The sequence below is a fragment of the Miscanthus floridulus genome, chromosome 5 (genome assembly GCF_019320115.1).
Source record: "Miscanthus floridulus cultivar M001 chromosome 5, ASM1932011v1, whole genome shotgun sequence".
Taxonomy (NCBI): Eukaryota; Viridiplantae; Streptophyta; class Magnoliopsida; order Poales; family Poaceae; genus Miscanthus; species Miscanthus floridulus.
Window position 1 is genome coordinate 146836187 of NC_089584.1, and position 71591 is coordinate 146907777.

At 43.9% G+C, this 71591-nt stretch overlaps 4 protein-coding genes and 2 pseudogenes across 8 annotated transcripts in view; 2 read left to right on the plus strand and 4 right to left on the minus strand.

Annotated features, from left to right (window-relative positions):
* LOC136451110 (uncharacterized) overlaps positions 1 to 3930 on the plus strand; it is a 9261-nt gene extending 5331 nt beyond the window's left edge. Inside the window, 12 exon segments of the mRNA XM_066451855.1 lie at positions 1 to 86; positions 190 to 396; positions 515 to 818; positions 886 to 1045; positions 1142 to 1250; positions 1579 to 1714; positions 1835 to 1890; positions 1975 to 2004; positions 2006 to 2275; positions 2443 to 2565; positions 2685 to 3374; positions 3471 to 3930. The exon segment at positions 1 to 86 is cut by the window's left edge and continues 46 nt beyond it. Coding sequence (XP_066307952.1) covers positions 1 to 86; positions 190 to 396; positions 515 to 818; positions 886 to 1045; positions 1142 to 1250; positions 1579 to 1714; positions 1835 to 1890; positions 1975 to 2004; positions 2006 to 2275; positions 2443 to 2565; positions 2685 to 3374; positions 3471 to 3641 — 2342 coding nt within the window. The 3' untranslated portion in view covers positions 3642 to 3930.
* A 3599-nt stretch (positions 3931 to 7529) lies between these two features.
* Positions 7530 to 10854, minus strand: LOC136455575 (uncharacterized; annotated as a pseudogene).
* Positions 10855 to 15293: 4439 nt separating this feature from the next.
* Positions 15294 to 20163, plus strand: LOC136454031 (protein LONG AFTER FAR-RED 3-like). The gene is given in 17 exon segments (XM_066454582.1): positions 15294 to 15433; positions 15526 to 15674; positions 15779 to 15856; positions 15858 to 15881; positions 16042 to 16095; positions 16097 to 16115; positions 16556 to 16662; positions 16747 to 16870; positions 18071 to 18265; positions 18389 to 18474; positions 18558 to 18665; positions 18753 to 18848; positions 18937 to 19035; positions 19159 to 19233; positions 19351 to 19482; positions 19597 to 19712; positions 19794 to 20163. Coding segments are annotated over 17 exon segments (1725 nt in total). The 5' UTR covers positions 15294 to 15348; the 3' UTR covers positions 19972 to 20163.
* A 28878-nt stretch (positions 20164 to 49041) lies between these two features.
* Positions 49042 to 55587, minus strand: LOC136454032 (protein IRON-RELATED TRANSCRIPTION FACTOR 2-like; annotated as a pseudogene).
* Positions 55588 to 59355: 3768 nt separating this feature from the next.
* Positions 59356 to 61212, minus strand: LOC136454033 (uncharacterized). The gene has a single exon (XM_066454583.1). It carries the CDS (start codon positions 60996 to 60998, stop codon positions 59703 to 59705), a length of 1296 nt encoding a protein of 431 aa, XP_066310680.1. The 5' UTR covers positions 60999 to 61212; the 3' UTR covers positions 59356 to 59702.
* A 6643-nt stretch (positions 61213 to 67855) lies between these two features.
* Positions 67856 to 71591, minus strand: part of LOC136451111 (probable NADPH:quinone oxidoreductase 1) — a 5492-nt gene continuing 1756 nt past the window's right edge. Inside the window, exons 3-7 of one of the 5 annotated variants that reach the window (XM_066451860.1) lie at positions 70124 to 70909; positions 69923 to 70032; positions 69687 to 69813; positions 68584 to 68834; positions 67865 to 68499 (exon numbers count right to left, since the gene is read on the minus strand). In XM_066451860.1, the coding sequence (XP_066307957.1) occupies positions 70608 to 70909 (302 nt within the window). In that variant the 3' untranslated portion in view covers positions 67865 to 68499; positions 68584 to 68834; positions 69687 to 69813; positions 69923 to 70032; positions 70124 to 70607. Of the gene's footprint in view, positions 68500 to 68583; positions 68835 to 68925; positions 69460 to 69686; positions 70910 to 71591 lie in introns of all 5 variants that reach the window. The other 4 variants (XM_066451858.1, XM_066451859.1, XM_066451857.1 and 1 more) reach the window with 4 other exon arrangements.

The following is a 71591-nucleotide window of genomic DNA, read 5'->3' on the forward strand; positions in this document are numbered from 1 at the left end:
AACCAACTCGAGGCCCTTGTCCTGGTTTTCATGGTTATGTTCTTGGTGGAAAAATAGAAAATCCAAAACTTTGGTCTAGTGAGCATGTAAGAGATATAACCCAAGGGAAATTCTATTGCCAAACATTACTATTACAGTTCTATCTGTATGAAAGTTATGTCTTTTTAACTATCCTTCCTCTTGTAACAGCCCAACTTATACACGCTTGTCGTTCTCCTTAAAGACGCCAATGGGAAGCTTATTGACTGTGAATCATGCCAAGTGGGCATTCGTAATGTGGTCCTGGCACACAAGCAAATGCTCGTCAATGGATGTCCTGTTGTACTAAGAGGTGTCAACAGACATGAGCACCATCCACGCCTTGGAAAGACAAATTTAGAAGCATGCATGATCAAGGTCGATATCTTCCTCTGTCATATTGGAGAACATTTTAAGTTTTTAACATATCATCTCTTTGGTTTGATTTAATCATCTTCCCAGGTTTAGATTCTTACAATCTATCTATTTGTGACAGGATCTGGTTTTGATGAGGCAAAACAATATTAATGCTGTTAGAAATAGCCATTACCCACAGCACCCGAGGTGGTATGAGTTATGTGACATTTTTGGTCTTTATGTCATAGATGAAGCCAACATTGAGACACATGGTTTTGATGACTCTAGCACCTTCAAACATCCTACACTAGAACCTATTTGGGCAAATGCAATGCTTGATCGTGTTGTTAGCATGGTGGAGAGAGATAAGAATCATGCATGCATTATTGTTTGGTCCCTAGGAAATGAATCTTCATATGGACCTAATCATGCTTCCATGTCTGGTAAACCATTCTTACCTGTCAGTTTATTTTTTCTGTATCTTCTCATCTAATGGTAACATCCTTCTAGGGTGGATTCGTGGAAGGGATCCAACAAGACTCCTCCATTATGAGGGAGGTGGTTCCAGAACATCATCCACAGATATTGTGTGCCCCATGTATATGCGTGTCTGGGATATTGTTAAGATAGCAAAAGATCCATCTGAAACAAGGCCTCTAATTCTTTGCGAGTATGCTAAGTGTGACCTCACATATTAATTACTTGATTCTCTTTGTCTGTATTCATATGATTTTGATTAAAAAAACTTTTTCCTTTTGCTTTCAAGATATTCACATGCTATGGGAAACAGTAATGGGAATATTGATGCGTATTGGATGGCCATAGACAACACTTTTGGACTCCAAGGAGGTTTTATATGGGACTGGGCTGATCAGGTATCACCTATTTACTTTCATCCACTCTTGACCTTTGCGTGATTCTAGTTTCTATAAGCCTCTAGGACTTTCTTATGTCTCTCACTGGTTGGGTCAAGTTATGACTTATTATGGCCTGCCTTTTGATTAGTGGATAAACTAGACAGGATTATAAGAAGCCACTTTCTTTAACTTTCATCATCGCATAAAAATCATGTCAAGCTAATCTAGTACGTTGCTACAGCCTACAAATGAAATGCTGTAAAAATGTATCATTGATGAATTTTCTTCATTTTCTTATGCCATCGTTTGTTTCTCACTGCTATCCTTTTCCCTTTTTTTGTTTCAGGGTTTACTGAAGGAGGACTCAGATGGATCTAAATTTTGGGCATATGGTGGTGACTTTGGAGATACTCCAAATGACTCCAATTTTTGCCTCAATGGCATTGTGTGGCCTGATCGGACGATTCACCCAGCCGTTCATGGTAACCGGAAATACTAGGGAAAAATGTTTTTGTCTTATGTATCAATTTGTTAAACTAATATCTTTGTCTCCAAAGTCATTGGATGCCAAACTTGGTTGACCAAATTGATTCTGGTTGCAGAAGTTAAATACCTTCACCAGCCTATCAAAATATCATCAGCAGATAACATGCTTAAGGTAACCTCTGGTTGATGTTTGTTAGTCATCAAGTTATTTTCTTATGTGCTTTGTGCTTCTAATAGTTCCATTATTATCATACAGATTGAAAATGGACACTTTTTTGAGACAACAGGAAGCTTTGGACTTCAGTTGGGTTCTTCATGGAGATGGTTGCATCTTGGGCTCTGGTTCTTTGAATGTTCCAACTTTGGCACCGCAAACTAGTCAGCTCATCAACATGGAATCATCACCTTGGTTTGCCCTTTGGAGTGCTTGTGCAGCAAAAGAAGTATTTTTGTCTGTAACTGTGAAACAGAGGCATGAAACACGATGGGCTAACGCCGGTCATCTCTTGGCTTCAGCACAACTGTGTTTGCCTCAGAAAAATGTCTTTGTCCCCAACGTATGTTTTCTCAGTCTGATCTTGTTTACTACTTTACTCCTGTTTCATCCTCATTGTCTTACGGCTTAATACTATTTTACTCCTGTTTCGTCCTCATTCTCACACAGGTTAGTACTATTTTACTCCGGTTTCTTCCTCATTGTCTTACAGCTTAGTATCATCTTCAGGTGATAGCATTCTCCAGTAGCCCTTTGGTCTGTGAACGCATTGGTGATAGTTTAACCATCTGCAAGAATAATGCATGGAAAATTAAAGTAAACAGTCAATTGGGAACAATCGACAGCTGGAAGGTATGTAGAGTGTTCATGGGGAGCTGAAACATGCTGTCCATACATGCCAAAAAGTACTAAATAGGCGAAGTGTAAATCAAGTGGACTGATAAAACTCATGGTGCTTTTGCAAACAACAGGTCAACGACGTGGAGCTTATGAGCAAGGGGATACTCCCATGCTTTTGGCGCGCACCAACTGACAACGACAAAGGAGGTTTCTTCACCAAGCCATATGCTTCGCGATGGAGAGAAGCCTTCCTCGACAACTTCACGTTCCACAGCAGCCAGTTCTCTGTCAAGGAATCGCCGGACAACACCGTGGAGTTCTCCACCGTCTACTATGGCGTTCCCGGGCATTTACCGAAGCCTGATGACGAAGCCTCCGAGTCCATTCTCTTCCGGGTGAAGATGGTCTGCCGGATTCACGAGTCAGGCGACGTGGTTCTCGACTACGAGGTGAACCCCAGGAGCGACCTCCCTCCCCTTCCCCGGGTGGGCGTCGTGTTCAGCGCCGAGAGGTCCCTGAGCCAGGTCACGTGGTACGGCCGGGGCCCCTTCGAGTGCTACCCGGACCGCAAGGCGGCGGCGTACGTCGGCGTGTACGAGAGCAGCGTGGAGGATCTGCACGTGCCGTACATTGCTCCCGTGGAGTGCGGCGGGCGGGCGGACGTCAGGTGGGTGGCGCTCCGCGACGCCGGCGGGCTCGGCCTGTTCGCCACGGCGCACGGTGGCTCCCCGCCGATGCAGATGAGCGCCAGCTACTATGGCGCCGCGGAGCTCGACAGGGCGACGCACGTCCACAGGCTGGTGAAGGGGGACGACATCGAGGTGGGAAGCGATGTGTTTTTTTTGTTTTTGTTTTTGAGAGCTGCTGCGAAGTGGTCGGGTCGGGGAGTGATGGCTCGGCTCGTGTTTGTTTTGCAGGTGCATCTTGACCACAGGCACATGGGGCTGGGCGGCGACGACAGCTGGTCGCCGTGCGTGCACGAGCAGTACCTGCTGCCGCCGACGCGGTACGCCTTCTCCCTGCGGCTCTGCCCCGTGCTGCCGACGTCGTCGTGCCATGACATCTACAGGTCTCAGCTCCCCAGCTGATGGTGGTGCCGTGCCGGAGGCCCGTGAAGAGAGAGGTCCATCGAGCCTTGCGAAACAACAACGAACCAGAGACGCATTCGATCCTGCAATGGCCTGGCCAGTAAATTATTATAATAAAATAATAAAGCAGAGACGCATTCGCTCCTGCAAGCTGCAACGGCCTGGTTCCCGTGATGTTCTAACAAATCCTGGGTATGTTTGTCGGTTACTAGCAAACGTGCGTGGCGTTGCATGGAACTAAACACGTCTTGAAATCGGACTTCATACTGAATTCTCTGAGTTTGGTTCATGAATGCGGATAACAAATCGAGATATGGAGAACGTGAGGGCCGGGACACATACCGAGGGCACTTTGGAAAGTAAAAAAAGAGGGATATAATTTGGGAGTAAAAAAATGAAAAAAACCGGCAATCTTTATAATTTTGTGTAAGAAAGAATACTAAATTTCTTCCAACAGTGTTAAAAAGTGAATTATTTTTTTCCTGCTTCTAAGTGCATGTTTGGCTGGGCTTCTGCTTGGCTTCAGCCCATTTTTCAATAAAAAGTAGGAGCTGAAGCTATTTTGGAGCAACCATAAATTATGGCTTCAAAATGACTCCGGCTTTTCTAGAGGAACACCCCAAAAAAGTCGTGCCAAACATCCCAAGACTATCTATATTATTCTTGAAAATTTAGTAAAGTGTAACTAGTCACATCAGATGAAATTTTAGTAGCCATATCAGACGAATTTCAATAGCTAGGCACACGATTTTGGTAACCAATAACCAATCCTACGTTCAATCAGGAAAGCACCAATAACAAATCCGTTATAAGTTATAACCATCAAATGAAAGCACCAATGACAAATCCTACGTTATAACCATAAAACAAAAGTGCTAGTTATTACTCAATGATGAAACTCCATGGTAGATAAAAAACGGTGCAATATGATAGGAAAGGAATAAATAAGAGTGAAATACACTAGCGGCCCTTTAACTTGTCGGCCTGTGTCAGTTCGGTCCACGAACTTGCAAACGCGGAAAATGGGCCCCTGAACTTGTCAATTTGTTCACCGCAGGTCCATTTCCCATCTGACGACGTGGCAGCGCCAGCGTGGCAAACGAAGCATGTGAGCCGCACATTTCAATATCGAACACAGGTGACAATATGCATCTAGGCACCTCCACCTCGTCAAATCTCCAAAATCTTGTTTTCTCTTCAAGTTCATCGTGCTGGGGGCGAGGCGGCTTGCGACGGAGGCAAAAGTCGGCGACTTTGCAAGATTCCGTGGAAGAGCAACGATGAGACGTACCTAGTGAGCGCAGGTTTCCACCGCGATCGCGGTGAATCTGCGGCATGGCGCCGCGCCTGCGATCGGAAGGGGAACCACCGCCGGACGACGGTTAGTGAATTGAAGCTCAAAACCTTCTTATTAGTGCCTTTAGGATGTGGTGGTGTGCATGTACTTGTTCCTGGTGTAGGCTAATTTCGTTTGTTTTGGTGGCTTGGGTTTAAGGTTCCTGGTGTAGCCTAAATAAATCAAGTAGTAATGAGTATCATTTGGTTCAATGTAGGCGATGCTGAGAACAAGTTCACTATTGAGGTGTACCACTGTGGTTTCTTTGTTGGCCAGGATTCGAATAAGGCTTACATTGATGGAAAAGTGAACAGGTTTGACCATTGCGAGGTAGATACCTGGTCTCCATTGTGGTTCTTGGATTTTGTTGATGAGTTGAAATGTCCTAAAATAGATGCTCTGAAGATATACTGGTTGCTTCCTGGAATGGATCTTGCTCGTGGACTTAGGGTGATTGAGTCAGATTCAGAGACATTGGTGATGACTAGCATTGTTGATAGGGTGAAGAACCTTATTGTCTATTTTGATCATGATAACAGCATGCCTGACACAAACTGGGATGACATAGTGGCAAACCCAATTGCTTCACTGCCCGAAGTAAATTGTCTATCTTAATCTTGTTGGAAACCTATTCTCATCCTTGTATGTTTCTTTGGATGCCTGTAAGAGGGGCTTCCTAGCTGGTTGTAGACCTATAATCTGCCTAGATGGTTGCCACTTTAAGACTAAGCATGGAGGGATAATGCTCGCTGCAATTGGAATTGATCCAAATGATTGCATTTATCCAATTGCATTTGGAGTTGTAGAAGTTGAGTCTTTAGCTACTTGGAAGTGGTTCTTGGAAACATTGAAGCATGACTAGGCATTGAAAACACATACCCATGGACTGTCATGACTGACAAACAGAAGGTACCAGCTTTTGCACATCTTCTTAACTTGCAGCTGTAGTATTCATGCTAATATGGTCTTCTCCATTTGTAGGGTCTAGTACCAGCTAGTTGCACAGTAGTTAGGTGGAATGAGAAGATGAATCCTACCTGAAAGCATATGGTATCCTTGCAAAGATAGGAGCATGTGGTAGAAAGTTCAAGGACCAAATGTACTTCCACTAGTCTATGAGAAAAAAGTTGGCAGGCCACCCAAGAACAGAAGGAAACAACCTCATGAAGTCATGGGCAAGTTTGGTCCCAAAATGTCCAAGCATGGTACTATGATTACTTGCTCTTATTGTGGAATAGAAGGGCATAACAGGGGTGGTTGTAAGCTGAGAAAGGTTGGGATCAGGCCTGAACAACATCCTGAAAGTAACCCAAATGTGGAGCACAACCAAGGAGGAGGATCAACTGATGGTTATGAAGAACCAGTTACCAGTCAGGTATGTCAAACTAATTACCATGTTAGTTCAATTTGTAATTCATACACTACTTTCATGTCCCACAAATTTAGCAGGCTTCCATGCAGTTTGGAGAGGGGAGCCAACCACTACTATCACAAATGATAGGAACTTTGTTTTCTCAATAGTATGCAGATGTAAGTACTCACAAACTTGGTCCACTTTCTCAAATTGAAATGAACACCACCTAACTTGCTGTCATGCAGTGTTCACAAACAAGCAAAAGGCAACATCAGAAGGAATCATTGCCAGATTGCACATTCATCAGCACCAACTAGCCAACTGCAAGGCTAGTGCCCCCTACTACTGCAACCAAGGTAGGAAGAGCAAGGTTGAAGCGCAATGCACCTACTGGGCCATCTAATCAGCAAGGCAAGACCAAGAAGACCACAACTACCAAGACAAGAAGGCTTGAAGACAAGTGAATGTGGTCTATAATGTAGTCTGATGTGTGAACTTGTAAAGCGGCAATAAAAACATCTTAGTTGATGCTTAGGATTATTTTGCTCCCTTTTGGTTCTTCCAGCCAAACAGAGAAGATAGATACATCTTTTGGTTCTTCCATATAAGCACATGAAGATAGTAGTAAGTTAGTGGCTTATATCAAGGACTTGTAGGTTCTTAGGAAATGGTTGATGGACATAGAATCTGTGACAATAAATCATGCTTTAAGTCTATGGCCTATTTTCCATCTTGAGGAATTCACATTGTTTGATCTGTGAACATCATCTTGCTGTACATGCATTACTGAGATTACTGACAAATGCATTGATAACATAATATATGGAGAGAGAGAGGGCAGATGCAAATAGTGGGTTAGTTGCCCTTTTCAGCAGAACTTGAGGTGTCCTCTGCAAGATTGCCAACGTTCAAGAGTGACAAAAATCCTGCCAGAACCAAGCGACTGACACGCTGACGCTGTCACGTCGACTAGAGGCCGCACTGGATGGAAAATGGGCCTTCGGTAAACAAGTTGACAAGTTCATGGGCTCAATTTTGAGTTTGTAAGTTCATGGACCAAAGTAGCACATACGGACAAGTTAAAGGGCCGCCAGTGTATTTAACTCAATAAATAAAACAGATGTGCTCCCACTTATGAATTATGATCAAGCTAACTAGCTGCAGAAAAAGGGAAATCTAGGAAGGATCCGTGCAGTGTTCACAAGAAGGAAGGCGTGAACCACGCCGGTGGCGGCCATAGCTGATGCTCGCCGAGTGCACAAATAGTGTCTAGCCTGCCAGCCTTTAGGTTATAGACGCTAACATCTCTGAGCTCGGTGTCGTCGGCTTCGCCGTAGGAATAGGATCTCTGCTGGTTGTTGGCCTTGCGTAGGCAGGCCACCCCGACCTCGTCGTCGATGAAGTAGACGCAACCGGGACTAATGCCCTGGTGCTCCCTCGTCGACAGGCACAACGACCTGTTGACGCCGACGAAGAGCGTGGCGTCGCCGATGTCCGCCGCCTCTGAAAGCTCTAGTTTGGTTTTGGTTAATTAATGAAACCCTAAGTGCTAACCTAGTTTATCAAGATGATTATGAGATAGGTAGCACTACTCCAAGTAATGAAGCAATGGCGAAGATCATGACAATGGTGATGGCATGGTGATGGTCAAATGCTTAAACTTGGAAAAGAAGAAAGAGAAAAAACAAAAGGCTCAAGGCAAAGGTATAAAATGTAGGAGCCATTTTGTTTTAGTGATCAAGACACTTAGTGAGTATGATCACACTTAGGATAGATAGCCGTACTATTAAGAGGAGCGAAACTCATATCAGAATGCGGTTATCAAAGTGCCACTAGATGCTCTAACTCATTGCATATGCATTTAGGATGTAGTGGAGTGCTAACACCCTTGAAAATGTTTGTGAAAACATGCTAACACTTATGCACAAGGTGATACACTTGGTGGTGTTGGCACATCTACAAAGGAGGTGGTGTTTGCAGGGTTGAGATGGGTTTGGGGTCCCTCTCTCCCTCCCGCCTCGCAAGCTCGGCGGGATTCGGCGTTTTCGGGAAAACGGAATGCCTATTTTCTATTGCGTCGGATGCAAAATTCTTAGTGGTTGGCACATTTGAGCAAGGGTGAAGAAGTTAGAGTTGAAATAGAGTTGGTCGAAATGATGCTGGCGTCGGTCTACTGACCGGACGCTGGGTCACTCAGCGACCGGACACTAAAAGGCTGCGTTCGGTCGAGCTGTCAGACGGCACAGTGGCTAGGGTTGAGCACCGGACACTGGTCTGCGTCCGGTCAAGGTGGACCGGACGCGTCCGGTCGAAAAAATATGCCTCGGGGAGCTTACTGGAAACGACCGGACGCTGGGGCTTCAGCGTCCGGTCAGTTTTACTGGAGCGTCCGGTCAGCTTCGTAGCCGTTGAAATCTGACGAACAGCGTTTGAAGCTGGTGACGCATGGCGTCCATCGGGCGACCGGACGCTGAGGGCCAGCGTCTGGTCAGTATGACCGAAGCGTCCGGTCAGAGCGCGTTTTGCCCAGTGAAGGGGTATAACGGCTCTATTTGATGGAAGCTCTATTTATAGCCCCATGGCCAGCTCAAGGGACAACCTTTTGCATATTTTCATTGACATAGCATCCTTGTGAGCTTAGCCAAAGTCCTCCCACTCATCTCCATCATTGATTCATCATCTTTGTGAGATTGGGAGAGAATCCAAGTACATTGCTTGAGTGATTGCATCTAGAGGCACTTGGTATTCGTGTTGCGCTGCGGATTTCGCTTGTTTCTCTTGGTGGTTGCCACCACCTAGACGGTTGGAGCAGCAGTGGAGGATCGGCACGAGTTGGTGATTGTTCGTGGCCGTCTCCGGTGATTGTGAGGGGAGTTGTACCTTCCCCGGCGGAGCGCCAAAAGGTAACTCTAGTAAATTGCTCATGTCATTGAGTTACCTCACTTATGGGCCGGTTCTTGCGGTGTCCAATCGTGTGGACGAGGTTTGTGAAATACCTCTTAGCCGCCGAACCACCAAGTGTTGGTCGACACAACGGGGACGTAGCGTGTTGGCAAACACGTGAACCTCGGGAGAAAATCGATTGTCTCTTGTCTTTGGCATTCTCCCGGTGATTGGCTATATATTCATCTTGTGATTGGTTCATTCCCTACACGTTGGTATAATCACCTTCCTCACTTATTTACATTCTTGCAAACTAGTTGACACAAGCTCTTTAGTGTAATTAGAATTGAGAGCTTGCTTTATTATTTATATTCATCTAGTTGAGCTCTTTAGAGTAGCAAGGTTGAGAGCTCTTAGTGAGTAATTACATAGCAAGTTTGTGTGCCTAAGTAATCATTGCAACTAGAATTGTTGGATAGGTGGCTTGCAACCCTTGTAGAGCTAGAGCAAGTTTGCTTACGCTATTTGTCATACTAATCAAATTGTTCTAGTTGATTTGTAGATTTTTAAATAGGCTATTCACCCCCCCTCTAGCCATATTAGGACCTTTCAGCCTCCTCCCACGTCCCTTTACGCGGTCCAGTATCTGGACCTAGAAGAAAACGCGCGTGCGCGTGTCCCTGGAGTAGCGATCGTCACTTTTATCATCCCTAGCGTGCTTGAGCACGGCCATGAGCCACCCGTCCATCGACGCCGCGATGTACTTGCGGTGCAGGTGCTTGTCCTCGTAAGCCAGTCTCGACGCGACCGTTTTGCTGGTGAACTCGCCGGTCTCGGCGTCGCGCTGCCACGCCTCGACGCGGCCGGTGTAGGTGATAGACAAGAAGCGGGCGTTGTGGTGCATGGCGTCCTCGACAGCGTCGGGGGAGCGCGCCATCCTCCACGAGAGGTCCTTCGCCATCGCGAAGGCCGGGGCGCCGGTGCACCGGTCCATGATGAGCATGGCGGCGTAGCTGTTCGGGCGCGGCCGGCGACGCCGAGAGGACGACCTTGCGGTAGAAGACCTGCCGCATCTGTGCGTCCGTGAGAGTGTATGTCCTCGCCGTCGCCGTCCGGTAGTCGTATTTGTGTCCCGGCACCGGCGGGGGTGGGGGTTGGCCTTCGAAGCGGACCTGCAGGAAGGGATCCATGTGGATGCAGAACCAGTGGCCGCCAGAGACCGGGTGGATGAATAGGGCGGTGGTGATGGTCGGCAAGCAGGCGTGCGCGCCCGTGGTCCGGTTGTCCATGCGCAGGGTGCCCCGATCGTCGGCCATCACGAGCCACCCGCCCGAGGAGCCGATGGCTACGTGGCCGCGCATGGCGACGTCCGAGGTGCGCACGGTGGCGTTCTCCTCGTCGGCCAGGGACAGGACCCTAGCCCTGTCCTCGTTCTCCGCGGGGAGGACGAGCCACGGCGTGTCTCCGGCTTCTAAGTGGTGCCCCGACGCGCTGCAGGCGGAGGCGGAGGCGAGGCGCGTGAGGAAGGCGAGGCGGTGGTGGATCTCGGGCAGCAGATCGGGCGGGAGGTGTTGGAGCTGGAACTGGCCAGCTGGGGCAGGGGCAGCTGCGGCGGCGGTGGTGGCCAGCTGACTCTCCATCTGTCGCTCGAGTTGGCGGCGGCGTCGCGAACCGGCCATGATTATTTCGACGAGGATCCTGAGTAGGGCACGGTCCGCTATATATTGCCCATGCAAGTCGGTGGACTTGGATCTAATCTGTTATCTCTCGTTTGTTTGTTTTTTCTTGGCCAAATATGTGTACCATATGAACTAGAACTAGTATTACAAACACAGAGTCTTTATGGCTCCGTTCGTATGCCCTTAAACTCGGCTTGATTCACTTTTTTTTTATCTGGAACAGTGTTTTTCTCTCACAAATTCCTTCAGATTCATCCAGATTACTCCAGAATTCCTGCAAGCGAACGGGGTCTATACTCCTATATAAAAGGCACGTTATTTTTTTTTGAAACGAACGTTTTTTTTTCAAACCCCGCCCCTCCACGTCTCGCCATGCCCGGCGCCGCCTCTCCCCGTCCCATCCAGCCACGCACACCGCCCCGCTCCGGCGGTGCTCCGTTACGCCACCACCGGTGACCTCCGAGTCCTCGCATGGCTTCTCGCCGGAACCGGTCCTTTCCGGCAGTGAACGCGAACTCGGTACGAGGAAGTGGACGGACGAACGACGCTGGGGTTTTGTCCTGTCGCTCTTCAGGAGATGGCCGCCGCGCAAGGCACGTGCCACGTTCGAGAGAGCGAGCAGCACCGGCGTTGGGCGGCTCATCTCCCCCGCCCCGCTCTGCATGGTCCTATGCAGCACAACTTGGCGGCCACCGCTTCATCGGCTGCGGCTGAAGAGGAACTACCATAACAGACAGACATGTAAAATGCCAGATTAGTATGAACTTTGAAATCACATTTGCATTGCCATACTAATCTGGCATGATTATTTAGATTAAAAATATCACATAATTCTCAAGAGTGGCAAATGCAATTTTCAAACTGACTTGAGGCCGCTGGTACTAAGAGGCCAGCGACTTGCTAACAGCATACACTGACAGCCTCACTTTGATGCAACATTGCCTAAATGATACACTTTACATAAATTTGACAAATATGAAGAGGAGTGATCTAAAACTTGATCAGATTTGGTGTGATGCCCTTGGGGAAACTAAAGGGGATAGCGTCTAAATTGTACATTTGTTCTGCTTGTAAAATTAAATCTGGTAGGATCCCAGATCACTCCTTTTCAAATTTTCTAGAGTTTGCAAGGATGTCCATAAAAGACCTGGGGTGCACATGTGAGCATGAACTTGATTATAGAGCATCTCCAATAGTTTCTCAAAAAAATGGTAATTAATGAGTTTTCCAAATGGCTAAAGAGTTGGGAGCATATTTATTGTGTTCCTCCAACAATTTTCAAAATCTCGGTCCTAAAATATAGAAAGCAATTTTACATCAGGAATCCTAAATATTTCTAAGTCATCCTAATCACTTTTATATTTTCTTTCTCTCCTATATATTTGCATCAGAAACTTGTCGGTGGCTAGCCAGGCTAAGAGGTCACCGGTGGCTAGCTGGAGCCTGCCTAGAAGACATTCGACCAACCAAACAAGTCGAAGTTTGCTTTGCGGGGCCTGGCTAGAAGGATATGTAGGAACCAAACACCCCCATTATCCGTACGATTAGGTCAAGTTTACCAAGTGCGGAAAGATCGGGGAGTTGAGATAGAAAATTGTTGGAGAGCAGTTTTTGCCAAAAAAAAAAGATTGGAAGTGAGTTTTGAAAACTTTTGGAGATGCTCTTACTCTGTTCATTTTACTTGTTGATCGCTCCAGGAGTCCAGGGTGCATGTTTATGCTGCCCATACACAGTAGTGAGGGGAGCTCGACCATTCCTGCATTCATTCTATGACACCAGCACTCACCCAACAGTAGATTATGCGTATGGAACTATGGATGCCGCTGCTATTCTTGATCGCATGGTAAATTGTTTATATCTTAATTATTTGCTGATGGCATCTTTCTTACTAATGCTCGCCCAATTTATTACATCAACGAACATTGCACAGGAGATGCACAAGAACAAGAAGGATATGAAGGGCAAGCCGTTTCTCATGCTGCATCGGCCCATGCTTCCTCAGTTCCCAGTAAATCAATTTTAGAGTTGTCTTAATATAAACTTTCTTAATTTGAATGAATTTATAGAGTGTGTATATGCAGAGGAAGAGAGATGAAAGAAAAAAAATACTTCCTCCGTTCCCAGTAAATCAATTCTAGAGTTGTCTTAATATAAACTTTCTTAAATTCGAACGAATTTATAGAAAAGATTGCCAAGATTTATGACATCAAATTAGTACTATTAGATACGCCATATAATATATATTTTTTTCTATAAATTTAGTCAAATGTAAAAAAGTTTGACTTAGATAACTCTAAAAATTGATTTATTCAAAGGTGGGTGTATATACCGAGAGATTTTGGTAATCTATTTTGAGGAGATGCATTACCAATAATACAAGACTACCATATATGCAGATTTAAGAGATAGACTATTAGTAATGTCTAGATAGAACATGGAGGTTAACTTTAGCTTGCTTTCATTCCAAAACGGGAGGTATATGCCCTCAACTAGTGGATTGTCAATAACATGGTTCATCTTATTATTTTTTGGCTCCTGACGCAAAGCACGGGTACATGTCTATGTCTATGAAGCCATTCTTTTTTTGATTGGAGACTTGAGTTTGTTGGGTTATACCCGTACGAGTAGGTAGTAACACTACCCTGAATCTTTATTGTGGCTTGTGCCAGAGCCACGTGGACGTGGTTGGGTGTGGGTGGATGAATAACCCAAGGAAAACGATTGTTTTAGCGCTATAGTCTACTGCGTGGATTTTATTCTGTTTCATGTGAAAAGAAACAGATTTTTTTTCATTTAAAAAACGATAACGCTCCAATTAAGATGTCCGGACAGACGGACGCCTCACTCTGCTCACTCCTGCACACCCAATCCCTCGCTTCCTCCTCCCCTTTCGCGCTCGTGCCGCGCCCCACCACAACGCGCGTCCATGGTTGCCTCCATGGCCGGCAGCGGTGCCCTCATCCACCCCGGCGTGCGTCCTTCCCTACCCCAGCGTCCTCCTCTCCTACCCCGGCGAATCTTCCCCCCATCCCGGCGTCCTCACCCATCGGGAGCGTCCAATGCCCGCGGATCCGGTGGCCCTCTCCCCCACCCTGGCGAGATCCATGGAGCACGAGCGAGATCCATGGAGGTGGTGCGGCGGTGTTGCAGGGAGTGGGCGACTCTTCCCCACCCCGGCACTGTGCCCTCTCCACCCTCGACGGTGCCCTCTCTCACCCCGGTGACCGAGCTCCCCCACCCCAGCAGCGCTGAACAAAGCCCGGTACTGGTGGCGCTGGTGCTCGCGTGTAGCCACTGTCTCTGACCCTGACGACCGGAATCGACCGGCCCAACCTTCCCCTCCCTATGTTGCATATGTAGGTTTCATGTGTTTCAGGCGTTTTAGATGTATGTTGCATTTGTTTTATATGGAAGTTGCAAAAGTAGATAAGGGGATATTGCATATATTGCAATTATTTCAGAGGCATGTTGCAAGAGTATATTTCGGATGTTTCAGAGGTATGTTTCATCTGTATTTTCCGGACGCATGTTGTAAATTTGTTTATTTGGATGTTGCATATGTTTCACACATACGTTGCATGCGTTTTATTTGGATGTTGCGTATGGTTGCAATGGTTTTCAAGTTTTTTTCTAAGTGTTTCAGAAGCATGTTTTAAGTGTCTTAACTGCCTTCAGACATATGTTGCAACTGTTGTATTTGGATATTTTAAAAGTAGATCGGGTGTTGTATGTCTCCTCCCCACCTTCTGCTGCATCGTCTCGGTGTGTCCTCCTCTCGGCGTCGGCAGGGCATCTATACGACGCCATGGCCGGGTCCTTCCGAATCGGAGGCGCCGCACCCCTCCCCCTCTTGTCGCTCAGGTGGCGCGGGCCCTGCGTGAAGCGCGTGAAATGGAGTGCACTGCACGGGCGTCCGTCCGGACGCTAGCACTACCATTTACAAAAAGAACGATTTGTGAAATTTTCGCATAGTATCCATCCAATCCAACAGAACAATTGAAGATCGTCGATCAACCAAATGCCTCCATAAAGGCAAAAACCATGGTCGACTCCTCAAGCAAGTTGTCTATACCTGTTGCGTCTCCATCGCCAGTGCAAGTAGGCAAGAGCAAATTTTCAAAAAAAAAAAAAAGGTAGGCAAGAGCACAAAGCAGTGACATGAACACTGACACGCCATGCCAGTAGGATTTTGAATAAATTTCTCCTCATTGGACCAAACAGTATATTCATATATTCTGTGATAATGTTGTTTTATTTTCCAGTTCGATCCCGACAAACCCTTCCTGCTTTATTTTAAGGTTGTTTTTTCAGAGTTCACAGTCGCGACAGCTGATTGTTTTTGACAAGTACTAGGTATACAGTATTTGAACGGACCTAGAACAGCCACGCCGTTTGGTTGGTGGTTTCAGTTTCAATTCGGAGAGGGAGGAGGGAGGAGGGATCCCAATTCCCATCATGCCATTGCCATTGGCCGCCCAGAGCGCTCTCGTCGCGGCGGCGGTCGCCATAGCCACCGCCACCATCCTCCTCCCCTTCCCATGTACGCTACGCCGCGCCTCCTCTCTCCTGCTCCCCTCTCGCGCAGTCGCGCGCGATAAAGGCTGACCCGCCCGCCTCTCCTCGCATTTGCAGGGACGCCGCCGGCGCCGCGGGACCGCTTCGCCGACATGGTCCTGGCCAACGCCACCATCTACACCGCAGACCCCGCCAGCCCCTTCGCCGACGCCATGGCCGTCCGCGGCGGCCTCGTGCTCCGCGTCGGCACCTACGAGTCCGTCAAGGTCGCGCTCCGTCGATGCTTCGCTCTCCCCTCCCCTCCATCTCTCTAGTGAATCAGAGCTGATACTCTGCTGCTGCCCGCCCTGTGTACTGTGTGTGTTTGCAGGAGCTCAAGGGTCGCCACACGCATGAGCTGAGTCTCAGTGGGAACGTGGTGCTGCCGGGGTTCATCGACTCCCATGTCCCACTTCATCGATGGTGGATTGCAGGTACTACTAGCTAGTAATTTTTTGATTGAGACTAGCTAGTGATTGGTGCACTCCAATTGGCATGATCGACAAATTACGTGTATATAATGCAATGATGCAGTTTCTAAACTGTTCCTCAGCATGTGCTGGCTTTTTAATGCTACTCTCTGATACTCTGCAGCTAGCGAGGGTGCCACTTCGAGGGGTCAGAAGCAAAGATGACTTCATTGGCAGGGATCAAAGAAGCTGTCAGAGGTAATGCTAGTACTTTTTTTTTGTTCAGTTCATTTTCCTGCGACAAACTGCTGCTGTGATGCAAAGACGGGTTCGATTACTTGTGCTCAAATTCAGTTATGAATGCATCCCATTCAGTGGAGCAATTATATCAAATAAGTAAGAGTAGGTTCTTTGTCAGAGTTATGTTCTGTTTGGTGTTTTCCACTTCTACTGTTTGAATAGCTACTGTGCAATATGCTCTGCTTTTTTTCTTTGATCACGCAAAAGGTTTGCGCGTCTTTGTATTAAGGTAGAGAAAAAGTTCGATACAACACGCCTTCGGGCGCCCTATGGGGTCAGTAAAGATTTACATTGAAGCTCATAGCCTCTCTAGTGTACTGCTTCTATTTCATCAAGTTAACTGGGTTAGTATTGCCAAAGCTTTCTACCGATATTGCTCAGACTTATTTTCCGAACAGATAAGCATCCTGGGCAGTGGATCTTGGGCGGAGGTTGGAACAATGATTTTTGGGGAGGTGAACTCCCTGCTGCTGCTTGGTTGGATGATATATCACCTGATAATCCAGTGTGTTTTCAAACTTGTGCGTTGGACCTTTTTTGAGAAGCCATGATAACAGGGATAGCAAGTGACTTACTATTTCAAATGCAGGTTTGGCTCTCTCGCATGGATGGTCATATGGGAGTAGCCAATTCATTAGCTATGAAGATTGCTGGGATTGACAAAAACACAAACGATCCAATTGGTGGAACTATAATACGAACAACCGAAGGAGGTAACACGACTAATTAACATGGGTCTTGGCCAGCCAATGTAACTTATTTTTTATGCTTCTCATCGCCAAAAAGACGGGATTCTGCTTCAACTACTCAATATGCCTTCTATCAGTTTATTCACATGCTAATTTTTCAAGAATGTTGTGATTAGGACGACAACAACAACAACAAAGCCTTTAAGTCCCAAATAAGTTGGGGTAGGCTAGAGTTGAAACCCAACAGAAGCAATCAAGGTTCAGGCACGTGAATAGCTATCTTCCAAGCACTCCTATCTAAGGCTAAGTCTTTGGGTATATTCCATCCTTTCAAGTCTCCTTTTATTGCCTCTACCCAAGTCAACTTCGGTCTTCCTCTGCCTCTCTTCACGTTACTGTCCTGACTTAGGATTCCACTACGCACCGGTGCATCTGGAGGTCTCCGTTGCACATGTCCAAACCATCTCAACCGGTGTTGGACAAGCTTTTCTTCAATTGGCGCTACCCCTAATCTCTCACGTATATCATCGTTCCGAACTCGATCCCTTCTTGTATGACCGCAAATCCAACGCAACATACGCATTTCCGCGACACTTAGCTGTTGAATATGTCGTCTTTTCGTAGGCCAACATTCTGCACCATACAACATAGCAGGTCTAATCGCCGTCCTATAAAACTTGCCTTTTAGCTTCTGTGGTACCCTTTTGTCACATAGGACACCAGACGCTTGCCGCCACTTCATCCACCCTGCTTTGATTCTATGGCTAACATCTTCATCAATATCCCCGTCCCTCTGTAGCATTGATCCTAAATATCGAAAGGTATCCTTCCTAGGCACTACTTGACCTTCCAAACTAACATCTTCCTCCTCCCGAGTAGTAGTGCCGAAGTCACATCTCATATACTCAGTTTTAGTTCTACTAAGTCTAAAACCTTTGGACTCCAAAGTCTCCCGCCATAACTCCAGTTTCTGATTCACTCCTGTCCGGCTTTCATCAACTAGCACTACATCGTCCGCGAAAAGCATACACCAAGGGATGTCCCCTTGTATGTCCCTTGTGACCTCATCCATCACTAAAGCAAACAAATAAGGGCTCAAAGCTGACCCTTGATGTAGTCCTATCCTAATCGGGAAGTCATCTGTGTCTCCATCACTTGTTCGAACTCTAGTCAATGTTGTGATTAGGAATGACCAAATTATCTGTCCTCTATTATTACTTGTAGAGCCTTCTGGTCTTCTAGTTAATACTGCTATGAGGCTTATATTTGATGTCATTGAAAAAGTTTCTAACCATGAAAGAAGAGAGGCTCTTCTTAGAGCAAGTAAACATGCCCTAATGAGGGGAGTGACTACTGTTGTTGATGTTGGAAGTTACTTCCCTGGGGCCTCAACCGAGAAAACTTGGCAAGATTTTGCAGGTATTCTGTAATACCTACGCTTGCATTGCATGGACAAGAATTAGAAGGATTCATTTGTCTTATTTTATCTATGACCTTCTTTGGACTCCTGGCATACCGACATAAGTATTGATATCACTACAGACATCTATAAATGGGCTCACTCAATGGAAAAAATGGTTATTAGAGTATGCTTATTCTTCCCAATGCCCACATGGTCTCGTGTTTCCGTAAGTTTGCTTCTGGAAGCATGACTACCTCTTCTGTGTTATTTGTTTACTTTATGTGAATATAACACATTTGTTGCTTTTAGGATCTTTTTGATGAACATGGTCGATCGCTAAGTCAGTGGATCCATCTAGGTGGTGTTAAAGCTTTCCTTGATGGTTCTCTGGGTTCTTCAAGCGCATTGTTCCACGATGTAAACAGTTTATCCCTCCCTCTTGTAGTTGTAGTAGACTTTAAACTTTTATTTTATTTGTTTAGGTTTTTTAATGGATTTTTACAGCCTTATGAGGGTGATCCTGGTAATTATGGTCTGCAAGTGACAGATTTCGACAGCTTACTTAATAGAACACTAGAATCTGACAAATCTGGACTCCAGGTAGACATTTTTCCTTTTGATATGCCCTCTATCCTTCAGTTTAACTACCATCATTCTAGAAATTTAAAATAATGTTTTTTTTCTTCAGGTTGCCATACATGCAATTGGGGATAAAGCTAATGACATGCTACTGGATATGGTTGACAAGGTTGTTGATTTAAATGGAGTGAAGGACCGTAGATTCCGGGTATGTTCTGATAGCTACTTCAGATTTGTTTCTTTCCCTCGCACTCTGCTTAGTATTTATTGTTTTAGAACAAACTCACTCTGCTTAGTAGAATTTGAATTGAATATTTGCGTATGGAATCAGATTGAGCATGCCCAACATCTGGCTCCAGGTGCAGCAAACCGCTTTGGGAAGCATGGTATCATTGCATCCGTGCAGGTAAACTATTCCAGTATTCCGTCCCATTCCTACTTTATATTCGGTATATTTTGCTTCACAAATCAGATTGTGCACTGCAATCTTCAGCTCCTGAAGTATCTGCTTTATTATCGACAGCCAGATCATCTACTAGATGATGCCAACTCTGCTGGAAACAAGATTGGGGTCGAACGGGCTGAGCGAAGCTCCTACACATTCCGATCACTGTTAGATGGCGGTGCACAGCTAGCTTTTGGTTCTGACTGGCCTGTACGTAATTCTGCAGACATTTCAGTAATGTTTTTCAGTTACCATATAGTCAGCTACCAGGTTTTTTCAGTTACCATATAGTCAGCTACCAGGTATATTGTCACTGTCTTTCAGGTTTCAGACATCAACCCCTTGCAAGCTATCCGAACCGCAATGTTCCGTAAGCCTCCTGGATGGGAGGTCCCCTGGATCCCTGCAGAGCGCTTGACCCTGGATGAATCACTGAAAGCGTAAGTTTATTTCCGGTCATTGCAATGCCAAGCTCGTTTCCCCTGCTAATGGATTGGTCTCTCACTCTGACGAACACACAGGCATACGATGTCTGCTGCCTACGCCTGCTTCCTGGACCATGCCGTGGGCAGCCTTTCTGAAGGGAAATACGCCGATTTTGTGGTGCTGCCCTCAACATCATGGGACGAATTCTCCAACGGTGTGCCGGGGCAGGTCCTGGCGACGTACGTGAGCGGCAGGCAGGCCTATCCATCATAGATAGCAGTGCTAGGAAGATCTGCGATGCACGTACTGACGAACACGTTGTGTAGGATTATTACTACCATTCTTTGGAAATCAATGGCTGCAATACTGTAATCAACATTCTCCACGATAGGACCTGTAACATTTTTCTGAGAGATTTTAGATACTGCTATAAAAGGAAAGATTCACTTGGAAATAAATGTTCTTGCAAGGGACTTCGGTGTCTAACGAATCAGCTCGAAAACTCACTGAAAGAATAGTTTCGTAAACACACACGTGATGTACCGAGTTTAGTGGACACTTACTGAACATCCCCTGGTTTTGAAATGTTCTTGGTAGCCTTTGATTTGAACCACCAGCTTTTTGTTGCTGACTTGGCCTAAAAGGAAGAGCTAGAGCCAGGTGTAACTTTCAAATGGCTGTAGTAGTACACACGGGTTGTCTGGCTGAGACCGACTGATCGTTGAAACTTGAAAGTGAAACGCGCACGTGTAATATCATATAATCGGCCTGTTCGCTTGTTAGTTTTAGCTAGCCCAAATCAGCTAGTCAATAGTATTTTCCTCTCACAACAAACTAGCATCAATCAGCTCAAATCAATTCAAAAACCAACCAGTGAACAGGCCAAATATATAATATGACCAAAGAGTTCAACGAATGACGTTGGATGTGAGCTACTACCGGTCGAGGCCACACGAGGACTGATTCTCCACTCGGCTTTGCTCAGCGCAGCTGCTCTGGAAGCTAGCTTCGGCTGCTGATTGGTTTGATTGGACAGGACTGCTACCGTTCCTCTCTCTCTCTTGTATTCAAGAAAACCGGAAAGATTGCATGCTAGACGAGAGCGTGTTTAGTTTCCACCTAAAATTTAAAAAAGTGCTACAGTACTTATCACATCGAATCTTTCGATACATGTATAGAACATTAAATGTAAACGGAAAAAAACTAATTGTACAATTTGATTGGAAATTGCGAGACGAACGTTTTGAGCCTAATTAGTCCACGATTGAACACTATTTATCAAATAAAAACAAAAGTGCTACAGTAGCCCAAATTTTCAAATTTGGCAACTAAACACGCTCCGAGTATGGTTTTGGGACTTCCATTGGCACGCAATTTGGAGCGGTGGGAATCAAAGTGTCTGTTTAGTTCCCAAAATTTTGCAAATTTTTTCAAGATTCCCCGTCACATCGAATCTTTGGACGCATGTATGAAGCATTAAATATAAATAAAAAATAAAACTAATTACACAGTTTAGACAAAATTCACGAGACGAATCGTTTAAGCCTAATTAGACTATGATTGGACACTAATTACCAAATAACAACGAAAGTGCTACAATACCATTTCCCAAAAGATTTCGCCAACTAGACAAGGCCAAAATACAAGGCAACAGCCCACAGTTTACTGAAATTGACGCATTGGTGGCAACAGGTAATATGGTCCATATGGATAGGTTCAATGCAGGGAGAACAGTCAACTTCCTTCGAATTCTAAGAACAGTCAACTTCCTTCTAGTTCCAATAGGAGGAAGACTCGAAGCCAGGAGCAAGAGAGTCTTATTAAGATAAGCAACAGCACCGACATAAGTGTAGGGACGGTGGCGGGTTGAGTTAGGTGTGGGTAGATTAACTATCCACCCTTGAAAATTTTTCAAACATGTAAATTTTATATTCGCATAGAGCATTTTACATCTATATGGTACAAGTTGGGTAAGATAAGTGCGGTTTAGAGCGCCACAGAACAGATAGAATTCATTATATTTCAAGGAGTTAAATACACCGGCGGCCCTTTAACTTATCGGCCTGTGCCACTTTGGTTCATGAACTTACAAACTCGAAAATTCGGCCCCTGAACTTGTCAACTTGTTTACCGAAGGCCCATTTCCTGTCCAGTGCGGCCTCTAGTCGACAGTAGCAGTGCCAGCGTATCGGTCGCTTGGTTCTGGCGGGATTTTTGCCGCTCTTGGACGTTGGCAATCTTGTAGAGGACACCTCAAGTTCTGCTGAAAAGGGCAACTAACCCACTGTTTGTATCTGCCCTCTCTCTCTCCATATATTATGTTATCAATGCATCTGTCAGTAATTTCAGTAATGCATGTACAGCAAAATGATGTTCACAGATCAAACAATGTGAATTCCTCAAGATGGAAAATAGGCCATAGAATTAAAGCATGATTTATTAGTCACAGATTCTGTGTCCATCAACCATTTCCTAAGGACCTGCAAGTCCTGGATGTAAGCCACTAACTTACTACTATCTTACCGTGCTTATATGGAAGAACCAAAAGATGTATTTATCTTCCCTGATCTGACTAGAAGAACCAAAAGGAAGCAAAATAATCCTAAACATCAACTAAGACGTTTTTGTTGCTGCTTTATAAGTTCACATAAACTAGCCAGTGATGATATTGACCTATACAAAAGCATCAGATCACATTACAGACCACATTCACATGTCTTCAAGCCTTCTTGTCTTGGTAGTTGTGGTCTTCTTGGTCTTGCCTCGCTGATTAGATGGCCCAGTAGGTGCATTGCGCTTCAACCTTGCTCTTCCTACCTTGGTTGTAGTAGTAGGGGGGACTGGCCTTATAGTTGGTTGGTTGGTGCTGATGAATGTGCAATCTGGCAATAGTTCCTTCTAAAGTTGCCTTTTGCTTGTTTGTGAACACTGTATGACAGCAAGTTAGGTGGTGTTCATTTCAATTTGAGAAAGTGGACCAAGTTTGTGAGTACTTACATCTACATACAGTTGAGAAAACAAAGTTCCTGTCATTTGTGATAGTAGTGGTTGGCTCCCCTCTCCAAACTGCATGGAAGCCTGCTAAATTTGTGGGACATGAAAGTAGTGTATGAATTATAAATTGAATTGACATGATAATTAGTCTGACATACCTAACTGGTAATTGGTTCTTCATAACCATCAGTTGATCCTCTTCCTTAGCCATGCTCCACATTTGGGTTGCTTTTAGGATGTTGTTCAGGCCTGATCCCAGCCTTCCTCAGCTTACAACCACCCCTGTTATGCCCTTCTATTCCACAATAAGAGCAAGTAATCACAGTACCATGCTTGGACATTTTGGGACCAAACTTGCCCATGACTTCATGAGGTTGCTTCCTTCTGTTCTTGGGTGGCCTGCCAACTTTTTTCTCATAGATTGGTGGAAGTACATTTGGTCCTTGAACTTTCTGTCCACATGCTCCTATCTTTACAAGGATAAATCTTGGGACCATATGCTTTCAGGTAGGTTGCAGTAGAGTAGCACTCATGAACCATGGACTCAGGAGGAATTCTCTCTAACCTCAAACAAGATATAGCATGAGAGCAAGGGATACCAGTCAGCTCCCACCTCCTGTAATCATATTGCCTAATGCCTAGGTCCACTGTGTATTGTCTATCCACCACATTGACCTGAAAAATGCCATTACTAGCAGGCTGTGCATAACAGGTGTTTGCCCACTGAGAATTCTTATGAAGTTTCTTCCTTATCTTGGGGCAAATAGGACCATCCCACACAGTCCCTACATCCTTATCCTTTGTATGATATCCTTGTCATCAGTTATGTCTTCACTTGCTCTAACATGCTCAAGATAGGCATTTCTTTATCATCTAGTATGTATTTATTGAACACCTCACAACTATTGTTTAGTAGAATATCATACTTGGAGAAAGTGCTAAAGAAAGCCCTAACCCAAGTATTTGGTGGCATCTTTTCTAGCCATTCAAAAGCTTTTTGGTTAAGGACCTTCATCTTCTCCATGTTCTCATTCCACCTAACTACTATGCAACAGCTGGTACTAGACCCCCTGTAAATGGACAAGAACAGATTAGCATGAATACTACAGCTGTAAGTTAAGAAGATGTACAAAAGCTGGTATGTTCTGTTTGTCAGTCATGATAGTCCATGGGTATGTGTTTTCAATGCCTAGGTCTTGCTTCAATGTTTCCAAGAACCACTTCCAAGTAGCCAGAGACTCAACTTCTACAACTCCAAATGCAATTGGATAAATGCAGTCATTTGGATCAATTCCAATTGTAGTGAGCATTATCCCTCCATGCTTAGTCTTAAGGTGGCAACCATCTAGGTAGATTATAGGTATACAACCAGCTAGGAAGCCCCTCTTACAGGCATCCAAAGAAACATACAAGGATAAGAATTGGTTTCCAGCAAGATTAAGATAGACAGTTTACTTCGGGTAGTGAAGCAATTGGGTTTGCCACTATGTCATCCCAGTTTATGCTAGGCATGTTGTTATCATGATCAAAATAGACAGTAAGGTTCTTCACATGTAACACCTCTAGTGTTATGAGCTCGCTAAGCACTGAGATTATGGCCTGAGAGATAGATCTATAAATATAGTGAGTTAGTTTACTTAAATGCGCTAATGAAAATCCTAACAAGAAAATAAGAAAAGTAGTTTTAATTGTTTGGCACCAAAAGCAATTTCTATAAACAAGAATAAAACATAACTTGTATTTAGTACTTAAATAAAAAAATTGAAGTACAAGTTTAGTAGATGTAAATGAAACATTAACTTTTGGAAAATAGATGTTGTTAACTAGTGTTTTGGGAGCTCTAAAATCTAACTTGACGTTAAGATAAGCTCTTTTCGTTAAGTTGAATAAACACTTGAGTTTAGGTTTAACGTACCATTTTGGCGAATTATATTGAGCAAAATAGTTAAATAGTGTTTAAATACCTTGCTCCTACCAGTTAGTACGAAGTATGGACTAGGTCATGGTACAATTGTTAGTTGAATCCGGTAAGGTTTAGACCCTTTAAAAATTATGGCAAAAGCGCTAAAGGTTGTTAGTTCTAACTGAACCTTTGAATTCCCTAAGTCTGAAATGATAATAAACAATGTTATGTTGACATTTAAATTCCAACAAAAATGCCTAAACACTAACTTCATGTTTTCACATAGTTAGTTGCATCAAAGTGAATACTTGGGTAGGGTGCAGTCCCTGAGTGGGCTGGAGTTGTCATGGCGTTCGCAAGAATGTCCCCAACATCGCTAGAATGCACTTGCGGTTAGGTTTTGGCACTCCGTTCATGAATCGGCGCCTGGCTGGATGAACCTATTTTGGCGTGTCTCTATCTCTCGGTAATTCATCTAAGTTTGTGTTTGATGCTCCTTGGGATAGCCTTTAGGACCCTCTTGAGCCTTGGCAAATTGGTTTGGTCTCAACCTGAGATGGTTTTGTTTTGGTCGGAGCTTTAAAAGTCATGCAAGTCATTGCTGGCAGCAGCTCAATCGGACGTACGCGATCACCAGGCCATCCAGCCCCGACGTCGCGACGTTGGTGCGCTGGGTGCACACGCACGCATGCACATGGCCATGCTGGCTGGTTTCTGCTGCCGCATCTTGGCCGCTGTAGTCACGCCGCTGGCCGCCAACCGTGAGCCACCGCGCCTACTGCTCACTTACGCCTAGCCATCTTGCCACCATGCCGCACTGCTACGTCTGCCATGGCTCGACCAATGTGGTGACCATCCCACTGTTCGCTCTACCTACTGCGCTGTCTATGCATTGGAGCCCTACCGCCGTGTCACAACGGTGGCCTAACCGTAGAAGTGATGGGACACTCCCCTGCCCTTCCCTGTCTCGCTAGTCGCCATGGGTGAGCCCCGCTCATGTTCGGTCACTTCGGTTAAAACATGTCGCACCGATCTTATAGGTCCCATCTCCTGTGAGCGTGTGTGCGTGCTACCGCTAACCGAACCATGCCGCTCTGTTTTAACGCGCTCATACACCTTGTCCACGACATAGCCTAGCTAGAGCACCGCGTCGCCGCCCACCGGTCCACCTAGCTCTAGGCGTTTATAGCCTGGGTCTTCATGCATGAGAGTTGCTTAGGAAGTCAATTAGGTGCTCCATCTTCCTCATCCCCGGCCAAGCGTCATCGATGGCCAATTTAGCGTTTTCTCGCCAGTCAACCATGAAAGCCGCCTGCAATAGATGGGCTAGGGGTAAGTCTCAATATGTGGGGTGAGAGCTCCAATTGGTGTTGTCTCTAGACTCGCCTTGACCTCTTTCACTTGGTGCTCAGTGTTGTTTTGTCTAGGGAGTCCACCATCGGAGAGGTGGCGCACCGGTGTCACGCTCGACACACCATCATGAGGTGCAGGCACACGTGGCCAGGTCACCTCGTTGCTCCTCTGCCTCAACCACCACCGCAGCGCGAAACTCTTGTGAGCTACTAGCGCTCATCCATCACCGTCACCACCTTAGTAGAGCCTTAGGTCACTAGAACGAGCACGCCATGGCATGGCTCTACCCATCACCGGGGCTAGCCCTCGGTAGTGTGTCATTAAGCTCCCCACCGTTACCTAGGAGTGCGCGCTTAGCGGTAGGCAAAGGTCGGCTCCTTACCCCCATGGTAGCGAGCTCAGGGTGCCCAGCGTAGCCGCCCATGTCGCTGGTCACCATGCCGGTGAACACGGGGTAGAGTAGGGACCTCCCCGTTGTGAAGGCGGAAACATCCGAGGTCCTTAGTGCAAAGCTTGTCTCTGGTGTAATAGTGCTCAGTGACGCCGCAGTGATAATCTGTTACGCTGAGGGTTTTTCTGCAAAAGGTGTGAGGGCACGCGTGGGCTCCCCATCGCGGGCTGCTTGTTGGGCCAAGCCTGCTACATGCACGGGCTCCCCGTCACGGTCGTTTAGGTTGCTGGGCCAAATCGTTTGGCCATCGGCCCTTTTCATTTTCTCGAGTATTTTCTAATTTAGTTCTAAGAGAAACTTGTAAGTTCAATATCAATTTGTGTAGCTAACCAAAAATTGTGAAACCAATTTTGTTAGGTTCCTAAAATCATGATCTATCTGCTAGTATATTTTGTTCACATAGTTTTATAATATTCTTAGAAGCTATATAATTAATTTGAGGTACTTAATAGTGTCAAAATATGAATTTGTAGGAATTATTGTGATGAATTGGTAGTAGTACTGGCCCTAAAATTTTTACAGTAGATTCCCAACATTATTAGGTGCTCACTATAATTTTTGTACCTCCATAGGAATTAGTTTGTTAAGGTAACTAAATGAGCCCTAGTATAAAAATATATATTTAATCAATCAAATGTCAAAAATTAGTTGGGGTTTGTAGAACGAAAACTGTCAGAGCAGAAAGTGATCAACACATAAATATTTGTACTTTGCTGTACGTTGTGATCGGATGTGGCCTAGCACTCAATAACACAGGGTTTATATTAGTTCAGGCAACGTGCCCTATGTTCAGTTTGAGTCGGTCGATGACTTTATTCCTGAGCCCAGGTGCTCGAAGTTTGTTGTGGGGTTACAAACAGAAGGGAGAAAGATGGAGGATACAAGAGGTCCTGGTCGGACTCTGGTCTGAAGGACCAAGAGTGACTGGAAGCTCCGCTATGTGGTAAGTGTTTGAGCATGCACTCTATGTAGCTTTAGAGTGTCTAAAGCTATAGAGGGTGAATTGAAGTAAGTGAACTGAGGGATCTATCTTTTGAGAGAAAGAGCATTCTCTTTTATAGATGAAGGGGACAACCTTACAAACGAGAGAGAGAGAGTATGCATGCTACTAAGTCTTATTGCCCACGCCATTGGGTACAAGATGATGATAGGCGCTCATAACACTATTGTTGTCAGACGCATGTGGGAGGTTTACTGTATTCACCGTCTATGGTAGATGACGGCGCCCACAACACTGTTGATGTCCTAGAGGCATGTGGGGGAGCCTTACCGTGTTTGTCTGGTATAGGAGTTGATGGCACCTACAATACTGTAGGGCAAATGTTGGCGCCCACAACATTGCTTGGGTTCTTACATGTCAGGAAGGTTGCAGGATACCCTTCTGATATGCCCTGTTGGTACTGTCCTACATGTGTATAGGGTACGGTCCTCGGTATTATGGTTGACTTGAGTGTCCTGTTTTACTTTCTCCGCTCGTTCTCTGGTCCTCACCGAGTGGGCGTCCCCAGTCGGTTGGTCCCAGTCGGCTTCCGACTGTGCCAGTCAGAGAAGAGCTATAAGTAGAGGTTCGGTGTATCCCAGGTCGAAGACGTGGGTTGGAGTCAGAAGCAGTGTTTGGCCTAGGCCTTCTGGTTGGAGAGGCAGGGCCGAAGCTGAAGACGAGCGCTATTCCTCTTTGGCTAGGCCTTCCGGTTAGAGAGGTGGGCCAGAGTCAGAAGCGAGCATTGTTCCTCCTTAGTGAGGCCTTCCGGTCGAAGATTGGATCGTCCTTCTAGCCTGTCGTTTAGGTATTTGGGCTAGCCCAAGAGTTGCGCTGTCATTCACAATGTTGCCTGCTGAGCGAACCTTTGTTGAGAAGTCGGTCCATGAGGGACCTCGAGTTTATGAACCCAATAGGAGCCCCCGAGCCCCCGAGCGATTCGGGTAGAATCGTCTAAGGGATTTTTGTCTTGATGATGGGTGCGCGTGAGTGCACCCGCGGGTGTAGCCCCTGAGCCCCTAGGTGATTTGGGTAGAATCATCTAGGGGGTTCTTTGTGTTGCTAGTGGGGGAAGTTTGTTTCATCAGTGGGTGCGCGCGAGCGCACCTGCGGGTGTAGCCCTTGAGCTCCCGAGCGATTCGAGCATAATCGTCTAGGGGTTTTGTCAGCAGGTAGTTTTAGGGATCGAGCGAGACGGAGTCATGGATCTTGGCATTGGCGCAGCCAAGGCAGTTTAGGGATCGGGCGAGATGGAGTCACAGATCCTAGCGTTGGTGTAGCCGAGGAAATTTAGGGATCGGGTGAGAGAGAGTCGTGGATCCTAGCATCGAACGTGCCGAGGTAGTTTTAGGGATCAGGAGAGATAGAGTCGTTGATCCTAGCGTCAAATGTGTCGAGGCAGTTTAGGGATTAGGCGAGATAGAGCTACGGATCCTAGGCGTCGGACATGCCGAGGTGGTTTAGGGATCGAGCGACATGGAGTTCGTAGATCCTAGCATCGAGCGTAGCCGAGGCAGTTTAGGGAATCAAACAAGACGGAGTCACGGATCCTAGCGTTGGCGCAAGCCGAGGTAGCCAATGCAGTTTAGGGATTAGGGTGAGATGGAGTCACTGGATCCTAGCGTCGGACGTGTCGAAGCCTGTTTTAGGGATCGGGCGAGACGGAGTCACGGATCCTAGTGTTGGACGTGCCAAGGCAGTTTAGGGATCAGAGCGAGATGGAGTCACTGAATCCTAGCATTGGACTGTGTCGAGGCAGATTTAGGGATTGGGCGAGACAGAGTCATGGATCCTAGCGTCGGACGTGCCGATGCAGTTTAGGGATTGGGAGAGATAGAGTCGCGGATCCTAGGCGTCGGACGTGCCGAGGCAATTTAAGGATCGGGTGACATAGAGTTCAGTGGATCCTGGTGTCGGGTGTAACCGAGATAGTTTAGGGATTAGGTGAGATGGAGTTTGTGGATCCTAGCGTCGGGCGCAACCGAGGCATTTAGGGATCAAGCAAGACAGAGTCATGGATCCTAGCGTCGAGCACAGCCGAGGCATTGGGTGTCTTGAGCCCCTAAGCCCTATTAGGCTTTAGTAGGGGTCGGTTGAGTTTTGTGCGTGACCCCGTTCGTGGTTTCTTCACAACCAGAGGGGCTGAGCTAATGTCACTTGCCTCGATGGCTCGAGTGACACGCTCGGTGAGCTCGCTAACGGGCACATTGGAGTGAAGGTTGGGTGCATCGTTCGTGACGGGGTCGGCATAGCCCTCATGTGGCACTCCACACTCCTTTACCTGCAACCCGGTAGATGCCTGGGTCATTCTAGAGACCGACCCAGGTGGCCCGCTGGCCTCCCCTTGATGGAGATTCTGTGGGTTTGGCGGGAGGTTAGGATCGAATGAGAAGGTTGAGATGACCCTGTATGCTTCGGGGTAGACTGGACGAGGGCCGCTCGGGGCTCATCTATGTTTTCTCCCCTGTCTCTGTTTGATGCGAGGTGGCCTCTATAACACCCCTAGTGTTTGTCACTAGTTAAGCTATGGGTTTGAGCTCAAACATGACAGATTGGGTGACGATGAAGATATCAAGGTCAAACCTTTGGAAATGAGCCCCAACCTAAACTCGGATATTGCACCCTTGCTTTACATATAGGCCCTTTTCAGGATATATGCTTGGCTGGTGTTATTGGAATATCTTCATGTGTCTCACATCAATATCCATCTATATTGATCACTGGAAAAGTTTCATGAAGTTTGGAATAAAAAAGTCACATGAAATGATAAGTCATATCTTTGCATGAATTGCTTTATCAAGTGGATGGAAACCAATGAAGTCAACCAAACCTTGAAACCTTGCCCAAATGACTCTAGATGAACTCTATAACAAAAGTCATGAAAGGTTCATGTTGGGCAAATGTCAAGAAAATGCATCAATCGGTCTAAAACTCAGATTTAAGCTTTATAGTGATGCTACTTTAACTTGGTTTGAACTGTAGCTTAGAGCGTTTGCATGGCAGTGGAACTAAAATAAAAGTTGGAGTCCATGTTATGTACAACAAACTTTATGTTTGGACCAAGAGCTGGATCAGCTTGTAAGCAAGTCAAACCGAGGCTCAAACTTTAAATCAGCAGCTGTTTTCAGCACTTGAAATTTGGCTAAGTCATGGATGACTGAATGCATGATTTTAGTTTTCATGTACCCCACTTTGGAACCTTGTATCTCCCAAACTAGGCCTAATTAGACTTTGAAGCTTTAATAAAAGTTGGAGCTGGTATATAGATCTACAACTTTTATTAATAGAGTTTTGACTAACTCGTCGTGGTTTAGGAGCTATGGAGGCACGAAGTATGGGTTTCAGTGGTACGTTCGAGGTAGTATTGGAAATTTGAATTTGTAGCTGCAACAGTGCCGACTGGAACTAATGAAGACGGGGATCCCGATCTTTCGTCAGGTTCAAGATAAACAACGATTTGTTCAGAGAGCGACACACCGATCCAGCTTCAGATCACAAAGACCCAAACCCTGCAACCTTAGCACCATGTCTCCTCTGGTTATCAACCGTGTCACAATCCAGTTGACCTCACCAAGAAGGCTAATCCCTGCTGCGAATTGAAGAACACAAGCAAGAACAAGATAAAAAGCAACTCAATTAAAGTGACAATTGCAGATGAATGATTAAGCACTCGAAGTTGGGGTCTTACAAACCGATAACGATGACTATTCAATGACAGATTGATCTAAAACAAAACCCAAAACCTAATGTAGGTGATGGCTACTGATTATATAACCTAAGAGACGTCCAAGGATCCCTCTTCATGTCCTAAAGGTGTTCCAACACGTTACAAGGCCCAACAGCCCAAAAGACGACGACGTAGTGCCGTGAATGATTTTGGACGTCAACTTGTTTTAACAATTTCCATTGATTCTGATGGAATTTTGATGTGGGACCACATCCATTGGTTTCCTTATGAAATTATCTTTCCATCCATATGTGGATCATCAAAAACGGAGTTCGGATACGTCCTGGGCGTCCGTTTTATTGCAGACTGGTCCTGATGGCCAAGGCAGACTCGAACTCGGATTGGACTAGGCCTCTGGCTTGGCTTGGATGTACTTGCTGGCCTCCTAAGGTGGTGGCCAAGGAGGAGGACGTCCAAGGCCATCTCTTAGGTGTTCTCCATCTTCTTGGGGCATGCTCCAACTTGGGCCTGGGTCCCAAGGATGTCTAACAAGCCCATGACGATAGTGTAGCTCCCGCCAGAAATAGCAATAGAATATATTAGTGATTTGGAGGCCTTGCCGACGTGATATTGAGATGAGACTAGATCTATTTGAAAGCTTATCAAACAAGCTTTCTATCAAGTGCTCATTGACCTCGACCGCACTCCGGATGGATGAGTTATGGCCTTCCCAATGAGGCACTGTCGGGCTATCGACGAACCGAAAGTTTAACTTTGATGAACTTCCATTATGAAACACATTTGAACCTACAATCAAATAGTGACATGTACATGTGGAACCAAGTGAATTATAACCAAAGCCACTATGCAAATGTAGGAACGAGCGCACCTTATAATCATTGTTCGTATCCGAAGGTGCCATATCCTCGTCATCCTCCCCTTCTTGACAACAAACCATCCTCGGTTTGAGCTTAGCTAGAGGACAAGTTGTCGGTAGTAGCCAACATTGCTCCCCTTCTTGAAATTTAACCTGTTGCCTCATTACAAAACTTAGGGATTTCGATATGACAACATTATCGCTATTGGTGCCCTCTAGTTGATCATATTTTTGCACAATGAAAGGAGATTTCAGAGTTAAACAAATATAGACATGATGCACCATATACTCTCGTTTACAATTATATTTGCCAATAAAGTGATATGTACAAGTAGACAACCATGACAATTCAACACATTTAAGTTTCTCTTCTAAACTACTAAGAGCATATAAAGTATCAAACTCAATATAACCCAAAGTATTTGAAGAATACAATAATTTCTTTTCATCTTTTTCGGTAGCAATGGGAAGCAAATTTTTATGTTCAGCATAAGTAATTGGTTCCAAAACATGTAAAACTAAAGCATCTTCAACCAATTTATCTTTGTCATAAGGAACATCAAGCAAATTATCATGGGACAAAGATAAATCAAGAGAGGGTTCCACTAATAATTGCTCTATAACAGCATGGTTTGTGGAAGAATTTAGTACATTAAGACAATTTTCACCTTCCGTGAGTGTAGGACCATGGGCATTACCTGTGTTCTCAGCAGGAGTAATAGGTGCATGGTGAAGTGATGGTTCTAAATTTGCATATGAGGTTGTGAGCTCCTCATTTTCTTCCACGTCATCCTCTCGCTTATGTACATTATTCTGCAGAAGGTTAGTCATAGCAAGAGGAATAACAATAGACTCTTCCTCTAAATGGTGCACCTCAGCATACGAAGTCAAAACAGGAGGTGGATTAACAAAGGTTTCTCGCATAAGAAGTTTCATATCATTCCAAGTTTAAGGTTTATCAGAAGGATCTAAAGACTCCCACCAAGATAAAGCAGAATGTCGCAAAACACTAGCTGCATTTTTTACCTTCCTCCTTAGACACATAAAGCAAGTAGCAAATATGTTATCGATGGCAATTTCCCACTCCATATACTCATCAGCACCTATACCATCATAAGTCGGTGGATACGAATAACCTATCGTTATAAACACAAAAACAAGGAACAAACGGTGAAAGTTATCCCTACCAAATAACTACGTGGTTGCAGTGGTGTCACTTTTCATAGCAAGTGGAAGCGTCTTACCAAGCTCTTATAAAGTTCTTACCAACGCAAGCAGTGGCGGTACAATCGGTGGATGGTTCGTGATACCTGTGAGGCAGTGGTACCAAGATTGCAAGGGTCTTTTTCTATACCGATCTGAAGTATATGTGGAGTTTGGGAGGCACGCAAAAGAACAAATATGTATATGTGGCACACAAGTCAGTGACAGACAGCAATATTGAATAAATGTCCAGAGCACTTGTCCTAGTTGTTGGCCTATACGTGTTTCTATCACCAGTTGTGATAAACAAGAGAGGAAACAAGGATGAAAGGAAAAGTATTAAAGGTAGCAACGGATATGAACAAGGCAAAAGATACTACAAACAATAGAGCTATTGAGTGTTCCTTATGTGCTCCTTTTTGATATCTTCTATTCTCTTTTACTATTTTTTTCTTTTATTTTTTTGTCCAATCTTTTTTTTCTTGATTTTGCTATTTTGATATTTTTTTTCTCAGCAAAGAGCACACAAGAATAAACCACAAAAAATTTGAGCTCAATTGAATAAAAGATGTGGCCTATAGAAAATTAGGACTGTGCTAAAAAGCATACCAAAACTTGTGGGCCCAGAAACTCAATTTTCCTAACCGAATTTCGCAAATCTAATTTTTGTGAAACCAGCAATGCTGGGATGAAATAGATCTAAAATTTTCTGGCGTTCTCCATAGATATAAAATTTTCCCCGTTTTGAGTTCGGATGCAAAAGTTATGACTGTTTTAAGGAAGCTGCTCGAATCAGGGTTTTATTGGACACAAGATGCAAACCGATGGTGATACGGAATAGTGGCAGGTGAAGGGATCAACACAAACTAGAAAAGAACACAATCTAAACCAGCAACAAGACTTTGACCTAGGACACAAACTTAACAAAGCGGACTCTGAAACTGAATCATGCAAAGGCTATGGCGCGGATGGTTATAGGATAGGAAACAAATATAGCATTGGACTATAGGATAAAAGAAAAAACACTCGAACTAAGGGTAAGATACGAACTTGATAGTATACCTGAAGCTCTGATTACCACTTAATGGAGACAGGGATCCTGATCTTCCGTCAGGTTCAAGATAAACAACGATTTGTTCGAAGAGCGACACACCGATCCGGCTTCAGATCACAAAGACCCAAACCCTGCAACCTTAGCACCACGTCTCCTCTGGTTATCAACCGTGTCACAATCTGGTTGACCTCGCCAAGAAGGCTAATCTCTGCTGTGAATCGAAGAACACAAGCAAGAATAAGATAAAAAGCAACTCAATTAAAGTGACAATTGCAGATGAATAATTAAGCACTCGAAGTTGGAGTCTTGCAAACCGATAACAACGACTCTTCAATGACAGATTGATCCAAAACAAAACTCAAAACCTAATGTAGGTGGTGGCTACTGATTATATAGCTTAAGGGACGTCCAAGGATCCCTCTTCACGTCCTAAAGGTGTCCCAACACGTTACAAGGCCCAACGGCCCAAAAGACGACGACGCAGCGCCGTGAACGATTCTGGACATCAACTTGTTTCGACGATTCCCATTGATTCTGATGGAATTTTGATGTGGGACCACTTCCATTGGTTTCCTTATGAAATTATCTTTCCATCCATATATGGATCATCATCAAAAAAGGAGTTCAGATGTGTCCTAGGCATCCGTTTTATTGCAGACTGGTCCTGACGGCCGAGGCAGACTCGAACTCGGATTGGACTGGGCCTCTAGCTTGGCTTGGATGTACTTGCTGGCCTCCTAAGGTGGTGGCCAAGGAGGAGGACGTCCAAGGCCATCTCTTAGGCATTCTCCATCTTCTTGGGGTGTGCTCCAACTTGGGCCTGGGTTCCAAGGATGTCTAACAAGCTCATGACGATAGTGTAGCTCCCGCCAGAAATAGCGATAGAATATATTGGTGATTTTGAGGCCTTGCCGATGTGATATTGAGATGGGACCAGATCTATTTGAAATCTTATCAAACAAGCTTTCCATCAAGTGCTCATTGACCTCGACCGCACTCCGGATGGATGAGTTATGGCCTTCCCAATGAGGCACTATCGGGCTACCGACAAACCAAAAGTTTAACTTTGATAAACTTCCATTATGAAACACATTTGAACCTACAATCAAATAGTGACATGTACATGTGGAACCAAGTGATTTATAACCAAAGCCACTATGCAAATGTAGGAACGAGTGCACCTTATAATCATTGTTCATATCCAAAGGTGCCATGTCCTCATCAGGAACTGAGTGCGCAACGCCGCGTGGCCTCCTCGCGCCTCACCTGTGTGCCACCTCGCCAATGCTCGCGCCACATGGAGACGAGAAAAGCCAAGCCCTGCCCCCTGCTCTCTCCATTCTCTCTCCCTCTCCTTTCCCCATCTGTCGTCGTCACCCTGCTCCTCTCCTCCTCATTCCTTTGGCTGCTCTGCCCGCCGCTGCTAGCCACAGCAGGGCCGCAGCTAACCACCGTGCCGCCACCAGCTGAGCAGCAACAGAAACCATAGCCGCAATGCTTGCGACTCACCGTCACGCCGTCGTCTGGCTCCTACAACCTTGCAAGTGGTCACCGGTCGCCGCCTCGTCGCCGCACTTCTCCCGTTCTCCGCTCTCCCCACGAGGCCACGACACCGACGTCTGTAGCAGGCCAACAGCACTAGCATGAGTAGGACTTTAGTCTGCAAGACGCCACCACCCTACGTAGTCCGCTTGCCTTGTCCGCGCTCTTAGAATATAGTCTAGAACCACGTGCCCATGTTGGCACTGGCTGCCTGTGCCTTCCACCTAGCTTGGAGCTCTCCGGTTGCCCTATTCTCCAGTCTGAGTCTAAAATCCCCAATCCAATCCATCTTGGTGATTGGTGAGTGGTTAGTGGTGATCTAGTTTGCTACTCTTTTGGGCACGATTTACAGGAAAGAAGATTCAAAATTGTTCGTTTGCTTGTTCTACGGTAATTTTATTCTTTGCTTCCGAATTCCCAATTTCTGAATGCTAAATTGATTGGGATGGTATATTATATCTAGAAAAATTAAATTCGATGTGCTTCTTATCACAAATTTCCTGGTTCATATGATATAATGGCTACCTTTGTATATTTTTAGGCGAAATGGTTAGAGAAACCCATTTTTGAATTCTTTAAAAGGAAAAGAGATGATTCAGTTGTTCACCAATCTCCAATTCTTGCTCCTTAACTGAACTAGAACAAAGGCAAGACGAAGAACAACAATTACATGGATTTCTGTAGATGCTAGACAAATGGCCCCCCCTATATTTTGCTGCGAGCTCCGCCGCTGCTGGCTCTCGCGGCCGAGCCTGGCCAGCCCATGCTGTGCTCTGCTCCTTTCCCGTGTTGAAGAGAAGGTGAAGGACCGCGGGCAAGAATTAGAAGAAGTGGGAGGATCTAAGTGCGAAGCCGTGACTCATATGAATAGTGTCATAAAGGATATGTTTGTTTGAATTTCATTTGTGTTTTCTGCAGGGACCCCAATGCAAGATTCACACTCCTTTTATTTGATTTTTACATATTTGAATGATAAACTTTGAAAATGTGTAGTAATTAGTATCAAAACTATAAAATAGTAAATGAACACTTTTTGGAATCCTTGTGAAATTCTCTATGCATTAGATCTATAATATGGCATGTTTTAGTTTTAATATTTTGCGGTAAAAATAGATTTGTGCAGTAAGGTTGTAATGCTAGTTGAATTTGTTATTTTCCATAACTGCAGATCTAGGGCTCCAAATGAAGTGAAATTTTTGTGGCATGCTACTCATGTGATAGTTGATGTGTGGTAAAAATTTCATGAGTATTGGATGAAGTATGAGTGAGTTATTGGTTTATCTTGCTCTCACATGATTTCTTGCAATAGCAAATTGTCTTTTTTCGTAGAGGTAGCTATACTTATGCAAATGGTATGAAATTTGTATAGTAGACTATTGAGAGGATATGTGAGCTACTGTAATTTTTGTAGAATTTATTGTGCATTTTTGGTATATGTTCATAAATACACCTTGATGTCTAAATAAATTAAGAAATGCTTTAAGAAAATTTATTTAGAGGTGAGCACCATGCTTTTTGGTGTTCTTTAGTCATGTGTGAAATGTTGGTAAAGTTGGTTTTGCCCAATTATGAATTTACAACATAAGTTAATAATTATTTTCTTGCCGATGTGGTCTATGGACAGATCTGGGAACTTAGCAAAGTTCTTCATGACAATGTGCTTTGTGTGAAACTTGTTTATACAAAAGTTTTAGATAATTTATGTATCTAGCTGCTATTAAAATTTGGTATCATTTGGCCGAGTAGTGTTTGAGTTACAACTGTTTAAAGTTAGAATACAGGATTTGTTACTCTCTGTTTTGTATGAACCAGTTTCTGTAAAGGTATAATTTTGACCTACTTAACTTGGGAATTATGCTGTGATGGTTATAGATGAAATGTATATAATTTCATAAGCTTTCCAAAATGTCTTCTTTCAAGTCATTTGGATTTGTGTAACTCCAGTTATAGCTAAATCTTGTAGCTGTTGTTTGCATGTCTAGAAATTGGCAGATTCCAATTATAGTGTTTGCTTGTATATTGTTAAGTGTGACTTATGCCTTGAATGATGACTGAGTTAGATCACTTGAGATCTTGGGAAACTTGTGTCATGCTTGGTGTTGTCGTCTTCTTTGCCATCTTAGCATGATAGATTGTGTGATGTTTAAGTTAAGCATCGCAAAGTACTTAAGTGTGTTAGTGTAAACTATGCTTGTCTTGCTTGCTATTTTATGATGCGTCTCATGGTACTATTCTTCATATTTATGCACTTGCATATTGCATCTCATCTAGGTACGCTAGATGCACCACGTGAAGGATAAGATGTTGGAGCCAAACCTAAAGATAGTGTTTGATGGATCTATCCCGAAGATGGAAGGACTAAGCAAGTGCTAGGATCGGAGATGTCACCATGACGGTGCAAGCTAACTGAACTGACTTGTGTCAGATCCCAGGCATGCCCCAGAGCATATTAAGCCTCTTAATTTCTAAAATACAATTAAAGTATTATTGTTACATATATTGTTGCATTAAGTTTAGGTGTTGGATGCAAACACTTGCTGCATTGGTTATCCAATCCTTGTCCAGATATTGATACCCTAAATCCTATGTAGCTCAGGCTCGTGTAGTGCTTAGCCCTGCTTAAATGAGGTAGAAGTCAGGTGATTTCCTGTCATCTACGAGCTATAGGGATATACATATGGCACGGTTGGCTATATTTGCTATCATGGAAAAGAACCTGTCTTAATTTGAATTGAAGACCGGGCGGAGGCTTGCCAGTTTGCAGTGACTCCGTCTGTGTCGCTTAAGGACCGAATCTTGGAGCCTTTCCTGTTCATGTTGAACGCATGCCTCTCTCTTAGTTGGCCGGGTCTGGAGACCGACCACGAAGCCGAGTAGCTCACCTCAGGCCAGGAGTCGATAAGTATAAAGTACACCTCGGAAGGGAGCCATAGGCATGAGTCCAAGGGTAGGTGATTTAAAAGTCCTGATCGTCCTGGCAGAAGGGTAATCCCTGAGAGTGTTGGCGCTGATCGAACCCATAAATTTGGTTCCTGAGTTGTACCAAAGGTGACCCACGGCTACCCTTGCAAAGTATGCTAGGATGAGAGTTAGGAATACCCCCTCAGCTGAGTTGTAATTTGATTCGAGTCGTCGTCTCCCACCGGTTAGTGAGAACTTGACAGGCTTATCTCCAAAGTAGATACACTAAATAACATAATGGTTCAGGAATGATGGTATGATGATGACAGCCTTATTATACCTGCTATGGTTAATATTGTTTGCTCCTAATAAGTGAGTGCTCTAGTACAGGTGCTAATCTAGTGGACAGGTAAATGATGATAAACTTGATGCTAAGTTTAAATTGGTCACTACATTCATAAGCTCTTTTATGCAACTGTGTCAAGCTAGCCCACCTCATAAGCCTTGCATGACCCTTGGTGTCCTTTATTTCTGGTTTTGACGGGTAAGTCTAGCTGAGTACCTTCTCGTACTCAGGGTTTATCCCACCATATTGCAGGTGAAGTTCTTGGCCTGTGAAGATGGTGGCTAACCACCGGTGGCTCGGTGATTCTATAGTTACTTCTCATCTATATGCTTTTGTTGGATGATGTCACTTATGCTAGCAATGTATTTGGAACATATATTAATGTAATCTTTTGAAAGCTATGTTGTTTTCACTAATCGATTTTGAAACCCAAACTTGTACTTTTAATTGTGAACCCATTTGTAATATTATTTCTACTGCAACCCTGTGTATATGATGGGTATTTGCTTAATCACGCAATCTTGGTTGTGATGTTGATTTATCGAGGTCTTTCGGGACACTCGGCGGACTACCGGGTTTATATGAGTGAAAGTATGCGCGTGTTAACGTGTTAGCAGGGACAGCCGTACTTGATCTTGTATAAATTGGGCGGTTCTGTTACAGCCTCGAGCCCTTCATGGGCCAGCCTTCGAACCCCAGTCGGTCGTTGCTCATGTTTGAATGAGGCAACTGCCGCTTCGTGACACAACACGGAGTGTTGTGATGCATTTAACTGCATATGTAATGCCTTGGATGTATGGAATGAATGAATGCGTGTATAGATGAACGAATGATTATATAAAGAAATAGTGGGGGTTGGTAATGTTATCTTGATGACTCGAGTAACAGGGTTTGATGAGCTCCAATCAAAATGTCCGATCGGAATCCGTGCTCGTCGTTCGTGACGGAGTCGGCATGGCCCACATGGGGCATCCCTCTACTCCTTACCTATCTCTTGGTGTTTCGCCTAAGCTGTTCGATTGACTCAGGAAGCCCGATGGTCTCTCATGGGCGAAGATCCTATAGTTGGTACTGTCCTACAAGTGTACAGGGTATGGACCTCGCTATTACGGTTGACTTGAGTGTCCTGTTTTACTTGCTCCACCCGTTCCCTAGTCCTCACCAAGCAGGCGTCCTCGATTAGTTGGTCCTAGTTGGCTCCGACTATGTCAGTCAGAGAAGAGCTATAAGCAGAGGTTCGGTGTATTCCCGGTCGAAGATGTGGGTCGAAGTCAGAAGTGGTGTTTGGCCAGGCCTTCTGGTTGGAGAGGCAGGCCAGAGCCAGAGGCCAGCGCTGTTCCTCTTTGGCCAGACCTTCCAGTCGAAGAGGCAGGCCAGAGTCAGAAGCGAGCATAGTTCCTCCTTAGCGAGGACTTCTGGTTAGAGATTGGATCATCCTTCTAGCCTGTCGTTTAGGTATTTGGGTTGGCCTAGGAGTTGCGCGTCATTCGCAATGTTGTTTGCTAGGCTAAACCCTTGTTGGGAAGCCGATCCATGAGGGACCCTGGGTTTATGAACCCGACAAAAGCATTTCTGAAAATGAGCCTCACTTGACCACGTGGATACATGACTTAGTATGTTAGTCATTAGAGCTAGCTCGTTAGCTTGCGAGATGTAATCGTATTTTAGAGTTGCGGATGCCGTTGATTATTTACGTCCCTATGTTGCATCCACGAATTTCATGATAGGAGTGAAGTTGGATCACGAAGTCATCGGGAGTAACGGAAGCAGATGGTGACATGATGATCATGCCACCAAGATGAAAGCTAACTTGGTTATATCTTACCTAGGCAAGCCCCGGTGCATAACCTCTATTATTCTACACTTTATTTTATGCTTGTGTATTAAGTTTAAGGAGTTGAATGAAACCCACTTGCATATATATATATATATATATATATATATCCTTATCCTATGAGTCTTACTAGTAGACATGATCGTGTAGATTGCTATGCTATAGGACTTTGGTAGAAATCGAGTGATTACCTGTCACTCGCGAGAGATATGAAAGATATTATTGTTGTTATTATATTAGTATCACATGGAATATATATGAATAATAATTGGAGACCAGATAGAATGGTACTTTGGATCTGGACTTGGTGTGGCATTCGGGCGAGGCTCAGATTGTACTTGTTTTGCCTGTGTCGGTTAAGGACCGGTCGTTGCATTGGATTTTAGTCAGGTCACAGACTTATTATCCTGAGCACATACTTATTTATGGGAACAGAGAAGGCTCGTTGCTCTCTTGTTATGGGTTCTCGCTTGAAAGCATCTAGGCCCCTAGTTGGGTTTCGGTGATTAATGACAATACGAGATTACTGTGACTAACATATGTTTTGTAGATGCAATTAAGTTAGGTCGTGGTAATAGAAATTGATTGGGCAATCATGGTTGTCATGCCCCTATGATGGAAATCGTTTTGGTCTTCAAAGGATGGACGACAAGGTTAAGGATAGACTAGTTCTAAGTGTCGTTTGGTGTTGAAGAGACACTTAGAGTAGTTTAGGACTTTATTTTTCCTTTGGCCATACTATTAAGGAAGGTATGGACGGATAGCTTAACCTAGGTGAGTCTAGTGGGTTAGGTGTGGTGCACACTTATCAAATCTAGCATGCCTAAAAAGCCCTTAGGCTCCGTTTGGATGTCTGCATTGAATTGTGTATATGGAATTCGAGGGCCAATACCAAAGCTAGCTGAATTGGAAATGATGTGTAATTCCAATATGGATGTTTGGATGGCACTTGAAATTGCTTGCTAGAATCTAAACAGCCTTCAAATTCCAATTCCTGTTTGGATGCATACTTTTGATGAATTCGTGTTTTTCTGAGTTTGAACATGAGAATATGTGCGTCATATAGGTTGCTTATACTTTCATGAATATTTATTTTAATTGGTTAATAGAAGATATGAAATTAATAATAATATAATTCTAAATAATTTAATGTCAATTAAAAAATGAAAATAATTTGGCACGTACATTACCAGGATCAATGGCTTAACATGTGCATAGGCATGCTGCAACGGCACACAGATTTTAGAACCAAATATTTGCTTCAGTAGTACAGCTAAAAAGTTCATTGTGCCACTGCTCATATAGGATACAACCCATAAATTCTAATACAGAAGACAATGTTTTGGCTAAAATATGAGATCAAATCATCACTATAGGTGCATAATGTAACACAAAATGAGCAGGGAAGCATTACCACCTACAAACATTACATTAGATGGGACAAGTTCACTACTATTTAGTGTCTTCCCATTCTAACTCCTTCATTCTTAATCTCCATCAGCAACCAATCCTTTCTCATGTCCATGGGAAGCTCCAAAAGTGCTTTGAAAATTCAATCATCACGATTCATCATACCATATGCTCGCAGATAATCATCACGTCCCAAATCTGGTATTTTGTCAAGTGCCTCAAGGATCTCACATGGAGAAGTAGCCTTTGGTAGTTCCATAGGTTCAGTTGACTTCATAGAAGAATCAAATGATGCTTTAATGTCTTCAAGCAAAGACACAAGGGTTTCACCTGTTCTAGGTCTCTTTCCCAATTGTGATTTGTTGCTTCCTATTTCTGTACCTTCCTTGAGCAGCAACATCAACGCATACATCAACGTGGCACCCATCTAATGCTCCAAGTGCGTGCTCAAACCACTTCCACTTAATCTTTAGGGGGTTGGACTGAAGGATAAAGAAGTTTGATGATCTCCCCAGATAATGAGATAATGGCAGATAAGACAGCAGAAAATAGCCTACTAATTGTTTCAAGAGACCGCTTATATGTTCCACGAAGCACCCTCATTTTTGTACCATGACCAAGAACAAGCAATAACATAGCAACCTTTTCTTCAACATCAACAAACACACTACCACGAAGCCCACACCTTTCACGCAACATGTTGCACAAGTCATGGAAGTTCCTCTTAGTTAAATGTAGCTCATCATAGCACGTAACTTCAGAACCCTCATATAAGTTTTCAGCAAATACTTTCTAAATGTCTACATGTGCTCCTCATCACTAAACGCACTAAGGTCCCTTGGCCTCCTCTCTTTATGGACATAATCTACCACCACAACTACCATTGCAAGATATAGCTCTGCAAGTAACAACCTTCGCTTCTTTCTCCTTTTATTTTCTGCACTTATGCATGAGACCAAATCTAATGGCCATTTCGACATGGACCAGCTACACATAATTTTAAAAAGAACATACAATGGAATAAATCAGTGCTGACAATAAACAGGGGTAGCTATTCTTGTATGCCACACAAACTATTGTTGTATTAAAAACAATCCAGAGACTATTGACATTGTACAACCAAAAAGAGAAGAGGGAGGGGCCAAGCTTCACTGCATCTCGCATTTTCGCTCGGTCGTCGCTCGCTGCTGCTACACTGAGGAAGGAGCGTGGGCATAGAGAGAGAAGAGGGAGGGGCGACTGAGTTAGGGTTCCAGGTAAGCCGTCGTGCTAGGGGTTTTTGTTTGACCGACGGGCGCGTGGGACTGTCTGATGCAGATCAATGGACGAGAGCGAACAGGCCAACTTTCAGCCTAGGTGGGGAAGGACATTCCTGGCCCAGGCCTAGGTTATGTCCTGGGCATGAGGAGCAGGCGCTTATCGCGCTGCTGCTGCGGACTAGGCTGAAATGGCCACAAACACAGTGAAATAGATTTTTTTCTTTCATTTTATTTTTGCAGAAACCTTTTGATACATATTTGATGAATTTCAATTGAATTTTGATGTCCAACTCTGCACAATTTTGATCCAACAACAATTTTGTTCAGAGAAAAGTACAATACTATAAAGTTTCTAGAAAAATAATAATGAGAATATTTACGCTTTCTGCTGCGTATTTAAAGTTGTTATTTTCATTATTAAATTCGAACCAACGGGAGAATTTAATTTTAAAATGTGGATATGTTTTTAGTTTATTATAATATTGTTATTATTATGACCAACGTTGATTAATGGCAATATTATGATGTTATTCATGAGTAATTCTATTTTTGCCCAACGGTGATGTAGAATTAGTGTAGAGGACAATTGTATATTTTAATTTTGACCAACGTTGGAACTATGCCATGCAATTGTTATTATTATGTTTATGTTCTCACTCTATATGAATTGTGTTTTCAGGCAGATACAACTTGATGGATTGTATCAAAGAGATCCCCACTCTCAAAGGTGACAACTATACGGAGTGGAAGAAAAAGATTGACCTGGTCTTCATCTTGGTTGAGATGGACTGGGTAGTCACATCACCGTGTTCCACTGAGCCTATGGCACCGGTGAGGGAGATAAACGAGGTTGATACCGCTTGGGCAACTAGAGAGAGGGATTTTACATCTCAAAAGATGTCCTATGACCTTGAGCATAGGAAGTGGGTCACTGCCAATAATAAATGTATGGCTGTGATAAAGAACACGATCGAGCCTATAATTATGGGCTCAATTCTAGAGCGTGACACCGTCACCGAGTACCTCAATAGAATAAAGAGTCGGTTCACTAGCTCTTCAAAGACATATGCTATCTAGCTGATAAAGCAGCTAGTGACAGAGATGTACTCTGAAAATGGTGGCATAAAAGAGCATATACTAAGGATAAGCAATTTGGCATCCAAGCTGAAACCAATAGATCTAGCTCTCAAGGAAGAGTTCCTTATCCATCTGATTTTTGCTTCCTTGTCAAAGGAATTTGACACTTTTGTTGTCAACTACAACATACAGCCCGAGAAGTGGAACTTAGAGAGGCTCATGGCTATGTGTGTGCAAGAGGAGGAGAGAATGAAAGCTACCAATGGTGGCACTATCAATTATGTGAAAGACAACAAGAAAAAGAATAATAATGCTAACTCCTGCTCAAAGTCAAAGGGAAAAGGTCCCATGCTGCATCAGCCTTAGCAGAACAAGTTCATAGTAGAGAAAGACCAGTGTCTCTATTGCAAGAAGACATGACATTATAAGAAAGATTGTCCCGATTACTCAAAGATGATCATGGCAAATAAAGGTGAGAACATTATTATGTTCATAAATGAATCCCTATATGTACAATATTCAAAATCTACTTGGTGGATTGACTTAGGTGCAACTATTCATGTTGCTAATTCTTTATAGGAATTTCGTTCGACAAGGACTACGCAAAGAAGAGAAAGACACGTTAAAGATGCAAATAGAGTCCGAGCAGATGTCGAAGCCATTGGCGATCTTTCTCTAGAGCTTGCTGATGGCTTCACACTTTTACATAGAGATATACTTTATGTTCTTTCTTTACAGAGAAACTTGATTAGTGTTTCATGCTTGGACAATGATGGATATGATTGCCATTTTGGAAACGGCAAATGTAAGATAACATTTAATAATGTATGTGTTGGTCTTGCTATCTTACAAAATGAGCTTTATTTGTTATCTCTACGTGATGATGTGAATGTTGTATGTGATGATGGGAACATTGTGTGCGACAATGAGAATGTATCCTCGTCTACGGATGTAAACATAAAACGAAAGAGAGCTCACGATGCGTCATCGAAATTATGGCACTATCGTTTAGGCCATATTTCGAGGGGGAGAATAGAAAGACTAGTTAAGAATGATATTCTTACTCCATTATAGTTCTCAGATTTAGAACAATGCAGAGAATGCATAAAAGAAAATTATGTAAAGAAAATTAAGAAAGATGCCAAATAAAGCACAGGAATTTTATAGATTATTCACACAGACATCTATGGTCCGTTTCCTGTAAAGAGTGTGGATGGTTACGATTCGTTCATAACATTCACAGATGATTACTCCCGTTATGGCTACATTTATCCAATCAAAGAAAGAACAGAAGCATTAGATAAATTTAAGATATTTAAGGCAGAAGTTAAAAACCAACACAATTTAAATATTAAGATAGTCAGGTCCGACCGTCGAGGGGAGTACTACGATCGACATACCCCATATGGCCAAGTTCCTAGACCTTTTGCGTTGTTTTTATAGGAGAATGGCATAGTAGCTCAATATTCTACACCAAGCGAACCTCAGCAGAATGGAGTAGCTGAAAGACACAATCGTACCCTGATGGATATGGTGCGTAGTATGATAAGTTACTCCACCTTACCGTTGAGCTTGTGGATGGAGGCGTTAGAAACCGCCATTCATATTCTCAATAGAGTACCAAGTAAGTTGGTGCCCAAAATACCGTATGAGTTGTGGACAGGAAGAGTGCCCTCACTAAACCACTTACATGTGTGGGGGAGTTCTGCTGAGGCTAAAGTATTTAACCCAAATATTGGAAAACTAGATCCCAAAATAGTAAGTTGCTATTTCATTGGCTACCTAGAAAAGTCAAAAGATTTTTGTCTCTACTGTCCAAATAGATATACAAAGTTTGTGGAAACGAGACACGCTGTCTTCCTAGAGGATGAAATAAGCATGGTAGCTCGAGAAATTGACCTTGAAGAGAAGTGGGTGTATACGCCTATTCCGATGATTCATGAGCAATTTTTCTCACTACCTGCTGTCGCTACACCGACAATGCAAGATAATATGATGCCAGCACCTATAGTTATTCCGTCTGTGGCAACAATAAATGACGATGAGGAACCTGTTTTTCAGGATCCTGTAGAACCTATTGCCACACATGAGGGGGAGCAACAACAGCCTCAAATAGAAGATGTGCCAAATGTGAAGGCCGCTAGAAGGTCTCAAAGAGTTAGAAAATCAGCTATTCCTGCTGACTATGAAGTATACAACACTGAGGAATTTCAAATAGAGAATGATCTCATTTGAAGAAGCCATGAGAAGTGATCATTCATCAAAGTGGCTTAAGGCCATAGAAGATAAAATAAAATCTATAAATGCCTAATAAAGTTTGGGACTTGGAAATAATTTCTAAAGGAGCCAGAACAGTAGGCTGTAAATAGGTCTACAAAACTGAAACTTGACTTTCAAGGAAATATAGAGAGATATAAAGCACGACTTGTGGCAAAAGGCTTTATGCAAAGAAAAGGGAATTGATTACAATGAGATATTTTCTCTAGTCTCATATAAGGATTCCTTCAGAATCATAATGACATTAGTGGCACATTACGATTTAGAATTACATCAGATAGATGTAAAGACGACATTTCTCAATGGGGACTTGGAGAAAAATATTTACATGGCACAAACAAAAGGTTTTGTCATGGAAGGAAAAGAACAAATGGGATGCCGCCTAAAGAAATCCATTTATGGATTAAAACAAGCTTCAAGACAGTGGTACTTGGAGTTTGATCAGACAATAAGGAATTTGGGTTTAAAGAGAATGTAAAGGACAATTATGTCTATGCAAAGTTTAAGAATGGGAAGTTTATCTTCCTTGTCCTATATGTGGATGATATCTTACTTGTTAGTAGTGATGTTAGTCTACTGCTGGAGATAAAGAAGTTTTTGTCCTCAAAATTTGATATGAAAGATTTTGATAAAGTTTCGTTCATTCTAGGGATCGAGATTCACCGAGATAAAAGTAAAGGGGTATTAGGACTGTCACAAAAGGCATACATAGAAAAGATCTTAAAAAATTCAGTATGCATAAATAGTAGTCTTTCACCTGCTCCTATAGTCAAGGGCGACAGATATGGGGATTTTCAATACCCTAGAAACCAGTATGAGATCGATCAAATAAAAATGGTTCCATATGCTTAAGCTGTCGGAAGCTTATAATATGCTCAAGTATGTACGCGCCCTGACTTGGCATTTGTTATCGGGTTACTTGGCATATTCCAGAGCAATCCTAGAATAGAACACTGGAAATTGATAAAGAAAGTCTTGCGTTATTTGCAAGGAACAAAAAGCTTCATGATGACGTATAGAAAATCAGATTCACTCCATATAGTGGGATATTCTGATTCTGACTATGCGGGAGATGATAGAAAATCCACGTCTGGATATGTATTCACTCTCGCAGGGGGAGCTATTTTATGGAAAAGCTTAAAGCAAACCGTCACTACATACTCCACAATGTATGCCAAGTTTATAGCGTGTTATGAGGCAACGGAGCAGGTGAACTGGCTAAAGAAGTTCATACCCGGTTTGAAGGTGGTTGACGATATCTATAGATCACTTAAGTTATATTGCGATAATAATCCAGCAGTACAGTATGCTCATAATAATAAATCAAGTGGTGCTGCCAAACGCATTGACATAAAGTATTATGTTGTGAAAGATAAAGTCTGGGATCATGTCATATAAGTACCGAAAAGATGCTTATGGATCCGCTAACAAAAAGGCTTACCACTCAACGTGTTCAGAGAACATGTAGCCGACGTGGGTTTAAGAGAAAACCTATAATTCCTGGATAAAAGAAGGCCTAAAGTTAAGTATCTATTTTAGAATAGAGTGGTGTGTTGTAGCTGTTAAATCTATCAACAATTGACCGTGACGATGAAACATGCTCTATGCACTAATCTGTAATGTAATGAACAAAAATAAATGATATGAAATTGAAAGATGGTAGGAGATCAAGGGAAAGATTGTTAGATTGATCTCTAATTCCAAATTGGGCCCAACGGCCCTAGTTGGGCCTTTGATCAGTGCCCTGATCGGGGGCACCCAGTCCACTATGGCTGAAGGACCCCTGTCACACTACGCAATAAATAGATGTGGGGGCCGACGGCTCTGAGTACGAGATTCGCCTGAGCCGAGCTCACCACTGAAATCCCTAATCCGATCTAGAGGGCACGCAACCAATGACGAAAAAGCCACCAGCCGCGCCGTCACCGGACTGCGTCACCACCACCACTGCACTGCGCCGTCACCGGTCTTCACCGCCGGTCGCCACCGCCAACACCGTCTTCACCAATCGTCGCTGCCCTCGGGCACCGACACAACGCCCATGACAGATGTCTCTGGATCGAAGGACTACGATGGTCGGTAACCTAACATTACTCCTCCCTCTATTCTCTGTCTAGTTCATATACTAGGACATGCTATTCATTTATAAGAGGTACCCGACTATATCTATGACTATACGATCTTAATAGATTTTAACAGGTGTTACTATTAATTAGCTTGCGGAGGTTTCCGTTTAGGAACGATGAACGACGAACAGCAAAATGTACAGATGATTGTTGGTTACGCATTTTTTGCTTGCAAACCAGAACGAACTTTTGTTTCTCTCTGTCGCCAATCGCCATTGATGAGACACTGGCTGATGACGCCATCCAAATGCATAGAAGGTTGCAATGCGCGGCCATGGCCGCCGCCGCGTGCGAGCCTGGAATTGGTCCCACACGCGTGGGAGGGAGGGACTGGGCGCGTCGAGCGCAGTCGCATCGTCTTCTCCGGTTGATCGGGCCGCGTCCGCGTCCCGCCGTCTCCTTGGTTAGTGGGTGTGGTCGGCGTCGGGGAAGGAAGCTGCGCGGAAAGACGGCATCGGACAGGTGGGCTGGGCCTCCTTTTGCGGGGGAGTCGTCAAGTCCACGGCCCGTGAACGAACGCTCGCGCTCGCGCACGGCTCCCGCAGCTTTGAACGTGGCCGGGCTGAATCCCACCCGGATCCGCGGGCCTTCTAAGGATGCACAAGCCGGCTTGCCCGCTTGCAGCCTTCTGCTTACCCTGCAGTCCTGCACAATGTTTCTTTTTTTTTTTAAGGGAAACAGGAGGGGTTTTGGCCCCTACTGAAATTGATTAATTAAAAGGAGAGTACAGCTAAATTACAACAGGAAGAGTAAAAGAAAGAAAGCAGACAAGAAAACCATACAAGCGTCCATTGGTGTTTTGCAGTGACTTTGGCAGTTACCATATATATTCTTCTGGGTCAACAGAACGCACACCATCAGCACGCGGATGCATGCGTGCCTTAGTACTGCTACTACATATTTTCCCACGAAAACAGTCCATCATTTACAGACTAAATAAACTAGAATACCTTATTAGCTAGCTGCATGCTTATAGAGTAGCACGCCGTAGGACGATCCGGAGGAATGCTGAATGCATGCGCCAGCACTGTGTTCCAGTGGAGGGCTGCGGCTAGCTACGCCCCTTGCTTTCTTCCTGACGATCTTCTCCAGTTCGTCGCAGAATCCCGGGCACTCCTCCTTCATCGTTCTTTGACTTCTCTGTCAGTGCAAAACATTGGTAGGGTGGATCCTGTAAGTCATCTGGGGGTACTGCTAGCCAGCCAGCCATTGTCAACTTAGCATGAATGCAGAGACGAGTTACGTTGAATTTATTTATTTAAGATGTTTATTTTTGAAGCGTATGGCATAGTTAATAATGTCATTGGTCTTCAGTACAAATATTGAAGATAATCAGCCTGTTCGCTTGTTAGTTTCAGCCAGGGCTTATCAGTCAGTCAACAATGTTTTTCTCTCACAACAAACCAGCACCAGCCGGGCTTATCAGCCCAGAAAGCAAACAGCGAACAGGCTCAATGTAGTAATGGGGTGCTTCATTTGAGGCGTGGGATGTTCATCATGGTGTTTATTGGTTTCACTAGTGGAATGGTTCCTTTTCTTTTTGTCCGAGAAACATGATTAGTTGATCCATCATCACCTTGTATTCTGTCATATCATAAGCACATGTAGATACTGGATAGCAGGAATGGGTCATAAGTCATAACCAAAAAAACTGCATGGGTGATGATATCATAATACACCGCTCCCATCAGTTGACTCACGCGCTACTAAAACTATATGAACCATTATTTGTCAGAACTGTGCGGTTGAACTGCAGTGCCATTTGAATTTGAATAGCCTTGTAGAAGGCAGGACTGATCAATCTGCCTTAGGACTCCATGAAATGAGGTAGATTTTTTTTTATAGAGTTCCGGGGTGAGGTAGGACCCTACTTAGAAACTGAATAGCTCCAGTCCTTCCAATTATTTCTCGTTAGTTATATTATGGCATTTTGTGGATATGAATAGTGGATTTTCCTACAAGTTATTAAAATTCTTACGTTGCACACCATATTATTTTATATCGTTCCAAATCCCAAATTAAAGTACACATCCCGGCCTGTTGGTGTAAGGTGTTGTATCTTTCAAACTCACTTAAGATTGCTAGTCCAACACGTGCCATGTATGGGCTAGGAATTCTTAGAAAGCATAGATATTTCAAGAAGAATGTAAAGTATTAGAAGTGTGTGGATAAATCTAGGGCCCACTCCTAACCAATACCTTTGCTTCCTCTCATTTGTTCATTTTCTTGCACAACACCTATTGATGAATTGTTATCTTTATCCAATTGGGATAGACATTAGTTGTTGGTTCCACTATATTTTCATTCCCATCTCCATTCGTAGTTTCTACTTATTTGCATCGCATCTTGTTGTAGAGCCCATCTGTATGACTTCATTAGTCCATACTTTGGCTTACTCATTTGATCCCACTTACTTCAATTTGTAAGGAAAGTTTTTTGGTCTGCATGCATGTTAGGCAATTGTGCATAGTTTCGATGGCTATTGTGATTGGGTTTACAAAAGTGATGGTCATTATTTCTTTATGAGAATTTATATGATTTCTCTCTTTTTCTAGTGCATTCCATGAGTACTAGTGGAGCACCGAAAAATTCTCCAATTAATAATAGTAATAAGATATAATAACATACAATAATTACATCATAGTTGAATATTTGTAAAACTAATGCATAATTTCATTCTTTTTGCGATGGGTAAGTCACTCTTAGATTCAAATTATAAGGGTTTCTTCAAGCCCATCAAATACAACTATTTGGTCCAAGTAGTATCTGTCACATGAGGATTCGTATAAATCAACTTGTTCTGGACGGAGTCCTCTCATTGGGATAGATTTTCTATGTGGATTACGAGGTATGGTTTAGGACATCTAAATCTTGATCCTATTTGAACCTTTCTGATTGTCACATCTGTCTCGATTGTGTAGTGCTTTGTTGCATTGTGTCCAACCGACAAAGGAGTGGTGTTAAGAAGGTTCTGTGGTGATTGTGTAGCTCGGTGTGTCCCTGTTGTTATGCCTGCTTGGGCATAGCTCTTAATTTATGTTAGAGTTGCGCCTGTTTTTATTTCTTTTCCTATGGGAACTCACCCAAAGTCCCAAGGAAGGCTGCTTGTGTTTAGCTAGTACCCATCCGCCATTCAAAGAAAAATCTAACCTTTTTCTTGGAGGTGGACTATTTATGGTTTTTTTGTCAATGCATAAACTATCTTATACCCTATCAACATATTTAAGTATGAACCAAGTGATTTTTAAGCTTATGTTGGCATATTTGTGTGTGTACATAATACATAAATAATAAGGCAGACACATGTTGCAATAATTTGGTAAGCTAGTGCACAGCAATGATATTCCTGGACCATATATAATTTGGTCCAATAGCTCAGAAATATTATATACATCATATAAAAACATTTAAAAATTAAGGATAAATTATGGTGTCTAAGATAATAATAGATACTCTGGCACTTAGTTTATCGGCTTACAACTTTTTTTTTCTAAACAGCTCTAACTAGACTTAAACTGTAGTAGTTCTTGTTCTAGAATAAATCACCATATATAAAAAATCGTGTATTTGCACTACTATATCAACATGTGAATCTTGCATAGAATTTGTGGATGAAATAGAAGCCGAATTAATCAAAAGCTCTTCTCTTTGCTCTCTCTCTCTCTCTCTCTCTCTCTCTCTCTCTCTCTCTCTCTCTCTCTCTCTCTCTCTCTCTCTGTTTGTTTTCTCACAGGGTTATTATGTCATATCTATTTTACTAACATAAACTTGTATTAACAAGTACGTACTCTTATATGTTCTTCCATCCATATTATTCTAATTTTCCCTTTTGTATCATATATACGTGTGTCTTCAATATATGTTTAGTTTAAACTTTAGCGTTGTCAGATTTTCTTGCATTTCATGTGGAGTGATTCATAACTTCATGAATCTTGCTTTTGTTACCTTCCCGATTTTGATCTTATTAGTTGTTGCTAGTTTTTTTTAGAAAATCAAGTGCCTATTATTGTGCATATGGATCTTCATTTTATTCAAAGTTCTCTTTTTTTGTATTTTTTAACATATGGATTCTGTGTCATAGATTAAAATTGTTAGTACAATGAAATAATACGGATTCATAAGAAAGAGCTTTTTATTATTACTAAAACATGAAAATTATTCTTATCACTCATGCATGCATACTTGGTGTCCCTAGTAGGCCATGTTTATTAATAAGAAATTTATATGTGCATTTCATCAAAATGATGGAAATTGGTAATTTTGAGATAAATTTAGGGTTTGCTTTATATTACCTTACATAATATATAGTAGATGTGGTTAACTTAGATGCAAATTTATGGGAGGGGTTAGTTTAGCTTATATTTTTATAAGGGTGAAGGTGGGTAATTTAGATGATTATTTAGAAGCTACCTTATTATGTTTTAATTTTGTAATGGTAGATGTGAATAACTTAGATGTAAATTAAATCTCTCTAATGGTTGTTATTGTCAGTAATGGTTATTATAATCTACTGGACCATTTTTTTATGAAAATTTATAGTATTTATTTTTCTTCCAGCATGTCTAGTAGTTGATTAATGTGGATGCTCTAAAAGAAGCATCTAATTAGTAATAGTAAGATCGTTATGTATGTGTCCAGCTTTATGTGTGCCTAGCCAAGGAATCTCAATCCACAAATGACCTACTAGTTTCAGGGCTCGTTTGGCAGGCTCCTTAGGGCGTCCTCAATGAGCAGGACTAAGCCCCCTTTGGCACGGCTCATCCAAACGGCTTCACCGGTGAAGCCAAAGCCGACCCCAGGCGTTGGATTTCGATCGCCTGGGGCTACGATCGCTTGCATGGCAGGCAAGCCTAGGCGAGGGCGGCAACCAAACATGCCCTAAATCGCTGGCTAGGTGGAACAAAAAATAGAAAAAGCTGCCAGCCAAGGAAAGTGGGTCATGCATGGCAGTAGATTTGTAGGGAGCTGAGCGACGAACAAAGCGCTAGCGACTAGGTTTTTGCTTGTTCTCTCTTCTCCACATAATCAAATAGCTAGCTAGGAAAGTCTTGTTGGGGACGCCCTTAGGGCTTCGACTCCATTAGTCTAGACCCTACTAGGAACCGTTGCCGGTGAAGCCCATAGCATATCTCGTGATGAGAGAAAAGGAGCTCCTATAAACTGGTGCGGGAGAATTTGAAGCCACAATAAGCCATGTCAAACAGGCCCTAAGCTATCTCCCAATTCTATATCAGTTAAATGGTATCAACCACAAGAGTGAGTGGCCCCATATTTTTTGCTTTTGAAACAAGATCGACTTAGCTAGTGGCTCTTATATTTTATAATTCCTTTTTGAAACAAGATCTAGTGGTTCATGTGAGCCTGGTGTTAACCATATATAAAGAGCTTTATCTTTCAAAAGGCTTTTTGATTCAATATCTTGTTAACTTAGGGCCGGGCAAGGAGAGAAAAATTAATACCCCACTAAATTTAGATGAGCCTAGCTAGATGAAATAAATTATCGTATTATGACAAGTGTTAGATTGTATCAATCAATCCAAGTATACTAATTAGTTGGACAGAGTGAAAAAAAAAAGTCTGGTCAACATCGAAAGGGCAGGAACATTGAACATGCATCAAGACTCAAGAGAGGTCGAAGCTGTCATGCACCTGAAGGTGGAGGCTATAGAATGTCTTGTTCTCGAAGGTGGAGTAGGTTGATGAGCTGACGAGGTCAAGGCCTTCGTTCTCCAGCACCTTTATGCACTTGGAGAGAGGGAGAGCTGTGGCGGCCACATTGCTGTGCAGGCTGACCTGAACCATGATCTCCGTGTCGTTAAGGCAAGTAGCAGAAACAATGGGAGTTACGATCTCTTTGTTGTTCAAAACTCCCGGCTTGCAGTTGGCGTTGGTCAGCTCCTTCTTCCTCCTCTCCAGGTTGTCCACCCTGCTTCTGCAGCTCCGGGATGTACTTGAGAACTCGGGACACTGTGGTGGGGATGCTCAGCTTCTTCTGCGCAGCACAGCAAGACATGCATCGTCGTCGTCAAGATCGATCGATTGATCCATCGATTAATTCGCATGCTTCCACAGGAGATAGCTAGGACGACGTACAGTGTGGTCAGCGTCCGGGAGGAGGGAGCGGAGCGAGTAGTAGAGTTCGTTGAGCTGCTTCCGGCGGTCGCGCTCGTACGCGTTGTGGCTGAGCTTCCTGTGGCTGCCGGAGCCACCGGAGCCGTAGCCGCCGCCCGAGGAGGTGGCGGCGTTGGCGGCCGGCGCGGAGAGGTCGTGGATGTCGTAGTCGTCATCGAGGTCGAGGTCCGGCCACGGCGGCGACGGCAGCTGACCGGCGCCGCCGGCGGAGAAGATGTCCGCCTCCAGCGACGAGATGCCGCTGCTCCCGAAGGGGTCGTCGAACAGCTGGTGGTCCATGCTAGCTATAGCTTCTGTGTGTTCTTGGTGAGATCTCAGGAGGGATGATGAAAGAGCTAGGAATGCCTATGAGGCTACGCTGACATTATTCTTTGAGAACCAAGAAGAGAGATGAGAGAAGGTTGCAGTAGAGAGGGGATGTTAACATGAGAGAATTTTAATGTGATAGATTACCAGGAGGCAATGTTTGTTAACTATAGATCTGTGGTGGTGGAGGTTGGTTTGATCGAGTAGCTTAGCTTTAGGCAGCTTCAAAGAGGTGACTTCCCTATTTATATAGCTAGGCTTGAGATGGTGGATCGGGTAGGTGTCGTCACTTTGTCACACACCTATATGCATGGCTTCACGAGGAGAAACAATTTTCAGTTATATATATACAACCCGGGGATGGAATAAGATATTCCATTCGGTGAACTATGTACATTGTCGCATGCAGTAAAAAGTACCTAGCTTTTACGACAAAAGTTATACGACAGGATAGTCTAGTTGGTCGGCGATCAATTTCAGTATAAAGCAACAGCAATAATATAATCAAGGCTAGAGACATACTCGCTGTGTTAAAAGAAACATGTAATTCTAGGTTTGAAGTGTTGACTTGTTATAAGTTTCACTAAGTTTATGGAAAATAATATAAAACGTTTATATAACAAAATATGTTTTATTATTCATTTAATGATTGTACTTAGGGTGTCTCCAATGGTCCTTTTAAACCGCTAACTCATATGAAATTTTGAAAAACAAAAAAAAAGTAGTCAGACATATATACTAGCTTAGTATAGAAGATCATGAAAGCATTGACAAGTTTGGGAGCTTAACTCTTCATGAAAAATTAGCTACTCCCTCCATCCATCAATAAATCAATTCTAAGAGTAGTTTTAAGTCAAACATTTTTAAAGTTTGACCGAATTTATATAAAAGGGTGCCTAGGATTTATGACACCAAATTAGTATAATTTAGATACATCATAAACATTTTTATAATATGCTCATTCGGTGTCACAAATATTTGTACTTCTTTCTTTAAATTTGGTCAAACTACATTAAAATATTTGACTTAAGACAATCCTAGGAATTGATTTATTCAAGGACAGATGAAGTAATTGTTTTTTATCTTTCTCTATCTTTTTCTGAATAAAATATGCTATGAGCTAGCTTTTTTAGCTGCCCTTATTACAGTACATTATAATTATTATTAGAATTTTTAGATTTTGTATCTGTTTAGTAAAAGTTGAGACTCACTAGCTCTTTGAGAAGTGAGAATGGCATCTCCTTTGGAACGGATGGAGTACTATCATCTGTCAAAAAACTGCAGGTTAATCCATGCATCCTTGCTCAGCGTATGGTTATGACAAATGTGTGACTATAACCCAGTGGCATTAGTCAATAGTATTAGTGCACTAATCAAGACTCGTGTAGTAATACTCCTATATTTCCCAGCCACAGGTAGCTAGTAGCCTATAGTAGAATCATGCACGGAGCTAGACAAGCCACCAGGGGGATCTAGCCTAGCTAGCTAGCTAGGGCTTATCTTAATCTGCCATTTTTTAATTTAAAACGATGCGCTGTGATTACTGATTAGTCTAATCCTGCAGCATCACATCGGTGACGGTGCGCGTTCATCACGTCGCGTGAGGGTGTCGACACGCTCGGCGAGCGTGGAGGAACGGGGACGCCTCGTGCCGGCGTGTGCCCGGCAGCCCTGCTCCCCGTGCGAGCCACTCCGATGCCAGACGCAGTAGTCCTCGTTGGAGGTGACAAGACTCAAGAGCAGGCCAGCAGTACTATAGCCAGCCAGGCGCTCGTCTATAGGGCATGCCACGTCAGCGTTGCAGCAGCCAGGTGGCAATACATATGACGGTGGACTTGTTTCAAAATATATCGCACCGTTGTAATCACAGTGTCGTCACTACAGCAACAGTGGGTCATGCCATCATCGTGGGCCCCATGTGTGCGTTGGTCGAATACCGTGCGGTGTTGGTGGCACCAAACTCGTGGCGAGCTATCTTCTCTTTTCTATGGGTCGCCAGTTCGTCATGAAAGTTGGCGTGCTGGGTTTTTAGATAAATGTAATGTATAGTTGATTTAATTAGTATAGTAGAAATTATAGTGACACCGAAAAAAGCATGTGGCGCAATATTTTTGTAGTAATGTGTTTGAACAAATGTTTTTCATAATGAAATTTAGTGTAGTTAATGGAGTTTTCCCTTTTCAAATTTAGCTTAGTCAACAAAAAAAATATAAAATAGAGATTAACTGATATTTGATACAAGTATGTATGGAAAAATATTTTTGTACTGATTTTTATAGAGTAAAATTCAAAATTATCGCATAGAGTATGTATAAAAACCATATGAGAGCTAAGGTACGCATCATAATATATTCATAATATCTAGACTAGTCCATGAACCCATGGACCCATGAAGAGGCAGCAATTTTAAGGGATGCATGAATAGTTGATTTAAAAGTACCCTCTAGTAAGATCAGTTATTACACTTTATAGGAAAGATTAGTGATTTGATGCCATAGGAATATCTGGTAAAAGCATCCCAAGATTCTCCCTTCATGGGTTTTTATCATAAAACTTAGGAAACAAAAAAAAAATCAAACTCCAATAGACTTTCTAAACAACTCTTCATCCTTTTCGCTCTCTAAAACCACCATTCTCGCCCTCCACTAACGGGGAGGCTATATGGTCTCTAAATTTAATATATGATAGTTGTAATCATGATTTTTCATACGAGAAAAATTATGGCAAGTCGCTGGAGTATATAGAACGAAACATAGTTCGTTGGAGTTGGCTCTCTAATGGAGATATATTCATGAGATGAGATGGCTCTGATAATGGAGATATATTCAAGTTTACAGTGGCTTGGTTGCTCTAAGATTACAGATGCCACCGGCCCATAGTTTTTTTTTTTAGAACGGCAGGGAATATATTTATCATTTAAAGTTTACATCCAAGAATACAGGGGGACAGCGAAACCATACATGTCGGCCCTCACCAAAAGTACATGCATACATAGCAAGATAATGAGCTTCCCTGTTATACTCCCTACCTTCATGTATGAACCGTACATATTGACAAGACTTCAACCTCTGAAAAATGGTCCCGTTCGCTTTCGCTGAAAAAACAAGTTGAAACACTGTTCTGGTTGATTTGTTGTAAGAGAAAAAAATTAGTTTCGGCTGAAAAGACAAACCGAAAAGTACGGATTATAAGACAAGCGAACATGGACGCTAACATCTTGTGAATACCACAATCTTCAGTGAGAGCCAGTGCTTCCAAACAAGCTAATGCTTCTAGAGTTTCAGGGTCAGTTATGTTTGGAACAACCATGGCACTAGCTGCAATAAAATCTCCCTGATTATTACGGCAAACAACACCAACTGCCCCTTGGGTTCCTGATTATTACGCAACCTGGCCCTTCATATGCTGGGTCCAAACTGGGCCTACCCTCTCGATGCCACTGCCACGGCCTGGCCCCTATACGAACGAGGTCGTTCATGCTCGCGGACGATTGACCGGTGACAATGCGTTGTGGGCCTTGGACTTTTGCATTCTGTGACTTCTGCCTCTTCGGCCCTCTGGGGGGAATTTTCTCAGGTTTTTTAGTTTCTTGTGTTTGTGTGACAAAAAGAAAAGAAAAAAATGAACCTGTCTTCTCGAATCGCGGAACTCGATCTAAAAAAATACAGACTTATTGATCTACTTGATAGAAAATGCATTTCCTATGCAACTATCAAGTACTCGTGACTTTGTGAGAAAATACATCTCCTAGTCCTAGGGGAAAAGAATTCAGTGAGGTTAACGTGATGTGCTCATCAATCAGTTGCTTGCTTCTGAAACAAAACCATGCATGGGCCCGGTCCATGTCCATTTGATGCAGGCCTTTCGGCTCTGATCTGATGCTGCATCACTTTGTTTGTTTGGAAGCACTATAAGTGTAAGCTGGAAAAAGGAATGTTTGTTGTCTTCAGGATCACGACTTGCAGATGTCTCAAATAACCCTTTCATTTTTACACATGAGAAAACATCCTAGGCGATAGCTGTTTGCCGTCTCTTACACACTGCTACTAACAGTACTATATGACTGCACACTCTTTGCTTGGCTTTTCACAACTTGTGAACAAGCCTACTGTCTACATTTGTCGCCGCTAAATTCTAGCTCACATGTTACTCTCTCCTAAATTATGTGATCTTGTTCTACTGATACAACGAATTAAAGTTAACAATACCAATTGGCAAGCAGAACCTGATGAACAAACCACGGGATGAATGTCACGTCGAATTCAATAAGTTTGCAAGAGGTTTGTCTTTCTCCATGTAAATTTTGTTCGACTTCAGAAGAAAGCTCTGCTCCCATAGAACACCCTTGTCCCATCCTTCTTCGCCTGCTGCCGCTCGATCACCTTGTTCTTGTCGGGCGTTTCTTCCTTCTGCACGACGACGCCGCCGCCGACCCCGCCGCCGTCGAGGCCGAGCTCAATCGGCAGCTGCATCTTGGCCAGGGACTCGCTGAACTGCTGCATGCTCTTCACGTACATCTCCATGATCTGCCGCTGCATCGCGCTCTGCTCCGCCTCCATGTCGATGTCCATGTCCATGTCCCCGAGCGGCGACGTGAACACGTCGGCCTTAGTGGCCTTCCCGCCGCGCGACGTCGGCGTGTCCGGCGAGCGGCAGGACACGGGAGCCGTGGTGGCCTCGTCAAGGTCGGGCAGCGGCAGCGGCTTCTCTGCCGCTTCGGCGGAAGAAGAGACGGCCCTGTCCTCGCTGACCGTGCTGGCCGTCGAGGCGGAGGCGTTCCTGCTGGTGCTGCCGTCCGAGGACGCCGCCGACACGTCCCCGCACGGGCTCGTGCTCATCTCGCAGTAGTCCGAAGCCACCACCCCGTCCCCGGCGCGCAGGAACGGCAGGTACTGCACGGCCATGGCGTCGTTCTCCTGCTCCACTCTAAGGTCCGTGAACTCGATCCTCGAGTAGTCCACGGGCGGCGCGGGCGCGGGGCCGAGGATGACCACCTCGGACGCGATGGACGGCTCGGCGTCGGCGCCGCGGCCCGGCGGCTGGGCGCACGCGTCGTCTTCGGGGATCCCCGGGCGGAGCGCGAGCGAGAGGCGCACTGTTCCCGCAGGCGAGTGGAGGAGGTCGGTAGACGAGAGCTCGAAGTTCCCCTCGACGATCCTAGCGCCGTCGGCGGCCGCGACGGACGCGAGCGGCACGAGCGCGAAGCCGAGGAGCTGGTCGTCCAGGACGCCCCTGGCGCAGCTGCGCATCCAGAGCTCGCACTTGAGCACGTCCACGGCGATCCTCCCTTGGCGGACGCGCAGCGGCGGGAGGCGCTCGCCGAAGCGCGGGGAGGCGCCGCCGCCCCGCGCGACGCGCGTGGCCAGCGCGGCGCCGTCGCCGTCGGGCGCCGACGTTAGCGCCAGCCTGGCGTACACGTCCTGGTCCCCGTAGATGCAGATGTTGTGGATGCCCCGCGCCTCGTGCACGAAGATGTCCAGCACGCAGGGGGGGTCCTCGTCCTGGTCCTCCTCATGCTCATGCTCGAGCTGGCTTCTGCTCTGCTCCTTTGCTCCTCCTCCGCCTTCGTCCGGCCGGCTGCGCAGAAACCTCGCCGCCGCCGGCTCCATGGCAGTCAGAAATCAAGCGAGAGAGAGGTGGTTGGAAGAAGAAGGGCAGAATGTTCTGCCTGTGCCTGGATCACGTTGAGGGAGAGAGCAGAGCACAGGGAGTAGACGCCATGTTTTGTAGTGGGTTGCAAGAGCAGAGCAGGGGGAGTGTGCTGTGCACGCGAGGGCGTAGGTGAAGTGGAGTGGCCGCCGGTAGTTGCAGGAGGAAAGGAAACCCAAACGGCCAAACCCTTGGCCTTGCTTCCACGCCAGGTCTACTCCAGCACCAGGTGGGCAGGTGGCCACAGCCCCACAGGCCAGGCCAGGTGTACATGTATGTATAATGTATATGACCACTGTGCTATATGTTTTTGTCTACATACATACATACAGATACAGGACTGTAAAACCCAGGCAGGACGACCATAGCTTCCCCTGTTGTTGCTTGCTTCTTGCAATCTTGCTGTGGGTCAGTCAGTGCGTGTGTCGGTGTGTGTTGCAACAGCCCCCTGCGATGCTGCATGTACACATCCTTGGTTCCAAAGTCAGGAGTTTTTTTTTTTTTTGGATGAAATCCAAAGTCAGGAGTAGGTGGCGAAGAAAACCGAGGGTTCCAGTTCGGTCGGTTGGCTTGGCTTGGCGCAAGGGCGGGATGCTGGCGCCATGGCCTTTGGCCTATGCCCACGGGAGAGGAGAGCCCCAACCACCCCTACCCCTCTTCCTCCTAGGTCCTAGTGCACGCTGCATCATCATGTTCAGGTAGGTCCCGTTTAGATCCGAAAATTTTTAGGTTTTGGGTAGCAGTTTAGTTTATATTTGATAATTAGTATCTAATTATAGACTAATTAGGTTCGAAAGTTTCGTCTCGTGATTTCTCACTCAACTGTGTAATTAGTTTTTTTTTCGTCTATATTTAGTACTCCATGCATGTGCCGCAAGATTCGATGTGACGAATATACGCAAAAATTCTTGGGTTTCGGGGAAACTAAACGGGGCCGTAGCAGCTGCAGCTCATCAGCCATCCCATCATCACACACCACAGCAGCAGCACACCCTCGCTTGCTTTGGCCACGTGGCCTTCGCTGAAAAGCCAGACCCGACCTTTGCCCCTCTCTCTCTCTTTTTAAAATGGTTCTAAATCAGAGCCTCTTTATTAAAAAAAAAATCAGAGCCTGGAGTAGTACGTGTGATCCCTTGTCCACACCACACCCTGATGATGCCTTGCACTGCACCCAAACTCCTGCCCCAGCCGGTTTCACTATCACGTGGTAGTTGCGCTGCTAACCTCCCTGCATGTTTATCTAGAAGAGATTGATACTGGATATACACTCATAATTTTGTAGTGGTGCCGTAGCGTCCCTGGTTCAACATAAACAAGTACAAGGTGACAAATACTGGATATATACACACATAATTTTGTAGTGGTGTCGTAGCGTCCTTGGTTCAACGTAGACAAGTACAAGGTGACAAAGAAGACTGCAAAGCGAGCTGTAAGTGTAATAAAAGGTAAAGCGTACGAGGATCTTTACCGACGTTTGAGTACGAAGGAAGGAGAGAAGGACATTGATAGGATGGCTAGGGTTCGTGAGAGAAAGACAAGGGACTTCAACCAAGTTAAGTGCATTAAGGATGAAAATGAGCATCTCTTGGAGAAGGAGGATGAGATCCGACATCGATGGTAAGAGTATTTTGACAAATTGTTCAATGGTGAGAATACGGACACAACCTTTCAGTTGGATGACTCTTTTGATGACATCAATAGGCGCTTTGTGTGAAGAATCCAAGAATTTGAGGCCAGAGAGGCATTGAAAAGGATGAAAGGAGGTAAGGCGATAGGATCGGATGGTATCCCAATCGAGGTGTGTAGATGTCTCGAGGACATAGCTATAGTATGGCTAACCAAGCTGTTCGGCCATATTTTTCGATCGAACAAGATGCCTGATGAATGGAGGAGAAGTATATTGGTACCGATCTACAAGAATAAAGGGGATATTCAAAGTTGTACTAATTACCGGGAAATTAAGTTGATGAGCCATACTATGAAGCTATGGGAGAGAGTTATCGAGCATCGCTTGAGAGCAATAGCACGGGTCTCTATAAATCAATTTGGTTTCATGCCCGGAACGACAACCATGGAAGCCATTTTCTTAATAAGACAAGTTATAGAGCGGTACAGGGAGAAGAAGAATAACCTACACATGGTTTTAATTGACTTAGAGAAGGCTTATGATAAAATACCAAGGGATGTTATGTGGTGGGCTTTGGACAAACATAAAGTCCCAACGAAGTACGTTGGGCTCATTAAGGACATGTACAACAATGTTGTGACTAGAGTTCGAACAAGTGATGGAGACACGGATGACTTCCCGATTAGGATAGGACTACATCAAGGGTCAGCTTTGAGCCCTTATTTGTTTGTCTTAGTGATGGATGAGGTCACAAGGGACATACAAGGGGACATTCCTTGGTGTATGCTTTTCGCGGGCGATGTAGTGCTAGTTGATGAAAGCCGGACAAGAGTGAATCAGAAACAGGAGTTATGACGGGAGACTTTGGAGTCCAAAGGTTTTAGACTCAGTAGAACTAAAACTGAGTACATGAGATGTGACTTCGGCACTACTACTCGGGAGGAGAAATATATTAGTTTGGAAGGTCAAGTAGTGCCTACGAAGGATACCTTTCGATATTTAGGATCAATGCTACAGAGAGACGGGGATATTGATAAAGATGTTAGCAATAGAATCAAAGCAGAGTGGATGAAGTTGCGGCGAGCATCTGGTGTCCTATGTGACAAAAGGGTACCACATAAGCTAAAAGACAAGTTTTATAGGACGGTGATTAGACCTGCTATGTTGTATGGTGCAGAATGTTGGCCTACGAAAAGACGACATATTCAACAGATAATTGTCGCGGAAATGCGTATGTTGCGTTGGATTTGTGGTCATATAAGAAGGAATCGAGTTCGGAACGATGATATACGTGATATATTAGGGGTAACACCAATTGAAGAAAAACTTGTCCAACACCAGTTGAGATGGTTTGGACATGTCCAACGAAGACCTCCAAAAGCACCGGTGCGTAGTGAAATCCTAATCTAGGATAGTAACATGAAGAGAGGTAGAGAAAGACCGAAATTGACTTAGGTAGAGGCAATAAAAGGAGACTTAAAAGGATGGAATATACTCAAAGATTTAGTCTTAGATAAGAGTGCTTGGAAGACAGTTATCCACGTGCCTAAATCTTAATTGCTTTTGCTGAGTTTTAACTCTAACATATCTTAATTTATTTAGGATTTAAAGACTTTGTTGATGCTGCTGCTGCCGCCATAGCGTCCCTGGTTGATCGATGTTAGCGTCGACAGTGACGGTATCGATTGAGACTCGATCAGGATCTTGGAGAATTATTCAGGAACCAGCTGCAGAATAGCATGATTATTGTATTGCTGCTGCGGGAAGTGATGCTAATACAAAGTACGTACTGTATATGATTTTCTTTGAGAAGGATACATACACTAGATTACAAGCAGAGCGTCCTAGATTATCTTTGAGATCACCTTGGTGTGACAACCCAGAATCAAAAGGTTTGCAGTTGACAGTCGTTAAACAGTACAGTTCCACAGTAAAACAGTCGCAAGGCTTATATTAGCACATGCACGGTGCACCCTTCTAGAAGCACAAGCACATCCACGACTTGACAACCGGGTCCTGTACGCTGGCGTCGCGTGCATGGCCGGCGGCGACGTCGCCGGCAGGATGGCCGCACGTAGGTCGCCGGGAAAGGTGGGCGGGCGCGACGCGACGCTAGGCCCTAGGACGTGGCCTGGGTATTCGTCAGACAGACAAGCGCGCGAGCGCAGTGGATGTGGCGTGGAGGACTGTAAGTCAGTCGGCGTCGGCGTCTCTGTTTGTCAACCCGACTGGCTGGAGCACACTCCCGCTTCCTTCGCTTGCAATTGCAAGCATCGACAGCGAGAGCCACCCAGCCGGACTTAATGAGCGCCACCACCAACCGACGACTAATGATTTCAATTTTTTTCTTTATTTTTTCGCTCACTATCTAATATATACACACTCTGTCTAAAATTATAGATCGTTGTGGTTTTTCTAAAGCTTTTGCTACACGGTAAGATGCACCTCTAGTCCTCAAAATCCTCGAAATTGGATGTCATCTAGATCCCTAAACTTCTAAAGTAAACATCCATGCAAGCATGTTAGCTTAAGTTTTGACAATTTGAGTCCTACGCGACACGATTAGTAAGTTTAGCAACAGGGCATGTATTTTGGAAGCTTGAAACCTAGATGACACCTTAAGCCACGGTGAAGAACCGTAACACATTTTTAACTCTTTGCTATATAACATTCTCGATATACACTGTATCTAAATAAACAATAAAAGCATGTATCTATAAAAGTCAAATTTAAGGTGGACATAATATTTGTTTTTTTATGAAACAAACTGAGACTGGCTGATATACAGTTATCTCATGCGAAAATGAGATAAGGCAGCAACGCATGGTGGTCGTGGCGTCACAAAACTTCGTGATGTCAAAATCCGATGACGTCACGGTGCTTCCACTCTGCTACACCTTTTCCAGAAAACGACTAATAATAAGGCTGCAACGGAACGCCTTTGAACAGCCACTACTTTTGATTGATCCGGTAAAAGTTGCAGAATCCTGGCTGATGACGCCAACTAACTCGGCTGCTCGCCATGATACACCAGTAGGAGTAAAAGATCTTTTGCTAGCTAGGACAGCGTTCACATGTTGCATCGAATGTTTGGACACATATATAAAGTATTAAATATAGATTAAAAAATAACTAATTATACAATTTACGACTAATTTATGAGACGAATCTTTTAAGCCTAATTAGTCCATGATTTGATAATGTGGTACTATAGTAACACATGCACTAATGATTGATTAATTAGGCTTAATAAATTGGTCTTGCAGATTACTGATGGATTCTATAATTTATTTATTTTATTAATATCCAAACACCTGATGTGATACATCCTGTATTTAAACAAAGCCGAAAGGTTCTCTGCGGCATGACACGCTCAGAAAACAAGGGAGTAAAGCCAAGACCAAGAGTTAGGTCTCGGTTCAACTCGTCACAATCTACCCTTTTGTTGGAGATTAATAGGTGAACTATGCTTGTATATTGGTTTTTTTAGCATCACTATTGGAGAATTTGCAGTAGTGGTTAGGGTGTTTCGTTTCGTTAGTCATTTAGTGGCATCAACCGAAACCGCCGTCATGCTAAGCAACCGTGATCGCCACGTGCTACTTATTACAAATTGATTTAGGTAATACTGCTTAATTTTCTTTTGCAGAATAAAGAATACAGATGCAAACGTTTATAAAATCATATTGTTTTTTTTCCCCAATAGCATCTCTAAGAGACCGGACTGGTTGAGAGGCAAGTCATCTACCATCGATAAATAGGAACACCCATGGACTTAAACCAGCTTAGCTCACTCGCTGCTTAACTAATAATTAAACAATTCTTTTTGTAAAGGAAAAGAGCGGCATACCGTTTCCTTCAGTCCTGCCGATCACTTGCGAGAGCAAAACAGTGTTTGAAGAAGCATGAATCACACTGAATCTAAAGTCAAATCCTCAAGTGGTGAACCATGCAAATATTTCCCATTTTGTGTGGTCTCTCCCATTTGCACCATCAAGTGGAGGAGATGGTGGCAGAGACCATGATCTACGCCAAACAAAGGCGAAATAGCCATATCCATCATTAAACTTTCATCCAAAACTCAAATTCGTCTTTCAACTATCAAAATGGTCGGTTTAGTCCTCGAATTTACAATTTCAGTCCGATTTTATCCTCTGTCTGACGCCGTCTTCCACACGGAAGCTCAATCCGTCAGCACAGTTCTATTGGGAGACCAAAAAAGGTGATTGAAGACCTCGCATCCATGAATCACAGCTTGACACGGTTGTATTTGCATTCAGCTGGACAATGGGATGATATGTACAGTGATCGACAAAGGTTGCGAAAAGAAATATGTAAACCGATGCATGGTAGGGAAGAAAACGGATTGGATCAGAGCTGATAATGGCTTCCCCATATCCTAATCCATTTTTTATCGGATTCGGAGTGGATTAGATATTATACGGATTCGGATGCGAATACGATTTTTTTAGGATGTCGGAAATTATACGGATTTGGACCGGTGATGGAGCGGAAGCGGACTTTTTAAGTCAGATAATAAGTGCTTTCGAGTTGTTTTTTATGATGAGAAATAATTCATTAACCAAAGTCATAAAGCGGCAATACAACACGAAAGAATAACCATCAATCCACCACTTCGATTTAAGAGCTCACAAAATTAATATAAGTTCTCAGTTTAAATTTAAGAGTATAAAACAAGTGTGTAAAAAATAAATATTCTTAATTTGGCAAAAGTTTTCCTTCACTCTTTGTCATGTACTAGTCCTCCACTTTGGTAGATGATAATTCTTTCATCTCCTGTAATTTCAATGTTCCAGCCTATAGTTGACGAGCTTTGTTTGTGGACTTCAATATAATAATGCTTATGTCATGGGCCAAGCTGGCTTGTATTCTTGCCGTTTTGGCTCCTTAAAATATTCCAATTATCCTATTATAAGTGTCGGGCGTTCAATTATCGGTTAATCCATATCCGTCAGATTTCGCCAATTCCATATCCTACACCGCATCTGCATATAGTCGGGTTCGGATTATCCGTATCCACGTGGATATTAAAAACACTTCTCCATATCCATAAAATTCAAATTCGGAGCGGATCAGAGCAGAGGATTATCTATACCACTTGTGCTTTTGCATTGTAAGTGGCTGCAGGCCTGTGGATAATCATGTAGTGATTTTTGAAATCAAATGATTTTTGAAATCTAATTATAGTACCGACTTTCCATGACTTGGCGCCTGATTTCACTGGTTCTGAAGGGTCTTTCTTTCTATTTTTTGGTGGGCGTCCTCGTATTTTCTTCACTCTAGGAGGCAATGGCTTTGGATTTGGAGATACAGGCCAGGCTTACTCATGCTCCACGAGTTGCAGCACATGCTGATATGTCCAGAGACTTGCCAAAATCTGCAAGTGTGTTGTCTCGTCTCAAAGTGCGTTAACGGAGTGAGGTGCTGTGGCAGGGGACGTCAGACAGAGGACGAGATCGAACCAAAATTGCAAATTCAAGGACTAAACCGGCTCTTTTGATAGCTGAGGGACGAATTTAAGCTTTGGATGAAAGTTTAAGGACGAATATGGCTATTTCACCCCCAAACAAACGAACATCTTTCTTCTCCTGCCATTGGGTGCAGTGATGATGGTCTTCATTGCCACTCGAGCAACTGCCAACAAGCAAGGCAAGGCAACCTTGCAGTTGCAGAGGAGGAGCTAATGGACAGAGTAGTGGCAACTGGCAAAGCGGCAGCTGGTGCCTGCCACCAAATATTGTGCAGCAGCAATGAGCGATGGCCGGCCGGCCGGTCGGTCAGTACCCGGTGCTTATTTCACACCACGCCGTGTCCTGCAAGTCAAGCGGAGGTTGAAAAGTGAGGGGTCGAGTTCACAAAGAATCAGACGGGTTCGGTTTGATTAGGTCTGAACCCACTTTGGCCTTTTAGTCTTGCTTGCTTTGACAGCTCGAGGGGTCCCGTGTCGGCCGTTTCTTTTATTTGCAATTGCAGCGACAAGTGTTCTTCCAGAAGTCCCACACTGACGCTGACGCTGACGCTCAATGGCGATGGGCTCTCCAACTTCCCGGCGTCAGAATTCAGAAGCACTAAACGGAGAGGGATACAGGCCGCCACGTTCTTCGGCGCCTTAAGCAGCTCTGGGACTCATGGGCTCTTGCATCCAACCCTGCAGAGAGAAGAATCAACTAGCCGTTTAAGATACTACTGATCTGTGTTTCTACTGTATATACATATACTGAATGTTTAAAGGCACAAACCGTCAGTGAGTTGCCACCTTCAGTTTGTTAGTGTTCGGGAGTGCAAGACAGTTGTCTTGGAGAATCGGATGGAGCTTCTTGCATGCAAGCTTTAGGCAGAGGTATTTCAGGTGTCGGAAGAAAACGGTTGCAAGTCGGTTTAGGGAGTTAGAAGATGCACATCGGTTGCTTTTGGAGGCCAAGTTGTTATGGCCTCTAGTTGTACCCCTAGAGTGCGACTAGTCCGTTTTAGTTCTTTTCGCCCAGCTTGACAGTCTGTCAAACCTGGGAAGTTGTTTGCGCTGCTTGCGCATGTAATTCTCTCCTCTCCTTATTAATGTATGCCGGCTATATTCCGGATCCTTCAAAAAGAGCAATAGCTTCTGGACCCAACTCTTCTCACCCAGACCAACGGGAGACCCATTGTGGAACCCAAACACAAAATGGGTCTCCAACATAATATATATATCCTCCAATAGAGTACCTATATGAAAGACTCATTTTAGGTGCCAGAAGAGACATAACCTAAATCTGAGTATCCTTCCTCCTGGAGACCTATTTGCAGAAAAAGTTGTCTTTTAGATCTTGTTGATGGAGAAGACAAAATATGTATTGAACTATTTGCCTGTAGCGCTACCCAAAGGACGAATGGGTCTTATATTTTGGGTCGTGGTGGTTGGATTTCACAAATGCATAGGAGTATAATATCAGCAACGTCGCACAAGATCCAAGAGTCCATGGAAAATCACAATCATGTACAGCTTGTGGACAAGATGCCCTACCTGGAATACTGTAGTACATCCTGCCAAATCTCGACAGTTCATTCAGTTCTCCCAGGAATTGCAGTTACGTCATCTCATACTTGTTTAGTTGATTTGCCTCCATACCATAGGGGAAACCAATATTGCCCTGTTCATTCGACTGATAAGTCATGACTGAAAGTACTATTAGCTGATTTGTTCTGAAAGAAAAATATTATTCGTTGACTGAAAAAGTACGGCTTATAAGCCAAACGAACAGGGCGTATATCTCCTCTTCTTGTTTTGGCACAAGAAACTTCTATTTGTCCACACTCCACGCCAACATGAGCCTGCCTTGTGTAGTATCCATTCATGCTGCAGTATGCACCTGCACACGCAACACAAACAATTTAACCAAAGCCAAAAATGGATGTGTTTGGGACATGTTTAGCTTTTGTCAGATAAAATATATTAGTTACCTTACACTGGATAGTGGTATTAGTATGGCAGACCACCTGACAGTCTGAACAAAAATAGTTGATGCTGCACACTGGGAATTTAATAACCAATGGAGAAAAACTAGGGAACTCTGGTTCGCACTGACCATCGAGATTAGATTTCATTTAACGTTATTTGTATAATCATAAACTGTCACCTAATTTTAGTCGCTGAATCATTAAAACACCAAAATTCGAAAAATTGCTACAACAAGACAACTACTTAAAATCAATTCTCATTACTGGGAAAGGTAGAAGAACACTAAAAAAACAATCTTTATTATATATAGATGTGATCGAATCTTAAATACTCAGCAAACAGGATAGCACTTCTCCTTGGATTTATCACAACTTTCAGGCCACCCAAGCACCCACAATGCGTTACAGGTCCCAAGCGAGGTATGTGATGTGCAAGAGCCATAAACACTTCTAAGGGAAGCACATACTGCAATGGTTCCGAGTTGATTCAGTCCTTCTGGAGCCTGAGTGTGAAGGCCTGAAGGGATAAGAGCACTTTCTTGAGCCGCTCTCTGATTTCAGCATCAATCAGATTTCCATCGCTATCAAACTTGGGTGGTTGCTGAAATGCTTGGACGCACAGTTCTGGCTTGTTGATGAAATGAAGATCTAAGAAAACGCCAACCTGACGGAGATGGTACTGTGACCTGCCTCCTCCAAAGCCACCGCCTGCACTCACAATTGCAGCAGGTTTGTCTGCCCAACAGTTCTTTCCTCTAGAAGCCCAGTCAAGTGCATTCTTCAGGGGGGCTACAATTGTAACACAAACCATGTAAAGGAAGCAGAAATGGTGTTTGTAAAAGGAGGCTATGATTGTAAGTTTGTAACACAAACCATGTATCATATCTAAAAGAAAGATGTATGACATTGTAGCATTGTCTTAAAACAACACAACCACTGCAGGAGTACTGAAACCGACGACTCATATCAATGTTAGACCAGTTAACCTATGAAATCCGGAAAAAAGTCAAAAATTGTGTACTCGTAATCAGACAAATGGAGAGACACCCATTGATAAACAAACAGCAATATTGAATCAACATCAACCTAAGGCATACTTAACATTGTGTGCAGCACAAATTACCTGGCAAACAACACTATAAGAAATTTGTAAAAACTAATTCGAGGTATCAGGTCTCGGGAACAAATATAATGATGCAGAGAATACTACAGTGTCCTAGACCTATCATTGACTGCACTGCATGGTAGAAGATGCATTCAGTGCCACAAAAGGTTACAATCTACATTGCAGGTTCAAATGTGAGTACATGGAATGCAAATGATGTAAACAATATAAGCTGATAGTTTCACTAAAAATGAAGTTTATATATGGTGGGCTAATGAGTAGAGATCAAATGATTGGGAGTTGGGACCGGCTAAATTTCTGGAAGCAATGGCAGCAGAAGTAACAGTGATACTAATTGGCATTGGA

Coding starts and splice junctions, on each gene's coding strand:
- LOC136454033 (XM_066454583.1), bottom strand. CDS start 60,998: ATGGAGCCGGCGGCGGCGAGGTTTCTGCGCAGCCGGCCGGACGAAGGC.